Below are 72,089 nucleotides of genomic sequence, written 5' to 3' on the forward strand. Positions count from 1 at the left end.
CACAAGGTTGTCTACCGGCTCGCGTCTGCCCCAAAACTACGTTTAATTTATAGTATTATACGAAGGGCAGTCATAAAACTTTACCGGCTGCAGAAATAAATTTACGAGATTTAAATTTTTTTAAGGTATGTGTCTGTGTAGCCCCGGTCCATCCCCGCGCCATATTACCGTAGCACGATACTAGAGGAGCCAAAACAAAACTGCAGCCCACTGATATAATGGTGACGGCCTGCGCCATTTTGTTGTGGCTGCTATAGCGGCACAGTACTGCACATACACGTACCATAAAAAAAATATAGCTTAACTTCAAAGCATTACAACAGCTCCACGCACGATGTTATGAATTAAATATAGATTCGGGGTACAAGCAAAATAGTTGATAATCTTCTGGGTCGACTGTTTCTCCACTGAGTGCTCTCACAGAAAATTTCTTTTTCATCCATTACCAGAGGAACCCTCCCCTTGATAGCCGGATGCAAACTGAACATTTTCATTACGCCATTTACAGATTATAGCTAAAATGCTTTACACTTCTTTTCGTATTGTAATTAACAGAAGTGTGGCCATTTGCACCGCCGATAACGCCTTCTTGCGGTCGCTGGCCGTCGGCTGAAAACGTTGCGTAGTGAAAAACTCCGCGTCAACTGAAAAAGGCGATACCGTGTCATCTGGGTCTCGTAAACGCCACACCAATAGCAGCAAAAGAAACAAATACGTGTGGCGTTCGCTGTGTTATTCAGTGGTTTGGTATTTAACTAATTAGTAAATGGAAATGATAATCTTATTTCATTACATTGAGTAACTACTAAATCATTTTTCTCCCGGCTAAAGATTTGATCAAGTTGCTAAAGAACTCCATGTTAACGTCGTGTTAAAGTGTTGTCTGTAAGTTGTGTAAGTGTCACTAAATCACAGTTCATACAACAGATTCTATACAACTATTGATTAAGATGGAAGCAGTTATCTTCAGCAAAATGATCATTAAAACCACCGAATATCAGCCGCGCACAACACTGACGTATGTTACCTGAAACAATATTCTTCGCAACTCGTGCGTAATTAATTTCGGCTCCATACATCAGCTAGAAAAGTTTGTTATAACGTTCGTGCTATGAGCAGTGTTTTTTAATCTGATTCGAATCATTTTCATTCAAATGAGTTCGGGACCACCGGTGCACATTTATTTTTACACATTTGTATTACGTTCGGCATTTATATCTGCCGAGTTGCGTAATTTGAATTTGCCGCTGTGATAATTGTTAAGATGTCGGCAGACAATTGATAGAGACTTTCTATTGTTAGACCAAATAAGTATTTTAACTGCTTATTAAATTTTACAGAAACTCTACTTTCGTATTCTGCACTATTTAGACTTCATCAAGCAAACATTTGATTTGTTTCTAAGGAAAACACAGACAAAAACGCGATACAAATCGCTATCATCAATGGCTGCGCTCCTTGGAGCGGAAAGAAACAATTAACATAGATAATGCTTACTGAGAGAGGAATTACAGTTACAAATAATTATTCACTCGTGTTTATAATAATAATGAACTCTATTTTCAAGTAATAATTAACAAATAATTACAATTTCTTAACAGACCTCAGTTTGATATGCGTCCGCAATCTACAGAAGCCAACCAACAAAAGGCAAAAACAAAGGAAGACAAACGCAGATCATAAAAGGAATTTACAATTATCATTGTCTTTGTATGATACACATCGATATGTCCAATTACATCATAGAATATTATATAAATAATTAATATTTATAAGTTTTCATTGTTGTTTCAAACGTCGAATACATAATTTCCTCTCGTCGCACTGCAGCCAAAACTTTATCTAGTGGATGTTACATACGGATGAAAATGCTGAAACTAGGCTACTGTACATACACCGAAATCTAAATTACGAACGTTTGCCTGACGTCATTCAGGCGGAAAATGATCGGTGTTACGATCAGTATTTGTAGTAGCACAACAGTTCATGGTCTAGAGCCGACACGGGAGTTCAGCTTGTTCAGTCAGGGGACTGTCCTGCGTCCTCTAAATCTCGGGGTCCCGGGTTCGATTCCTGACCAGGTTGAAGATGTTCTTCGGTCAGGGGCAGGATGTTTGTATTGTACTAATCGTTCCATCTCATTTACATCACATGACTTGCAAGTCTCTGAAGTGGCGTCAGATAGAAAGACTTGCACTAGGCGGTCGAACAGTCCCTTCCTAGTGAAAGATGTAAATGAGTGAATCCTTGTGTTTGTCCGATTGTGAGGTGAAATGTTGGACATAGCATTAGTGCAGTGAATTTGAAAGGCTGTAGTTTATTAACGCAGTGATCGAGAGCTGGATATATTTTTTATCTTGTTCTTTATGAGTGTTTGGTAAGTTTTTTAGTACTTTTAAGTTTGTCATGGCCGTAACTTTGGTACATTCTTTAGTACTCCCTCTTCGTGGAGAGGTGTTTCTTTTATTTTGATAGTTGTAAGTTGTAGCTTTCGTGGGCGACTTTTGGGTCCACTTTCCTATTATCGCGTATGGAAAAATTTTGTGTGTGTCTGTGTAGGTTTTGGGCGTCGCGCGTGATTAGCCGAGCGGTCTTAGGCGCTGCAGTCATGGACTGTGCGGCTGATCCCGGCGGAGGTTCGAGTCCTCCCTCGAGCATGGGTGTGTGTGTTTGTCCTTAGGATAATTTAGGTTACGTAGTGTGTAAGCTTAGGGACTGATGACCTTAGCAGTTAAGTCCCGTAAGATTTCACATACATTTGAACATTTTTTTTTTTGTATAGGTTTTGGAGTAGAGCTACTCAGATCCTAGTGAAGTATGTTGTACTCTGATCTTCTGTAGAGACCGACATGTTGCGAAGAGAGAGAAACGAACTAAGGGAATTAATGATGTTCAACGTCAAGAGTACGTATCGGGTCATCGAGTAAATAGTTGGGGATTTTTTAAAATTCATTTTTTTAATCAGGCTATGTTAAGGATTAGAAGAAGCAGAGATAAAAAACAGAAATGAAATGAGTAAAAGATATGTGTGATGTTGTTGGTGGCAAGTTGGTTACCAAATGAGGAGTTATGTGGTAGAATTCACAAGAGGAGTGAAGGCCCATGAATGGTTGCAGTAAATGTAGAGTAAGGTGGTAAAGTCGAATTCTTTTCCGGTCGAGGCTATTTGGGAATGCAATGAATATTTTATACATTCAACATAGTGTCGTGTCTCTAAATTTTCTTAGTCTTTAGTTGTCCATAGGTGGAAGGGATTGTTACGTGAGGAGAAAGTCAATATTAATATCCATTAATATTCATTGTTTCGACCATGTTGCGAGGAGAGGAAAGATGTATTGAGAGAATTAGTGATGTCCACCGTCAAGAATACGTGTCGGCTCATGCATTGGAGAGTTTTCTTTCTTTTTCTTTTTTTTTATCACACGATGTGCGGAATCAGAATTTTCGTTGTAAGCAAGTTGCTTGCCTTACGTGGGTTACGAGGGAAGTTTAGAAGCTGAGTTAATACTGTACCCATAGCTGGACATAGGATGAAAGTCCGCACATGAACCATACTAAAAATGATACGTCTCCAGTGGAAATTAATCTGATAATTATTTTTTACTCTCATTAAGTAATTGAAATGAAACCCAGCGGAAATAGGGAAATCAGAAGGGACGAAGAAAATCATGGGTAAAGTGCAACAAGTTCAGAAGAAAACAGAGGAAATCGAATGGAAGTAATCGCTGAAGATAAAGTAAGACGAAAACTATTCCCAATGACGTCACAAGAGGTAAGTGTGTATGAAAAAGTAATAACTAAATTGTTGCGTCCTGTAGTGATGCGTGGGTTCTAAATGCAGAAAGTAGAACTGAGAGATGCAATAACAGTTATGTAAAACGTGTTAACTTTACTCAATGAGTTGCCGAATGCAGTGTAGTGAAAGTGTAGTTCCAGAGAGTCCCAGCGAGTAACGGAGTCTATAATACTCTAGTCACTGACAGAAAGAGGCTGTGTAGTTGCAGGCGACGATCACTGTACGGAAGGAGGTTGATGATGGTCTGTGGCGGCCTGTTATCCATTTAGATAGCGGCGCTGACTGTACGGGGCAAGGAGGTCACGTAAGTTGGGCGGATGCTGGTTGGCAGTAAAGACTGCTATGTGGTTGCCTCTGGCGGCAATAATTGTAACGTCTGGTGCCAACTTCGGAACTTTGAACTGTCACATCTGGCGTGGTGTCTGTGATGAACGACACTACATTCCTTCCCTCCAAACTTCCTCACCATCGCTGTGTACTGGGTTCACTGGTAAGGACGAAGAGGGAGGGGGCAGGGGAGATCCTTTCGCAGGTGTCACTGAGGAGGCAGGAGGTGGAACTGTAGCCGATGGTAAGGTAATGCTCGCGCCCCAACATTTGCCCTGCGAATGACTGGAAACACCGGCGAGGAAACCGATCATATGGTGTTCACCCACGTCCAGGGACGGGGCACCATCTGGGACTGGCGATGTTTCAACAGTGACTGATGAGTCCTCGAAGGTGTGTTGAAAGTGGCAGGGCCGGCAGGATAAGACCTCTGTGGCAATGGCTGCTCACTCAGGTATGACGTTAGCAGTGCTGTGCCAAGGTCCATGGGCCACCCCATCCCAAGCCGCCTTCACGGGACCCGATGGAGGTGAAGGCGACTAGGGCTGCAAGGTTCCGTAGGGCTCCACCTCTGAAACAAAGAAATCTGTGGCAGGATCATGGAGCCAACAGGCGTGGAACTGATTCTGAAACTGCCTGTGGGCTCAGATGAACACTGTAAAAGATAAAGAAAGTGGTCCAGGACTTTAGTGATGACGCCCCAGCTTCTGTTTTTGTCGAAGACTCTAAAAAAGACGTGATCACTGACGTTAAATTTTGTCCGCTGCGAAAGGAGGACTGAACATTTCGTTGGATGCGGCATATGCAGCATTGTTCCGTATCGGCGACCATGCTGCAGTTCTGCAGGCGACTTGCTGTTGCATGGCTGGGAATGGTGTGAGGACAGGAAAATCACCAGAGCTAGTTCTCGTGTGAGGGAGGCAAGCAGCTTGTCCACTTGCTGCTTAAATGTTATCTCAAAGCATTCGGATTACCCCGTAGATTGCAGTTGGAATGGTATATTTGTCACATGTTAGCGTCTGAAGTTTGCTGACGTTCATTATCTGAGACTATCCCTTCTGGGAGACATTCAGTACTGAACTGAACTGAAAGAAGAGTTTTGATAGTATAAGCAGTTGATGTTGATTCCCTCTGCACCACAAATGGGAATTTGCTGTAAGCGTCCACGACAATGAGCTAACAGGTGCTCCAAAATTGGACCTGCAAAATCAGTGTGTAGTCTCTGCAAAGGGATGCTGGCCTTGGGCCACTTGAAGAACTTTTGAGTTGGAGCAGTCCACACATGCATGACTATGAGAAGTCAACTGGTCAATCTGTGAGGCCTTTCCGAGCCATGTAAAGTGGCGTCGAGCCAGCTGCCTTATTAGCACAAAGCTCGAATGGCCTTGATGCAAAAGACAAATAATTACCTTCTGGAGAGAGTGTGAAACTATCGCATGCAGTTGATCACCATCTGACTGAAACAGAATGACACATTGTTGTACGAGGTGCATTCAAGTTCTAAGGCCTCTGATTTTTTTTCTAATTAACTACTCACCCGAAATCGATGAAACTGGCGTTACTTCTCGACGTAATCGTCCTGCAGACGTACACATTTTTCACAACGCTGACGCCATGATTCCATGGCAGCGGCGAAGGCTTCTTTAGAAGTCTGTTTTGACCACTGGAAAATCGCTGAGGCAATAGCAGCACGGCTGGTGAATGTGCGCCCACGGAGAGTGTCTTTCATTGTTGGAAAAAGCCAAAAGTCACCAGGAGCCAGGTCAGGTGAGTAGGGAGCATGAGGAATCACTTCAAAGTTGTTATCGCGAAGAAACTGTTGCGTAACGTTAGCTCGATGTGCGGGTGCGTTGTCTCGGTGAAACAGCACACGCGCAGCCCTTCCCGGACGTTTTTGTTGCAGTGCAGGAAGGAATTTGTTCTTCAAAACATTTTCGTAGGATGCACCTGTTACCGTAGTGCCCTTTGGAACGCAGTGGGTAAGGATTACGCCCTCGCTGTCCCAGAACATGGACACCATCATTTTTTCAGCACTGGCGGTTACCCGAAATTTTTTGGTGGCGGTGAATCTGTGTGCTTCCATTGAGCTGACTGGCACTTTGTTTCTAGATTGAAAAATGGCATCCACGTCTCATCGATTGTCACAACCGACGAAAAGAAAGTCCCATTCATGCTGTCATTGCGCGTCAACATTGCTAGGCAACATGCCACTCGGGCAGCCATGTGGTAGTCCGTCAGCATTCGTGGCACCCACCTGGATGACACTTTTCGCATTTTCTGGTCGTCATGCAGGATTGTGTGCACAGAACCCACAGCAATGCCAACTCTGGAGGCGATCTGTTCAACAGTCATTCGGCGATCCCCCAAAACAATTCTCTCCACTTTCTCGATCATGTCGTCAGACCGGCTTGTGCGAGCCCGAGGTTGTTTCGGTTTGTTGTCACACGATGTTCTGCCTTCATTAAACTATCACACCCACGATCGCACTTTCGACACATCCATAACTCCATCACCAAATGTCTCCTTCACCAGTCGATGAATTTCAATTGGTTTCACACCACGCAAATTCAGAAAACGAATGATTGCACGCTGTTCAAGTAAGGAAAACGTCGCCATTTTATGTATTTAAAACAGTTCTCATTCTCGCCACTGGCGGTAAAATTCCATCTGCCGTACGGTGCTGCCATCTCTGTGACGTATTGACAATGAACGCGGCCTCATTTTAAAACAATGCGCATGTTTCTATCTCTTTCCAGTCCGGAGAAAAAAAATCGGAAGCCTTAGAACTTGAATGCTCCTCGTACTGACGAATGTTGCTAAAGTGTTGAGTCTCACGAACCGTTGAATTGTGAACAGCTTTGACAGTATTTGGCCAATCGGTGCAGATGTACAGCAGCAGTCATCGCACGAGCATTCCGCCGATTATCGATGGGGAATACATCGAGAGTTTGGCAGTCCTGCAGATCTGTGTGGAAGCAAGTCTCTATTGTTGCCAACAGCTAAACGAAAGAGGGTGTCTGTCCTGGAATGTCTGGCTGTCATACCAATGATTTGACAAAATCAAAGACTACCGCTGCAGCTTCTGCGCTGACTGTGGCGGAACTGGCTTGTAAGAGATGTACTATGACGTCAGTGGCTTGTGATGTGTCACCTGGTAAAACGTCCTTCCATAAAGATACTGGTAAAATTTTGTCACGCCGGAGATAATGGCAACAGCTTCCTCCCCTAACTGAGAATAATTGTACTGACACTTGGCCAACAGCTTGGATGCAAAAGCGGGCTGTCCATAGATGCAACTGTGTGTGAAATCACTGCTCCATTCCGGTAAGAGGAAGCGTCGGCCGCTAGCACGATTGGCTTAGCGGGATCAAAATGCACTAAAGAACTGAATAAAGCTTCGTTTATACGCTGAAAAGCAGTTCGACGCTCCTGAGACCATTCAAGAGCAACATTTCTCCTGCATAGTATGTGCAGTGGAGCAGCAGTCTGCGCTGCATTTGGAATGAAACGTGTTGTGGATTGGCAAGACAGCCAATCCACTGTGACAGGAAGCCGAAAGGCACGCGTTTAAGCTCACGCAGACTGGCGTGAGGTCTGGAACTGGACAAGGAAGTTAGACTTTAGCAAAAAAGGTCGTAGCTGTTGGAATACTTAACTTTAATCCGTAATTGGTGAACATAGCTCTTGACGGTACATGTTTTACAGCATCAATAGTAACTGGTAATGGCGCCTTGCTAGGTCGTAGCAAATTACGTAGCTGAAGGCTATGCTAACTATCGTCTCGGCAAATGAGAGCTTAATTTGTCAGTGAACCATCGCTAGCAAAGTCGGCTGTACAACTGGGGCGAGTGCTAGGAAGTGTCTCTAGACCTGCTGTGTGGCGGCGCTCGGTCTGCAATCACTGATAGTGGCGACACGCGGGTCCGACGTATACTAACGGACCGCGGCCGATTTAAAGGCTACGACCTAGCAAGTGTGGTGTCCGGCGGTGACACCACAAAACGAATGTAGTGACTGAGGTTTCGTAGTACAATTTGACGTTCATTTACTGCGAGGTGCTGGGAGGTCAGGAACTGCAGTTAGACTGTGAAACGTGGATGGCCTGACCGTTGATTACGTGACTTAAATGCTCGATTTCAGTTTGAAAAAAGAAGAACGCTTGTATTTTTTGTACTTGAAACCAGTGGCACACAGTTTTAATCTGGCAGGAAGTTTCAATTGAAATAAACTTCTTAGATTAGAAACTACGACCCGAAACCACAATATCATCCAAATAATTCGTGCATGCCGGCATTGTAGCAGTCAGCTGTTCGCGGTGCTGCTGAAAAATTGCAGGCGTTCAAGCACTGCCGAAGGGTAAGCGTAAACATTTGAATAACCCATGCAGGTGTTGATCACAAAACATTTCTGATATTATTCGTACAATCGTATCTGTAAATAGGATTCCCGTAATTCTACTTTATAGAAGAAGCGACCTGCTCCTAACTTATCCGTCATTTCATACGGCCGTGGTACTGGAAATGAGTCAATGTCTGATGATTCACCGTTGACTTGAAGTCAACAGACAGTCTTAACTTGCCAGGCGTTTTCTTGATGACTGTAAGGAGACATGCACATTAACTAGCTGCTACTGCAGTGATTAAGTTTTTGTCCTTCCAGTTTAACAATTGGTGTTTATCTCCAATTGCCTGAGGGACGGTCTACGCTATGCAAATCCGGTGTTGCACATTTTCCTTCATTGTAATATGAGCCTCAAAATTTGCTGTTTTTCCGACGCCATCCTGAAAAAGTTCACTAAAGTCTGCAGAAAGTTTTGAAACCGCATCTTGAGGCACACAAGAATTCACAGAAAGTACGTTGCCCTGAATTTGAAATCCCAAAAGGTCGAATGAATCCCTACCATATATGTTTTGACTGTGTCCTTGAACACAACACTGCGAATGAAACTGTCTTTGTAACAGAAAAGTAGAGGCAGGCTACAAACACCAAGACCTGGGATGTGGTGACCATTATAAGCTGAGAGAGTTGCCTGTCACTTCTATAAGTTAGGCTTTACTGACAAGTCACACACGCCACGTTTCAAAATTGTCACTGGAGCTCCAGTACCTAAATGCGTGCGCACATTGCAATTAGCAATCTCCAACGTGACAGAAAGCTGGATTGCTTGTCGCTAAATAAGAGAACAGTTCCACTGCCATTTTGAATCAAGAATGAATTGCCTGTGTGGGTTTCGCTTTTGCAAGCACACTGATTGCACATGACCGTGCTTGCCGCAGTGGTAACACTTTGCGTCACCGCGGGGCCACCCCTGTCGCTTGTGTGACGCGTGGCACTAAGGGAAGACTTTAAAACACGGCGTGCCGTCTGCCTAGCAGGCTGGGATTGCTGGGTGCGGCACTGCCCTGGCCGTGACGTGGAATGACGTGGCGCGTTACCTGGGCGCACGTCCCGTTTGCTATCAACCCTACTTCGCGCTACGGAAATGTGAGGAGATCCAAAGTCTACCACAGCACTATTCTAAGAGTCATGTCATTCAATTAATTGCCGGCCGCGGTGGTCTAGCGGTTCAGGCCCTCAGTCCGGAACCGCGCGACTGCTACGGTCGCAGGTTCGAATCCTGCCTCGGGCATGGATGTGTGTGATGTCCTTAGGTTAGTTAGGTTTAAGTAGTTCTAAGTTCTAGGGGACTGATGACCAGAGATGTTAAGGCCCATAGTGCTCAGAGCCATTTGAACCATTTTTCAATTAATTCTAATACTTGCTTCAAACTGGTGATCGGATACCTTAGTATTTGTTCCCTTATTCTTGACTCAGACACATACTGGCTGACAGCGTCTCGAACCGTAAAGTCACTGTAATATCCACCACATTCACTCTTAAGCTAGCAATGTCTGGCCAGTGCTTCTTAATCAGCTACCCTCTGTTCGTTAATTTTGTAAGGTTGTCCATGAAATATGAAAAACTTGTAACGAGTAGCAGCTACATTCACTTGTTCTTCAAAGCACTTGTCTGATGCAGCAATCAAGTCCTCATCGGGGCGGACGGTGGGAAACAGTTTACATGCAAGTCTGTATACCTACCGTTGCCAAAAAGATTTGATTTTCTGATACACACTAAAGTGAAGAGGGGCAGCAGCCTTTTCGGTAGTCGCAGGGGCAACGGTCTGGATCATTGACTGATCTGGCGATGTAACTATAACCGAAACGGCCTTGCTGTGTTGGTACTGCGAACGGCTGAAAGCAAGGGGAAACTACAGCCGTAATTTTACCTGAGGGCATGCAGCTTTACTGTATGGTTAAATGATGATGGCGTCCTCTTGGATAAAAAATTCCGGAGGTAAAATAGTCCCCCATTCGGTGTATGTGTGTGTGTTTGAGGTTTACGGGCGCTAAACACCGTGGTCATCAGCGCCCACCCCCATTCGGATCTCCGAGCGGGGACTCCTCAAGAGGACGTTGTTATCAGGAGAAATAAAACTGACGTTCATCGGGCAGGTAGGTTAGAAAATTTGAGAAGGGAAATGGATAGGTTAAAGTTATATATAGTGGGAATTAGTGAAGTTCGGTGGCAGGAGAAGCAAGACTTCAGGTCAGATGAATACAGGGTTATAAATACAAAATCAAATACGGGTAAAGGAGGAGTAGGTTTAATAATGAATATAAAATAGCAATGCGGGTAAGCTACTACAAACAGCGTAGTGAACGCATTACTGTGGCCAACATAGATACGAAGCCCACGCCTACCACAGTAGTACATGTTTACATGCCAACTAGCTCCGCAGATGACGAAGAGATTAATTAAATGTATGATGAGATAAAAGAAATTATTCAGATAGTGAAGGGAGACGAAAATTTAATAGTCATGGGTGACCGGAATTCGATAGTAGGAAAAGAAAGAGAAGGAAACGTAGTAGGTGAATATAGATTGGGTCTAAGGAACGAAAGAGGAAACCGTCTGGTAGAATTTTGCACAGAGCATAACTTAACCATAGCCAACTCTAGGTTCAAGAATCATCAAAGAAGATTGTATACATGGAAGAAGCCTGGCGATACTGGAAGGTGTCAGATAGATTATATAATGGTAAGACAGAGATTTAGGAACTAGTTTTGAAATTGTAAGACATTTCCGGGGGCAGATGTGAACTCTGACCGCAGTCTATTGGTTATGAACTGTAGATTAAAACTGAAGAAGCTGCAAAAACGTGGTAGTTTCAGGAGATGGGACCTGGATAAACTGACAGAACCAGAGGATGTAGAGAGTTTCAGGGAGAGCATTAGGGAACGATTGACAAGAGTGGGGGAATGAAATGCAGTAGAAGAAGAATGGGTAGCTTTGAGAGACGAAATAGTGAAGGCAGCAGAAGATTAAGTAGGTAAAAAGACGAGAGCTAGTAGAAATCCTTGGGTAACAGAAGAGATATTGGATTTAATTGATGAGAGGAGAAAATACAAAAATGCGGTAAATGAAGCAGGCAAAAAGGAATACAAACGTCACAAAAATGAGATCGACAGTAAGTCTAGAATGGCTAAGCAGGGTTGGCTAGAGGAGAAATGTAAGGATGTAGAGGTTTATCTCACTAGGGGTAAGATAGAAACTGCCTACAGTAAAATTAAAGAGACCTTTAGAGAAAGGAGTACCATTTCTATGAATATCAAGAGCTCAGATGGTAACCCAGTTCTAAGCAAAGAAGGGAAAGCATATAGATGGAAGAAGTATATAGAGTGTCTATAGAAGGGCGATGTACTTGAGGACAATATTATGGAAATGGAAGAGGATGTAGATGAAGATGAAGATGAAATGGGAGATATGATACTGCGTGAAGAGTTTGACAGAGCACTGAAAGACCTAAGTCGAAACAAGGCCCCGGGAGTAGACAGCATTCCATCAGAACTACTGACAGCCTCGGGAGAGCCAGACATAACAAAATTCTACCATCTGGTGAGCAAGATGTATGAGACAGGTGAAATACCCTTAGACTTCAAGAAGAATATAATAATGCCAATCCCAAAGAAAGCTGGTGTTGACAGATGTGAAAATTACCGAACTATCAGTTTAATAAGTAATGGCTACAAAATACAAACACGAATTCTTTACAGACGAATGGAAAAACTGATATAAGCAGACCTCGGGGAAGATCAGTTTGGATTCCGTAGATGTTGGGACACGTGAGGCAATACTGACCCTACAACTTATCTTAGAAAATAGATCAAGGAAAGGCAAACCTACGTTTCTATCATTAGTAGACTTAGAGAAAGCTTTTGACAATGTTGACTGGAATACTCTCTATCAAATTCTGAAGGTGGCAGGGGTAAAATACAGGGAGCGAAAGGCTATTTACAATTTGTACAAAAACCAGGTGGCAGTTATAAGAGTCTAGGGGCATGAAAGGGAAGCAGTGGTTGGGAAGGGCGTGAGACAGGGTTGTAGCCTATCCCTGATGTTTTTCAATCTGTATATTGAGCAAGCAGTAAACGAAACAAAAGAAAAATTCGGAATTAAAATCCACGGAGAAGCAATGAGATAGCAATGCACCAGGAAGAGCAGCTGAACGGAATGGACAATGTCTTGAAAGGAGGATATAAGATGAACAGCAACAAAAATAAAACGAAGATAATGGAATGTAGTCGAATTAAATCGGGTGGTGCTGCGGGAATTAGATTAGGAAATGAGACGCTTAAACTAGTAAATGAGTTTTGCTATTTGGGGAGCAAAATAACTGATGATGGTCGAAGAAGACTGGCAATGGCATGGAAAGCGTTTGTGAAGAATAAAAATTTGTTAACATCGAGTACAGATTTAAGTGTCAGGAAGTCGTTTCTGAGAGTATTTGTCTGGAGTGTAGCCATGTATGGAAGTGAAACATGGACGATAAATAGTTCGGACGAGAAGAGAATAGAAGCTCTCGAAATGTGGTGCTACAGAAGAATGCTGAAGATTAGATGGGTAGATCACATAACTAATGAGGAGGTATTGAATAGAATTGGGGAGAAGAGGAGTTTGTTGCACAACTTGACTAGAAGAAGGGATCGTTTGGTTGGACGTATTCTGAGGGATCAAGGGATCACCAACTTAGTATTGGAGGGCAGCGTGGAGGGTAAAATCGTAGAGGGAGACCAAGAGATGAATGCACTAAACAGATTCAGAAGGATATAGGTTGCAATAGGTACTGGGAGATGAAGAAGCTTGCACAAGTTAGAGTAGCGAGAGCTGCATCAAATCAGTCTCTGGACTGAATACCACAACGACAGTAAAGTCGGCGTCGAATTGAGCGCAATATTCATGGTAGACTTCCTGCTGTGCATGGAATGCCTGGATTTGCGGTGCACAGGCAGGCGTTGTTTGTTGTGGCGCAGCTTGGGGTGCTGCAAGTGACGTCGTTAGGTGTGTTTAGAACTGCAGTAGTTGCGTTATTCCCGCGATAAGTTGTTGCATTTTCTGGGCCTACAATTGAATAGCTTGATTAGATACGTTGGTGCATTGGCCATGGTGCAACATACAACAGAGACGAAATAGCAACAAAAGGGAAGCACTGGAGGTGTAAAAAATGTCATGTTAGAAATTATAGACAAGAAAATACAAAAAAATCTGGCTCTTCAACAGGAAACAACAAAACTATGAACATATCAAGGTGGAGGTAGGAATATTCTGATACAAACAAAATAAGTTCAGTACACAAGCAATGTGTCGAGCTAGCATGGTGTTTGTCCGAGAATTTGCGAGATATAAACAGCATCTTCGCTGCCATAACGTTGCTGTACCAGCAAGACACGAATCCTCCGGCAACACACAAACGAAGCTACAGGTTCGACGCCAATTATGTTGTAGTCTGTGGCGATGAGTGGGTTCTAAAAGCAGAGAGGAGAAACGGAAGACACAAAGACAGTTATGTATCAGTTTGGAACCGCACGACCGCTACGGTCGCAGGCTCGAATCCTGCCTCGGGCATGGATGTATGTGATGTTCTTAGGTTAGTTAGGTTTAAGGAGTTCCAAGTTCTATGGGACCGATGACCTCAGATGTTAAGTCCCATAGTGCTCAGAGGCATTTGAACCATTTGAACAGTTATGTAAAACGTGTTTAATTTACTCAATCAGTTGCCAGTACAATACACTAAGATCCAAACTACAGTTCCAAAGAGTCCTAGCTGGTAGCTGACTCCGTAACAGTGGTAGGGAGAGGCTATGTACTCACAGGCGAGGAGCACGATACAGAAGGCGGCTGACGACAACCTGTGGCGGCCACTTATCCACTTCAGTAGCAGCACTGCGTGTGCCAGCCAGGGAGGGCACGTCGGTTGAGGAGCCGTGGTTGGCTGTGACTGCTGTGTGGCTGCCACTGGCTGCAGTACTGTAAAGTCTGGTGCCAAGATCGGAATTGTGAACTGACAGTCCTGGCGTAGTGTCTGTCATGAGCGACACCACATAAATTATCTCTTATACAAACGTACATTGAGGGATACCTCCTAATATCGTGTTAGACCTTTCTTTGCCTGGTTTAGTGCAGAAGCTCGACGTATCATAGACCCAAACAAATCATTGGAAGTCCTCAGCAGAAACACTGAGCCATCCTGCCTCTACAGTCGTCCATATTTTCGGAAGTGTTGCATTTCAGGATTTGTGCACGAACTGATCTCTTGATTATGTCAGACTAATGTTCGATGATACAGAGATACTAAAAGGTATCAGGTAGATTATATAATGGTAAGACAGAGATTTAGGAACGAGGTTTTAAATTGTAAGACATTTCCAGGGACAGATGTGGACTCTGACCACAATCTGTTGGTATGAGCTGTAGATTAAAACTGAAGAAACTGCAAAAAGGTGGGAATTTAAGCAGATGGGACCTGGATAAACTGAAAGAACCAGAGGTTGTACAGAGTTTCAAGGAGAGCATAAGGGAACAATTTGACAGGAATGGGGGAAATAAGTACAGTAGAAGAAGAATGGGTAGCTTTGAGGGATGAAGTAGTGAAGGCAGCAGAGGATAAAGTATGTAAAAAGACGACGGCTGCTAGAAATCCTTGGGTAACAGAAGAAATACTGAACTTAATTGATGAAAGGAGAAAATATAAAAATGCAGTAAATGAAGCAGGCAAAAAAGAATACAAACTTCTCAAAAATGAGATCGACAGGAAGTGCAAAATGGCTAAGCAGGGATGGCTAGAGGACAAATGTAAGGATGTAGATGCTTGTCTCACTAGGGGTAAGATAGATACTGCCTACAGGAAAATTAAAGAGACCGTTGGAGAAAAGAGAACCACTTGTATAAATATCAAGAGCTCAGATGGAAACCCAGTCCTAACCAAAGAAGGGAAAGGAGTAAGGTGGAAGGAGTACATAGAGGGTCTATTCAAGGGCGATGTACTTGAGGACAATATTATGGAAATGGAAGAGGATGTAGATGAAGATGAAATGGGAAAAATGATACTGCGTGAAGAATTTGACAGAGCACTGAAAGATCTGAGTCGAAACAAGGCCCCGGGAGTAAACAACAATCCATTAGAACTACTGACAGCCTTGGGAGAGCCAGTACTGACAAAACTCTACCATCTGGTGAGCAAGATGTATGAGACAGCCGAAATTCCCTCAGACTTCAAGAAGAATGTAATAATTCCAATACCAAAGAAAGCAGGTGTTGACAGATGTGAAAATTACCGAACTATCAGTTTAATAAGTCACGGCTGCAAAATACTAACGCGAATTCTTTACAGACGAATGGAAAAACTAGTAGAAGCCGACCTCAGGGAAGATCAGTTTGGATTCTGTAGAAATATTGGAACACGTGAGGCAATACTGGCCTTACGACTTATCCTAGAAGGTAGATTAAGGAAAGGCAAACCTACGTTACTAGCATTAGTAGAATTAGAGAAAGCTTTTGACAATGTTGACTGGAATACTCTCTTTCAAATTCTAAAGGTGGCATGGGTAAAATACATGGAGCGAAAGGCTATTTACAATTTGTACAGAAACCAGATGGCAGTTATAAGAGTCGAGGGACACGAATGGGAAGCAGTGGTTGGGAAGGGAGTGAGACAGGGTTGTAGCCTCTCCTCGATGTTATTCAATCTGTATATTGAGCAAGCAGTAAAGGAAACAAAAGAAAAATACTTAGTAGGAATTAAAATCCATGGAGAAGAAATAAAAACTTTGAGGTTTGCCGATGACATTGTAATTCTGTCAGAGACAGCAAAGGACTTGGAAGACCAGTTGAACGGAATGGATAGTGTCTTGAAAGGAGGACATAAGATGAACAACAACAAAAGCAAAACGAGGATAATGGAATGTAGTTGAATTAAATCAGGTGATTCTGAGGGAATTAGATTAAGAAATGAGCGACTTAAAATAGTAAAGGAGTTTTGCTATTTTGGGAGCAAAATAACTGATGATGGTCGAAGTAGAGAGGACATAAAATGTAGACTGGCAATGGCAAGGAAAGCGTTTCTGAAGAAGAGAAATCTGTTAACATCGAGGATAGATTTAAGTGTCAGGAAGTCGTTTCTGAAAGTATTTGTATGAAGTGTAGCCATGTATGCAAGTGAAACATGGATGATAAATAGTTTGGACAAGAAGAGAATATAAGCTTTCGAAATGTGGTACTACAGAAGAATGCTGAAGATTAGATGGGTAGATCACGTAACTAATGAGGAGGTATTGAATAGAATTGGTGAGAAGAGGAGCTTGTGGCACAACTTGGTTGGTAGGACATGTTTTGAGGCATCAAGGGATCACAAATTTAGCATTGGAGGGCACCGTGGAGGGTGAAAATAGTAGAGGGAGACCAAGAGATGAATACACTAAGCAGATTCAGAGGGATGTAGGTTGCAGTAGTTACTGGGAGATGAAGAAGCTTGCACAGGATAGAGTTGCATGGAGAGCTGCATCAAACCAGTCTCAGGACTGAAGACCACAACAACAACAACAATGTTCGATGGGCTTAATGTCAGGCGATCTGAGAGGTGAAACCATTCGTTCGAATCGTCCAGAATGTTCTTCAAATCAACCACGAACCATTGTGGTCCGCCGGTCGCTGTGGCCGAGCGGTTCTAGGCGCTTCAATCCGGATCCACGTGGCTGCTAAGGTCGCAGGTTCTAAACCTGCCTCAGGCATGGATGTGTGTGATGTCCTTAGGTTAGTTCGGTTTGATCAGTTCTAAGTCTATGGGACTGATGACCTCAGATGTTAATTCCTGTAGTGCTCAGAGCCATTTGAACCATTTTGATTGAGACCCAGTGACATGGCGCATTGTCGTTCATAAAAATATATTTTGTTGTGAATATAAAATCGTTGATATGCTTCAAATGGTCTCCAAGTAGCCGAACATAACCACTTCCAGTCAATGATTGGTTCAATTGGACCACAGGATCTAGTCCATTCCACATAAACTCAGTCCACACCATTATGGAGCCACCACCAGTTGCATGGTTGATAACTTGGCTCCATGACTTTTTGTTGGGTCTGCGCCATACTCGATCCCTACTATCAACTCTTACCATCTGAAAACAGGACTTACACGACCAGGCCACGGTTTTTCCGTCGCCTAGCCTCAACCGATATGCTCGCGAGCCCAGGAAAGGCATTGCAGGTGATGTAGTGCTATTATGAAAGGCACTCATGTCGGTCATTTGCTGCCACAGACCATAAACGCCAAATTTCGCCGCAGTGCCGTAACGGATATGGTCGTCGTACGTCCCATATTGATTCCTGCGGTTACTTCACACAGTGTTACCCGTCTGTTTGCACTGACACCTCTATGCAATCGCTACTGCTCTCGGTCATTTAGCCGGCCACGGTGGTCTAGCGGTTCTAGGCGCTCAGTCCGGAACCGCGCGACTGCTACGGTCGCAGGTTCGAATCGTGCCTTGGGCATGGATGTGTGTGATGTCCTTAGGTCAGTTAGGTTTAAGTAGTTCTAAGTTCTAGGGGACTGATGACCACAGATGTTAAGTCCCATAGTGCTCAGAGCCATTTGAACAATCTCGGTCATTTAGTAACTGTTGTCGGCCACTGCATTGTCCGTGGTGTGAGGTAATGACTGAAATGTGGTTTTCCTAGCACACTCTTGACACTATGAATCTCAGAATAATGAATTGGGTAACGATTTCCGAAGAGCAATGTCCAATGCATCTATCTCCAACTACCATTCCGTCATGCACCCATAATCACATCGGAAATCTTTTCACGTGAATCATTTGACTACAAATGAAAGCTGTGCTAATGCACTGCCCTTTTATACCTTGTGTATGCCATAGTGCCGCCATATGTATATGTGCATATCGCTGTTTCGTGACCTTTGTCAGCTCACTGTATGTTGTTCTTTGTATAACTGTACCATATGTCGATGGATAAAGATGTTTGGACAACATGGTTATGGCTTCAAACTTCCTGGCAGATTAAAACTGTGTGCAGGACCGCGACTCGAACTCGGGACCTTTGCCTTTCGCGAGCAAGTGCTCTACCAACCGAGCTACCCAAGTACGACTCACGCCCGTCCTCACAGCTTTAGTTCTGCCAGTACCTCGTCTCCTACCTTCCAAACTCTACAGAAGCTCTCCTGAGAACCTTGCAGAACTAGCACTCCTGAAAGAAAGGATATTGCGGAGACATGGCTTAGCCACAGCCTGGGGGGTGTTTCCAAAATGAGATTTTCACTCTGCAGCGGAGTGTGCGCTGATATGAAAATTCCTGGCAGATAAAAACTGTGTGTCGGACCGAGACTCGAACTCGGGACCTCGATCATGGTTATGGATTAACAGCGATTAATATAAATTAACTTAGTATTAAGAAAAAAGTCTTAATCGCGTTTTTTATTTCTTTAGTGCCGACCGATTTCAGACCATCGCAGGGGCCATCTTCAGAGCGAACATACTGTGAAATTACAATATATACTTTAGACAAGATTAATGATAACTATTTTAAAGGAGTAGATTACGTAAATATGTTTTACCCACTGGTCGACTGCTCGTGGCGTCACGTCTACCAAGGTGTGGCAGGAGACTGTAAGGAATTTGCCGTATGTCTGGGTTTATATAGCAAGTTATGAGCACGTGAGCGTAAGCAACACCTCCAGCGGTGACCAATGGTAGACGTCTAGGCATAAAATTGACGTATAAATAGAATTTGTGTTAAGATTACAATGTGAAGCGTTGAAGAGGCTCTCGAACTGTATTCGAATAGGACCTCAGTATCGAACGAAACGGGGATCCTACCTGAAACCCAGGCATAAGAGCTTTAATCAATTGAAACTATTTGGTTCCTGAGATTATGTCTCAAATATCAATGATGTATATGTATTAAAAGGTAGCCTGTAACGTTCAACCAGAGGTGACCGTGTTGGCCAGGGGCAGCCCATGACATAAGACAAGTTTTGTGTGAGCGTGTAACGATGACTTTTGCAAGCTGCCACCGATCGTAATCCTCAGAGCTGCCACACAAGACGTTGCTTACATTTAATCGTAAATATGTGTCTGAGTGATGCTAACTGATTTAACTTTTACATAAAAAAAGCATTATCATCTCAGTAACCTTCCTGAGCTCCACCCTCAATTGTTATATATGAAATTACTGAATTTACTCATGGCACTTTTGTTGCCTACGCCTGCGGTAACTTTCAGAACTCAAATTAATAATCAAATTAAGTAATTTAATAAGATGGAACCTTGAATTGCTGGTGTAACCATGAACCACCACAATAAAATAAAGACACTGAATAGTTGAGGGAGTATGAATTGATTGCGAAATGCAGGAAGATCTGCAGCGGATAGGCACTTGGTGGAGGGAGTGGCAACTGACCCTTAACATAGACAAATGTAATGTATTGCGAATACATAGAAAGAAGGATCCTTTATTGTATGATTATATCATAGCGGAACAAACACTGGTAGCAGTTACTTCTGTAAAACATCTGGGAGTATGCGTGCGGAACGATTTGAAGTGGAATGATCATATAAAATTAATTGTTGGTAAGGCGGGTACCAGGTTGAGATTCATTGGGAGAGTCCTTAGAAAACGTAGTCCATCAACAAAGGAGGTGGCTTACAAAACACTCGTTCGACCTATACTTGAGTATTGCTCATCAGTGTGGGATCCGTACCAGATCGGGTTGACGGAGGAGATAGAGAAGATCCAATGAAGAGCGGCGCGTTTCGTCACAGGGTTATTTGGTAACCGTGATAGCGTTACGGAGATGTTTAACAAACTCAAGTGGCAGACTCTGCAAGAGAGGCGCTCTGCATCGCGGTGTAGCTTGCTCGCCAGGTTTCGAGAGGGTGCGTTTCTGGATGAGGTATCGAATATATTGCTTCCCCCTACTTATACCTCCCGAGGAGATCACGAGTGTAAAATCAGAGAGATTCGAGCGCGCGCGGAGGCTTTCAGACAGTCGTTCTTCCCGCGAACCATACGCGACTGGAACAGGAAAGGGAGGTAATGACAGTGGCACGTAAAGTGCCCTCCGCCACACACCATTGGGTGGCTTGCGGAGTATAAATGTAGATGTAGATGTAGATGCAGAAGAAGAGTAGTGTATTTAAGCTAACAAAAATAAAGACAAGTTGTATTAATCCTTTTATAACTACAACGAGCTGATAAATCTTACACACAAAAAAACACAAATTAGAAAAGGTATTTTGTTTGATTGGCAAAGCATTCATTGGAGTGGAAGCCGTACAGATTCTTCCCTGAATTAATCCTTTTTCTATGCAATCTGAGTTTGTTTACATGAATCCACTGTAATCAAAGCATTCATTGGAGTGGAAACTATACAGAATCTCCCCTGAATTAATCCTTTTTACGATGCAATCTGATTTTGTTTACGTGAACCCACTGTAAGGTGCAACACTATTCAAATGGAATTAACTACGACCAAATATACAGAAGACTATGGTTCACCGGAGTACGGGGAGCTGTGAGTTTCATTTGACAACCGTGCGCCGGTGCAGCAGTGTGTTACCCTTTCACATTGATTCCGGAGGCGGCAGAAAACAGCACGCTGTGACCGAGCAGCGGCGCGCTGCGGCAGCTGTCACGTTCTGACGCGTCCACGGAAATTTGAAAACTACGCGGACTGGCGTTCTGATTATCAGAACGCAGGAAACTTCCCTATCAGAGCCCTGAAATCCCGACAGATTTCAGTGTCAGGTGCACCTGTTCGCTGGTCTGGCCAAACAGGCGTGACGGCCCGCGGTGTAACTGTCAAACGTCAGGCATCCAACTCAGAACGAACGAGTTCACCCCTTGTGACACTGGCTCTTGCTCCACCGCAAGATACAGAACACTAGTCTCCTCAATAGGGAAATACATGACATTCTCCACCACAGGAGGACCAAGCCTCAGAACGGGACCCGAATTAGCAGAGACGAAACAGCCCCATATTGGGGGTGGTGGTGGTCGGGGGGGGGGGGGGGGTAGTGATGGAGGGTGAAGGATGGAAAAGGCAAGTTCATGTGATATCTTCAATTATATTATATAGTGTTTCGTTTCCAGTATTTATTTGGTCTTTCAGCAACCGTATATTTCGTGTTAATGCTTTTTTTTTTCTAAGGGAGTTTTCTTGAAAACGGAGGACGTGTCCGTCTAGTCTGATTCTTATGATGTTTACATCTTTTTCAACAATGCTTGGTCTGTGGTATTCCTGTTTAAGATTGTCTCCAAATGTGAATGAACTGTACCATATTTCCATGCTCTGGTGTGTTCTTTACATGTTGTGTCAAACGTCCTGCCAGTCATCCCAGCACATAATTTTTCATAGTCTCTGCAACTGAGCTGACAGATATGAGATTGTTGCTACCTGTTTTATGTATACATTTGTTCTGGTAGGTCACTGTATGGCATTTTTTTTGGTTGTGCAGGTTCGTAACGCTGGAAATGCATATCCTCCTATTTCCATCTATTGCACTGCAAATTTTTTTCCTTATTTTGTCACCTGAAGAAATGACATTTCTGTCTCTTTATATATTGTAATTGTTTTACTGTTTGTATATATATATATTTATGCATTTATGTTGGTTTGTTTTGTGAATATTATTTGTATTTATACGCTGGGTCTGGCCTAGGGAAAACTATGCTATCGAACGAATACATCGATAGGTCGTGTGGAGAACCAAAGTGTTTAGGATCTTTGGTAGGGTTAACTCTGTCGCGTGGAGCGCGGGCAGAGGGAGAGTCTGGCTGGGGTGGTGCAGTGGAGCAAGTGTGTTGTGTGAAGCTCCCGCGAGCTACCGCGCTTTCAGGGTTTGGCAGTATGTAATTGCGCTCGACTCGCGATGATAGTTTCTGACATGGTGTCGCGGACGGGAAGCATTAGCTGGCGCACATCAAGAGCCCGTTTCGTCTGGTGACCGTGTCGAGAAGGAGGCGCGCCAACATCCAGCTTCTGCAACAGCGACGGCCGACAATGAGTGACTGTCGCCACCTCCTCGATCGACGGCTTCAAACCTTCAATCAACCAACGAGGAAGACTGGAAGCACGTAAAGTTTTAGAACTGTATGGCAGACCTCAGCTTTTCAAACTTTTAAAATTGTTGCATCACAAAATTACAGCAACTTAGCATGAACGTTTGTTGCTCATTGTCCCAATTGCATTACCAAGCAGGGTCCCTTCCTTTTCCGGAATGAACCCGAGTGTCGTTGAAATTCAAACGCCACCATCATTCGATTTCACTGCTTTAATTTCAAAGTTCAGTTAAGGTATTCATTGCTGGCTACAATATTTAGATTACACAAGCACAAATTAAGAGTGCGAGTTTTGTTACCGTATTTTAGCTTACCTGTGACTGCAGCCCAGCGTAGTACGTACTAAATTTTACTATTGTTAATTGTTCAGAATAATTTAATTCAAGTTCAAAGTTAAATCTCTTATTTCTAAATTGCGTAGATTCAAGTAGCTTTTGAAATGATTGTTGAGGTAGTCCAAGACTAACCGTATTTTACTGAATTTCGATGTGCTTCAGAAAGAAAGCTCACTATTAACTTCAGCCACTAAATCAACTTTCGATTTTCCGGTTTTATTAATTCTTTTGCTATAAGTGAGAGTGTAGCGAAATTTATTACTTCTGACAAACTTCCAGTTTTCACACTACGCGTGTCAACCTTCAGTTGCCACGCTTCTAGTGCTAATTATATGTGTAATAACCCTTCTTTTTCATTTACTATAGTAATTGTCCTTAGGACTGGCGACCGTAATTTCCCCCAAATCTCAAATATCTAATTACCGCTAGTTAATTGTTAACGTAACGGCCGCACATTTACTTTCTTTATTAACTTTACCCCTTTTCAAAATTAATTTCCACCAGTTTCACTAGCATTTTTCCTATCATTTAGATGTAACCCTTTCCTCTCTCTTTACCGACAAATTAACTTCGGTGACGATTGCTTTTCCCAAATCTCCATTAGGTACACGCGGTTTAATTTTTCACTGTCATTAAGGTCGATAAGTAGGGGGAGGTTACAGGTTGTGTGTGTTGATATGGTTTGGTTAGTTTTTTTCATTATGTGTGTCTTTATTTTTCCTTTTAGTTTGTGGAGCAGTGTTTCTTCGTGTCCATTTTTAGTGCTATTTTGTTTCATAACGACCAGCCCGTTTTAGTAATCGGAAGTGTTTAGGGCGATCCTGTTCAGTTTGTTTGACACATACCTGATTGCATCCTATTTCTGATTCTGCAGGTAGTTTGAGGTTGCATTTATGGTAGTGTCATGTATCTACATCTACATCCATACTCCGCAAGCCATCTGACGGTGTATGGCTGAGGGTACCTTAAGCACCTCTATCGGTTCTCCCTACTATTCAAGTCTCGTATTGCTCGTAAGATTGTCGGTGTACCTCTGTGTGGACTCTAATCTCTCTTATTTTATCCTCATGGTCTCTTCGCGAGATATGCATAGGAGGGAGCAATATACTGCTTGCCTCCTCGGTGAAAGTATGTTCTCGAAACTTCAACAAAAGCCCGTATACCGAGCTACTGAGCGTCTCTCTTGCAGAGTCTTCCACTGGAGTTTATCTATCATCTCCGTAATGCTTTCGCGATTACTAAATGATCCTGTAACGAAGCGCACTGCTCTCCGTTGGATCTTCTCTATCTCTTCTATCAACCCTATCTGGTACGGATCCCACACTGGTGAGCAGTGTTCAAGCAGTGGGCGAACAAGTGTACTGTAACCTACTTCCTTTGTTTTCGGATTGCATTTCCTTAGGATTCTTCCAATGAATCTCAGTCTGGCATCTGCTTTACCGACGATTAATTTTATATGGTCATTCCATTTTAAATCACTCCTAATGCCGACTCCCAGATAATTTTACAATGTCATTTGTTTTCTAGATGGAAAAACAGTTCTTTACGAAATTGTTGAATTTTGCTTACAGTAATTTCTACTTAGTTTTCGTCTACGTTAGGAAATGCCATCTCCTAGCACGTGTTTGGTTCCTTTCTTCGGTAGGCACTGATAATTGTGGTCTAATTTTCCAAGAAGGTTTATCCAAGGGTTCACCTATTTCAGGAGCATTAGCCAACATTTTCATTGATCATATAGAAAAATTAATCTGGAGACGTAATGGCAAAGGAAAACTACAACAACATCTACTGCTACCGGTACTTGGATAACATACTGTGAATGGTAGTTGAACCTAAAAACAAAATACGACTACACAAAACATAAATACCACACACAAGAATACAAAGTTTAGATAGAAGAAAACAAGAAAACCCACTCAACTTTCTAGACGTCCGCCTTGGTAGCTGCGCGCTCGGTACGGCAGATCGCCAAGCGAAGGGGACTGGGTTCGATTCCCGACCGACTCGGACACTTTCACCACTCGCGCATTGGGTGTTGTGTTGTCCTTACTTTCTTATCGTCATAACTGACAGTACTATTGCGATGGCTGAATGAGCATTGCCTGAAAGCCAGTTTTGTTGCCGATAGACTTCATTATGTTTCCACGTCTTAAATTATTTATAAAAGACTAACTTCACAGACGTTAAGGATATCCAACTACGCGTGAGCACAGTGCTTCGGTGGATTCCACAAGAAGCGTTTGCTGACGGTTTCTAAGACGTATGTTGTAGCTAACACCGATTACTTTGAAGGTTAGTTCAAAGTTTCCTTTATTTTCTGAAACCATTAACCAAACTTTTCAGACGCTCTTTCTACAGTACTGTAACAGGCTGTGTACAGATTTATTGGTCACATCATGATCCAGTGCAGGAATCTATACTATAATACGATCTTATACCGTGCACATAATCAACGGCTACTATGCTGATTGTATTTACTGGCAGAAACCAGAATCGATGTTCATATTGTGTTGTCCAGTAGTCCCCTGAGGGACAGAAGCACACCCTTAGGCACACGTCTCGCGTGAGGACGTCATCAATAGACGCCGAAGGCCAGCTTTGTTAACCCGCAAGGCCTTACAGTAGAGCGACACAGTTCTGCGATGTCGGTCTACAGTCGTAAAATGTCAACGCATTTCTGAGTACTGGAAAACTGGTTACGGATTCAGCAGAAACATGAAGCCAGGTCCTCTCCGAATACACCCAAGGTACAGTTGTAAATTTCATAAAAACGAAACAGGTTAATATGTCTGTTATTTTTTAATTAAAGTGAAATTGCATTTATCTTTAGGAGGGCTGTGCTTTGTCACTCCACATTAAAAGTTCGTTTAAAGCCCTTGGAAAAGAAAAATACGAAATGATGAGAATACAAAGTATAAAAACTTTATGCTTCTCTATTTAGTACTAAGTTCAATGATCAGTCTTTAGGCTAGCTGGTGGGTTGATTTGGAGGACGCGACCAAACAGCAATGTCATCGGTCCCATCGGATTAGGGAAGGAAGTCGGCCGTGCCCTTTCAAAAGAACCATCCCGGCATTTGCCTTAAGCGGCTCCGGAAAGGCTCAAAATCATGAAATGTTCAATTTTTACTTTTTTGCGTTTTCTGAATCTGCAGACTATTACCTTTTAATAGATATATAATTTAACCAATTCCGAAGACTACAACTATTTTTAAATTTTTTTAAAAATGTTTTCTACATGGGCGTGACCCACTGTGGCGCTGTTAAACTGCTGTCAAATGGTGTTATTATTAACGTCCGTGTTCATCAGGTACATTTTAGTGATGTGAGATAAAGTATGTGTTGTGGCTAACCTGTGATGGTTCAATATATATCGCTGGTGTGATTGTCGATTGTTTCGTGTTTATTTACTCTGTCGTTATCTCGAAAATATTCGTAATTAATTCTGTTTCTTGAGTCTCTGTTTTGTTGAAGTATAATAATGAGTAAAAGTAAAGTTATTAGAAATTCTCTGAAGGCTTTTAAGAAAAGGAGAAATGTAGGAAAGCCAAAGGTATGTGTTATTACTGTAAACAATAAAGACGATAACCAAGTGAGTGAACCTAATCTCTCAAGTACACCTGTCCATAGCAGTCAAAGTGGGAAAGAAAATACTTCACAGAAGAAGCTTGGTTCAATGAGTGAAAACTATGAATGTTTTATGGGCGAATCGGATGTGAATGAAATATTTGATATGTCGGTTCTCAAAGGAATTTTTTCAAACTGTGTAAGATGTATTCATTGTAGTGAAGTTGGTCTGGAACTCTCCATAATAAAGCACGTAGGACTTGCTAGTGAAATACAACTGAAATGTGATAAGTGTTCATACATGACCACCTTTTGGAACAGTGTTGCAGTAACTGCAACTGAAGAAAATGGTAGAAAAATCTACGAACACAACGACGAGCGATGCTTGCCTTAGACAAGGAACGCCTTCGGGCTGCAGACAGGGCTGTAAAGAGTCTAGAAATACAAGCAAGAGTAAACAGGAGGAGGAACAAGAGGAAGCTGGAGGAGGAGTTTGCAGAGGATGAAGATAATCCATCCTATGGACCTGGAATGCACTAAAAAGTTAATCCAATCTTTGTCGCTCGATTCCCAAAACTTTTATTTTCTCATACTAATTACATGTTTTCTAAGGATCTTCCAAACATATTTGTTTCAAACTTTCAGTAAATGTTACACAGTACCTTCTGCATAATTTAACACAGCCTTTTTCCAAAAAACTGTATATTTTTGAATATATAAATAAAAAATTGCAAAAAAATGTTGTGAATTTTCATTACAATTGAAAAAAAAATCATCTTTAATAACTGAACTAAAATTTTGTAAAATCCCTGTGTTAAGTTGTAGCCCATATTCCAATAAATAATCTGTAAAAGTTCAACTTCCTACCTCAAATACTTTGTGAGGAAAGATGTAATTTATAAGCGTTGTTGTAACATTGCAAGTATAGGGCGTTCCGGAGCCCTTTAAGCGATTTAGGTAAATCACGGAAAACCTAAATCAGGATGGCCAAACGCGGGTTTGAACCGTCGTCCTCCCGAATGCGAGTCCAGAGCCTCCAGGTATGATGGCTGACTTAATGGGCCACAGTGGCACTGACTTAACAAAATAATCCTGAAATGAAGTGGTCAGTGGGCCAGATGCATAGTACCCTCGTCCTGACAGAACTTTAAAAGAATTTTCCGGTGCAGGATATTTTCACTTAAAGAGCGTGTCAGTCTATTCCACATGTTGAAACCCTCTACTCTTCTTTTATTTTTAAATCAAGCTGAATACGTAACTGGTATCACTTCAGTGAAAATGCCCCAAAAGTATTCTCATTTTTATACAAATTTTGGCACGTGAAAGGTAATTACGGAGATATGAATGCAATTCCATTGATATACTCCGAAAGAGGAAAGACTTTCATAGCACAACGAGCATGTATTTTAGTGAATGCAACATTGCGATCAACACACTCTAAGCTCCTGATACGATCTGAAAGTATATCTGCATCCTTCCTGATAGAGAGCATACGTGCGCCGCGCGGGATTAGCCGAGCGATGTAAGGCGCTGCAGTCATGGACTGTGCGGCTGGTCCTGGCGGAGGTTCGAGTCCTCCCTCGGGCATGGGTGTGTGTGTTTGTCTTTAGGATAATTAAGGTTAAGTAGTGTGTAAGCTTAGGGACTGATGACCTCAGCAGTTAAGTCCCATAATATTTCACACACATTTGAACATATTTTTGAGCATACGTGCAATGAAGACGTAAAACCGCGTTTTGTATCGTCTGGCACCTATTCATAATGAATGTGAATCACAGTAATCACGTTTAACATAGTCAGGATCAGCATGAATTCTCAGAGTTCTCAACAACACAAACCTGCCTTGTTCTTGGTGTAAAATTCATCCAAATAATTCAAAATATTTCTGCCGACGACAGCTTATCCGAAGAATGATACTGCTCAAGACAGAACGTGTCTGTTAAATTGAGCCCCCATCAACTACCGATTTAAGTAAGAATACGTGAGCACATAGGAACAGTCCAAATAAAATTCATAATTTCATAAATGACTGACCATTATTCAATGGATTAGTGAGAAACTGTAGTAGCAAGGCTATATTTGTCCTTTAAGGGACAACAAGTAGTACAGTTCCACAAGGCATTTGAATTAGAACAGAAAAAGCCCCATATAAACTCAAATTCCCGAGTTCCCGAATTAATATTAAATAAATGGAGTAGCAATCTAAGCCGTACCCTACATTCACGGATTAATAAATGAAATACCGATACTGGTCTGAGAAAAGGGAACAAAGCACTATGAACAGCGGATTTAGCCTCGAACACAATGTACGTACATCCATAAAGTTGAAAACTCTGAGAAACAAATATAATGTCATTGCACACTTGCAAGAAATAATCTCACCATATATTCCTGTACGTTTCAGTGGAGAAATGGCCGTAGAAATGAAACATCAGATAAAGTCAATGAATTAGAGCAGGCGGTGTGCTCGTGATGAATCTAGTCCCAACGATCTCAGAAATACCAGCGCTTTGTCTCTGTCTACATGTACACACTGTTCAGCACTCAGCTGGTCAGATAACTACTCCTCCAGAGGAAAGTATAGTGTACAAATATACGTTCTCTATGTAGCTAAAGATTGTCTTTCGTATATGTCTTCTGTTTAGGATGGAACTGGGACAACAGTCGGTTCAGTATACGAGAATGAGTTAAGAATTTAGGTATTACCATTCATTCTCAACTAAAGACTGTGGCATTCATAGCAGACGAATCCGGGCATGGTGCGTGTTTGTACGTCACCAGCGACTATAATTTGCGTAAAGATAATTTATTTGAAAGTCATTTTCTAATGTTGTACCAAAAGAGGGAGAGACCCATGTGTGGACGAACACTTCGAATTCGAAACTCGATTACTGCACGCTGTTTCTCATGCACCGACGTAGTTACGTTACACACAGCCATGTTATACCATACAATTCGAAGCCCTGTAGCGGCACAGAGCTGCAAATAGTGGACATGAATAGCAAATAAGTAGAATGTTAATAACGTTTGTGTTATTTAAAATATTTGAGAGTTTTCAAGTAAAGAATTCAGAGGCATTACTTTTCAGCACGCAGTCGTATCTAGCTAACTGGGACGGGCTACTCTGTGAACATTAACACGGGCATTGTGGCGGCGTCTGGGCACCACATAGTGTCAGAACGGTCACCATTGTTCAGCTTCTTGTGAAACGGCTACAGAGCGAAACGCGCCAAAGGTGGTGCGCCAAAGAACAACACACGACACGGGAGAGGCATTACGTTGTCTTTTCAGTTTGTTGTTGTGCTGTAAATATTGTTTTACAAATTTGTATTTAATAACCTCTGTCAGTCAACATTGTGAACGAAAAAAATTATTACTGTATTTAGTTCAATACTGCACGTATGTTGCTGAAGTATGATACACACGAATCCAACGCCGGCCACAGTAGTACAAGTATCTATGCCCACTAGCTGTGCAGATCACGAAATCGTAAGAATATACAATGATATGAAAGCAGTTATTCTAACAATTAATGTAGAAGTAAATTTAATTGTACTGTATGACTACAGTCCTCTAGCAGGAAAACAAATTTAAAGAAAAATAGTTGGAGAATATGGTCTGGGAAAAGAAAATGGAAGTATTATCCAACAGATGGAGTGTTGCACAGTGCATGATTTAATCTGGCTAATACTTGATTTAAGAATATTGATAAATGGTGTATGTGGAAGAGACGTCGAGATACCCTGAGTTATGAAGTTGACTATACAATGAAACGTCAAAGATTTCGAAACCAGATTTTAAACAACAGGACATTCCCAGCGGCAGATGTGATCTTAGTTTACTGGTTATGAACTGCGGATTAAAACTGAAGAATTTTTAGAAAGGCAAAAAATTACGGAGATGTGTCTAGGATAATGAAAAGAGTCAGAGGTTGTCGAAAGTCTCGAAGAATGGGGCAGGAATACAACAGAAGACGAATGGGCAGCATTGTGATATGAAATATTAAAGGACCAGATGGTCAAATAGGAAGGCAGGAAAGTCACAGCAGAAATTCTTGGTAAACACACGAGATAATGAATTTAATTTACGAAGGGGAAAAAACGTAAAATTACACAAAATGAAGAAGTCACAACAGAATACAGAAGTCTAAAAAATGAAACTGACAGAAAGTGCAAAATAGCTAACGAGAATGGCTATCGTAGAAATACAAATCTACAGAACCATAAAATAAATAGCGCTTTAGGAAAATTAAAAGGACATTTGGCGAAAGAGAGCCCTCTGTATGAATTTTAGGGGCTCTGATGGCAGTTATAAGCAAAGAATGATAGACTGAAAAGTGTAAGAAATACGTAAAAGGTTTATACAAAGGAAGTCAACTTTCAGACAAGAATGTGGGAATGGTAGAAGAAGCAGATGGAAAAGAGATTGGAGCTTTGATACTGTGAGAATAATTTGACAAAGCAGTGATGGGCCTAATTCAAAATGCATTTAGAGTTGATATTCTCACTTAATTATTGAAAACATACCATAACAATACTGTTAGAGCCGGTATCCCTGATTTGTGAGATTGGCAAAAACATTGGACTTCAAGAGGTATGTAATAATCAGATATTCCAAAGAAGCCAGTTGCAAATGTTACCAAAAAAACCAGTTTAACAAATCATGCTCGACACGAATAATTTATGGAGGAGTTTTAAGACTGGTAGAAGCATATCTCTTGGAAGAACAGTTTAGGTTCCAGAGCAATAGTAGTAACTCTACAACTCAGAAGACAGACTGAAAAAAAGGCTAGTCTGCGATTGCAACAAATGTAGATATAGAGAAATCTCTCTATGGTACTGACTGGAAGACACTATTTCCAGTTCTTAAGGTAGCATAAATAAATTACAGGTTGCTAAGGATTATCTACAGCTCCCGTACAGAGAGCAAATGCAGTTATAAGAATCGAAAAACATATAAATGAAGCAGTAATTGAGAAGAGACTAAGACGCGGTTGTAGTCTGTCCCCGATGTTATTTCAGCCTGCAGATTGATCGAGCTGTAAAGGAAAGTAAGAAGAAATTTGATAAAGAAATTAAGGTTCAGACAGAAGTGATATAAATTCTGAGCTTTGCAGATGACATTGTAATTCTATAAGGAACGCAACGGAGTTGAAAGATTCGTTGAACAGAGAAGACAATATCTTGAAAAAATAACAAAGGAAAACATCGGTACTGTAATGTTTTCGAATTAAAGCAGATTAGGCCGGGGAGGAAATGAGACACTAAAATAGTAGATAGGTTCTACTATTTGGGGAGAGAACTAAACGACGGTCGTCAAAGTAATGAGAATATAAAATGCTGACAAGCAATAGCAAGAAAACGTCTCCGAAAAAGAAATTTTTTTAGCATCGAATGTAAATGAAAGTGTTAGAGAGTCTTTTATCAATGCATTTACCTCGAGTATAGTGTTCTACGAAAGCGAGACGTGGACGGTAAACAGTTCAGGGAGAACAGAAGCTTTTAAAATGTAGTACTACAGAATAATGCTGCAGTTTAGGTGGGTAGTTCAAATAGATGTAGGAATCAGTTGTTACAGGAAGATGAAGAGGCTTACGTGGGGGAGCGTAGTGTGGAAAGCTGCATCAAAACAATTCTCCTACTGAAGACCACAAATACTCGTCCAAGACGGTCTTTTATAGATTTAGGATTTTATTTGGTGTTTAATTTATCTTTATGTAAGGAATTACTCTTGAAAATGTCGTTTGTATAGTTACATTTCTGTTTCTGTAGCACGTTCTTGATGTTATGTTAAATAAAATTTCGCCTTGTTGGTCAATGAGGTTAGTCTCACAGACCATTTATAAATTACAGTTTATAGCACTGCATCAGAACGAGAAGTTCAAACATGTTCTGTGCAGATAACGTGAAAACATAGAACATGAATAATTTAGGAACTAAGTTAATAAATTAGTGAAATAATTAATAACTACGATTTGTTTTGAATGTGACTTCTATGACAAGGTTCATTTAAGGTTATTTGTAGTTCCTATTTTTCAATTAGGAAGATAATTGCGGTTATAAGGGACGTATGTACAGGGTGGTTATAATTAAACTTTCGCTGCTTGAGCCACTGCAGACGGAAAAGTACTCGTATTTACGTTGTGGGTACTCAACATTAAAGGAAAAATGTTCAGACCGTATGATGCAGGATTTGCGTTGTTATTAGTGTCAGCGTCGCGATTCACCGTTAGCCGTAGAGCATTAGCTTGCATTACAGTGGCAGACAGTCAACATCGGTCTGGACAACCTGAGCAGGGCTTTAGTCGTAAGGCTGTTTTATCACAAAGATTGCGATAGTGCTGCTGCTCTTCAAATGGCTGGTTCAAATGGCCATGAGCACTATGGGACTTAACTTCTGAGGTCATCAGTCCCCTAGAACTTAGAACTACTTAAACCTAACTAACCTAAGGACTTCACACACATCCATGCCCGAGGCCGAATTCGAACCTGCGACCGTAGCGGTCACGCGGTTCCAGACTGCAGCGCCTAGAACCACTCGGCCACCCTCGGCCGGCTGCTGCTCTTCGCTCGTATCGAAGCATTAAGGGTATACGGAAGGGCCCTCTTTCCACACTGGGATAGCAGAACATGATTCGCAAAGAGTGTTGCCACGGCAGAGAACGCTGGTCGCTGTCAGCTGCCGTCGACGTGTGTGTCACGGTAGCTGAACATTTCGGGGTCCACCGTTGTTTCGGGTAGCAGTTAAGCAATATCTACTGCGGTTCCAGGCTGTCGTGGATGCAGACACTGATCGCATTGAGCAACGTTTGTAACCTGGAACGTAAACATGGTACGCAATTAACATACATCATCCTCTAATGTGGGAATTAAAATTGAAACGTCCCCTTAGAAATATTAATGAATTACTGTGCTGATAAACCTCTACGTTATTTGCTTTTCAAACAGCTGAGCAAAACTGAACGTACTCAGACATTTCGCTCTTTACTTATCCTGATCAACACTAAACTGACACACAATATTTTTAGCGCAACGCAATCTGACCTTCAATAATCCCTACAAAAGAATGGCCATGACTAACAATAACCTATACCTTTCACGAATCACTTACCTCACAAAAATCTTCGTTACTCGAGCTACTGCCGGCCGTAGTGGCCGAGCGGTTCTTGGCGCTACAGTCTGGAACCGTGCGACCGCTACGTCCGCAGGTTCGAATCCTGCTTCGGGCATGGATGTGTGTGATGTCCTTAGGTTAGTTAGGTTTAAGTACTTCTAAGTTCTAGGGGACTGATGACCTCAGAAGTTAAGTCCCATAGTGCTCAGAGCCATTTGAACCATTGGAACTCGAACTACTGCAATACAGCGAGGTCCACTACTGCCAGCTAAATAAAAGATTCTAACTACTGAAGGGACTAACTACTGATAGGCATAGTTAGCAAATGAAAGATTTTGATAGAGAACAAACAATGTATTTACTTTAATAGTGTTCGAAACTCATAATATACAGGGTGAGTCACCTAACATTACCGTTGGATATATTTCGTAAACCACATCAAATACTGACGAACCGATTCCACAGACTGAACGTGAGGAGAGGTGCTAGTGTAATTGGTTAATACAAACCATAAAAAAATGCATGCAAGTATGTTTTTTAACACAAACCTACGTTTTTTTTTAAATGGAACCCCGTTAGTTTTGTTAGCACATCTGAACATATAAACAAATAAGTAATCAGTGCCGTTTGTTGCATTGTAAAATGTTAATTACATCCGGATATATTGTAACCTAAAGTTGACGCTTGAGTACCACTCCTCCGCTGTTCGATCGTGTGTATCGGAGAGCACCGAATTACGTAGGGATCCAAAGGGAACGGTGATGGATCTTAGGTACAGAAGAGATTCGAACAGCACATTACGTCCACATGATAACACCTTTTTATTGGTCTTTGTCACTGACGCACATGTACATTAGCATGAGGGGTGAGGTACACGTACACACGTGGTTTCCGTTTTCAATTACGGAGTGGAATAGAGTGTGTCCCGACATATCAGGCCAATAGATGTTCAATGTGGTGGCCGTCATTTGGTGCACACAATTGCAATCTCTGGCGTAATGAATGTCATACACGCCGCAGTACATCTGGTGTAATGTCGCCGCAGGCTGCCACATTACGTTGTTTCATATCCTCTGGGGTTGTAGGCACATCACGGTACACATTCTCCTTTAACGTACCCCATAGAAAGAAGTCCAGAGGTGTAAGATCAGGAGAACGGGCTGGCCAATTTATGCGTCCTCCACGTCCTATGAAACGCCCGTCGAACGTGTACCTCACCCCTCATGGTAACGTACATGTGCGTCAGTGAAAAAGACCAATAAAAAGGTGTTAGCATGTGGACGTAATGTGCTGTTCCAGTCTCTTCTGCACCTAAGGTCCATCACCGTTCCCTTTGGATCCCTACGTAATTGGGTGCTCTCCGATACACACGATCGAACAGCGGAGGAGTGGTACTCAAGCGTCAACTTTAGGTTAGAATATCTCCGAATGTAACTAACATTTTACAATGCAACAAACGGCACTGATTACGTATTTGTTTATATGTTCAGATGTGCTAACAAAACTAACGGGGTTCCATTTTAAAAAAACGTAGGTTTGTGTTAAAAAACATACTTCCGTGCATTTTTTTATGGTTTGTATTAATCAATTACACTAACCCATCTCCTCACGTTCGGTCTGTGGAATCGATTCATCAGTATTTGATGTGGTTTACGAAATACATCCAGCGGTAATGTTAGGTGACTCACCCTGTATATATCAGTTCATGATATCAAGTCTTACAAATTTACTGTCTCTGATGGACACACGTCCATATCATCTGCTCTCAAAACTCCGCCATCTCACTCCCCACATCCACCACTGCTGGCGGCTCACTTCCAACTGCGCAACTAGTTAGAGTAAAGAAGATTTTTGTGAGGTAAGTGACTCGTGAAAGGTATAGGTTATTGTTAGTCAGGGCCATTCTTTTGTAGGGATTATTGAAAGTCAGATTGCGTTGCGCAAAATATATTGTGTGTCAGTTTAGTGTTGATCAGGATAAGTAAAGAGCGAATTGTCTGAGTACGTTCAGTTTTGCTCAGCTGTTTGAAAATCAAATAACGTACAGGTTTATCAGCACAGTAATTCATTATTTTTTCTAAGGGGACGTTTCAAAATATGTTTCAGTCAGTGGTTAATTCGTTATTTCTCTTCCGCATGTCGTTACAAATGTTTCCACAAAATTTCAGAGTCCTACGATCGTTCGTTTGTCAAGGGGGCCATCTCAAGTAGTGAATTTGTAGTTGTAACCACCCCGTATATAAAATGTCACTGCTACTGATCTCCATTTTAATCTTGTTGTCTCCTAAATCTGACGTCTCAGCAGATTCATGTCGATGTAATATACCTTAGGTAATGTTAGTTATCTGGGCGACATTAATATAAAATAAGATGTATGAAACGTTTCCAGAATGAACTTCCACTTTGAAGGGGAGTTTGAAATTATTTCAAACTTCCTGGCAGATTATGACTGTGAGCAGGGCCGGATCTCGAACATGGTAGCTTTGCCTTTTACGAGCAGCTGCTCAAACGACTGAGCTATTGAAGCACGGCCGGCGACGCTCTCCTCCTCCCCACTCCCCCCCCCCCTCCCCCTCCCCCACCCCACCCCTTCACAATTCCGCTTCCGACGGTACCATCTCTCCCACCTGCAAGGCATGCGGAACTTCTGGGAAGTAAGGAAGGTGGGGAGAGAGCTGTGAGGGAGGAACGGCAGTCGTGCTTGCGTAGCTCAGTCAGTGCCGACATGGTAGCTCAGCGTGGGAAAAAAAAAGATTGAAGTTTTCAACGATCAACTTGACTAGGTGTCGTGTGACATGCGGCTGTAGCAATTTACTAGAATAATGAGGAGGAAACTGAAGGAAGAAAACAGTCAGTGGATCACTTGCCAGGTTCGAGTCCGGAGCCGGCAAACAGTTTTAATCTGCTGATCTCTAGAAAATTTGATATAATATCTTATTTACAATTCCTCACGCTACAGTCTCTGCCCTGTTTTGTAATATTTCGACCATGAACCTGCAGTAGTATTTCTGTTTCATTCGCTTTCCAGGAAACAGTCCTGTTTAAGCTTACTAAGTCTTATTTTTAGTATTCCTGGACAGTACAAACACGATTATTCGATTATCGATTAATCTACTCTTGGGAATATCCGATCACGTGTCCGACCTTACGTCCAACCTTCGCATCGAACAGCGAGTCAGCATTAACGATCGATTCTCGTCCTGTCACAACAGGTGTCCATCTGAGCTTCGCTCCTCACACTTGCTCAGATGACAAGACTACTGTACTGCTGGACTGTTTGCTTTACTTTAGTCGTAAATCAGCTGTTTTCCTGTGCGTTTTTCTGGTTTGTTAGTGGAAAACTTTTCATTTTAAAGTTGCAGTGACATTTCATGCAGTTTAAGTTGTGATTAAGAAGGGTAAGGGATTCTAAAGCAGTAAAACGCCTACAAATCAAACAAGGAAACTTGTTGTGCACGTAATCGAAAAGAAATTAAGCTGCTTACAAAGGTGAGTCAGCTGCTGAAATGAGTGTTGGGGTGAGAATCATTACAGACTGGAAAAAGGACTGATAAGATCTTAAAGCTTTTTAGTTAACTGTAGATGGTGAAAATGCTTTGAAAAATGGAAAATCTTTGAAAAAACACTTGAGCTCTTGGGAGACGCCACGTGGCTTTGGTTTTGTCAGAGAAAACGTAAAGGGGCCCGACTTTCAGGCCCTACCATAAAAGAAAAGTCTTTACTGTTGCACCAGAAACTTGGGGCTGAAGAAATGCGATTCCACGCAACTAAAGGTTGACTTCGTCAGTGGAAAGATCGTCATGGTGCTAGTCAAACTGTAACTTCGGGTGAAAAACTTTCAGTGGGTGATGATGCAGTTAGTGAGCTTGTTGAAAAAATTGAAAAAAAATAGTCTCAGAAAATAAACTGGTAGCAGATTAGTTATACAGCACTGAAGAGACGGGAAAAAACTTTAAAACGGTCCCTAAATGATCCCTCAAAAAACCCTGCCTCAAAGAATGAAACAGTCACAAGCACGAAATCAGAAAAGGACATGCTGACCATTGCAACACGCAGCAACGCAAGTGGTCACCATTAATTACTTTTGTTTGTAAGCGACAAATCTAAGACACCAAGTGCCTTCGAAAACATAAACATGTCAGCATTTTCTGTCGATTACAGAGTTCAAAAAAATACTTCGATCAACAATAGCCGGCCGCGGTGGTCTAGCGGTTCTAGGCGCGCAGTCCGGAACCGCGCGACTGCTACGGTCGCAGGTTCGAATCCTGCCTCGGGCATGGATGTGTGTGATGCCCTTAGGTTAGTTAGGTTTAAGTAGTTCTAAGATCTAGGGAACTGATGACCACAGTAGTTAAGTCCCATAGTGCTCAGAGCCATTTGAACCATTTGATCAACAGTAATTTGTTTAAAGAATTGGTTTTGATACATTTGTATTAAATGAGACTTGAAATCACAAAACTTACCTTGCCGCGCAGTTGTTTTGCTAGACAACGCCGCAAGTCAGCCATTTGAATTTGAAATTCAACGAGATAACTTGAAAGCTATGCTTTTGCATCCCCCCCCCCCCCCCCAGCGACTTCAATAATCCAGCCAATGGACCAGGATTTAACATCATCAGCAGAAAGCTCACTAGTATCGGATAGGCTGCCCAACCGACTGTACTCAGAACATCGGCACTCTGCCGCTGAATAGGCCTGCCCCGTTTGGCAGATTTCTGTTCATGTTCGGCATGCGGGTGTTGCAATACCTACCTACAAACTCCAGAGCCTGTCGGAGGCGGGCCCTACAGATACAATACGGAAAGTTGTCGCGAACACACAGAGACGCAAAGTCCATGCTCATCCGTTGCATGGACACCAGCTTCCCGTAAGCAGGCTGAAACCTAGGGAGAGATTTCTAAAAACGTCCGTCAATTACAGTATATTACCGTCAACAGCACGACAAAACATGTGGACAACGATGAATGCAGAAATCGCATCGTGGATCCTACCTCCGGAGGCCATTCCCCCAGGCGAAAATACGCAGTGAAAAAGTCGAAGTCTTTCAACAGAGTAAGAAGTGGGATGGGTAGAACAAAGGATAATACGGCCAGATGAAACTATCATCGGGATCTATCAAGTTTGTGCGAATGTGGAGCCGTACAAACAACCAAGCAGCTGTACAACTGTATTCAGTGCCTAGTTTCCTGCACGCTGGAGGGCATTTTGTGGGTAAGGAGAATGAAGTCGGGGTTTCTAATTTTTGGTCTGATTATATTTAGTGTTAAAAATCTGTTTATAATAATAATTATTATATGTCTCTATTTGCCTCACATTGTCTCTACATTTCCTCTTTATGTATTAATTTCATATATTTAGTCTGTTTTTTCTCTTTTTGTCTATTTTGTTTGCAACGCTTTCGACACGAATAAACCAATAAATTGGATCAGGATGTTACCGAGTGGTTAAAATGACGATTCAGGAAGAAACACTTCAGTGCGTTGTTAGAGAAAATAGAAGAGGGTTGGTACCTTTTTTTTAAATAATGAAAAGTCTCAACATAAAAGATGCAATTCACACAGTTGCTCAAACTTTGGAAGAGTCTGAAGAAACCACTCCACAAAAATCGTGGCAGAGGGTTTATCCCAGCCCAACACAAGAGCAAGCACTTCCAGAAACTAACGGTCCACACACTTCGGATTTAATGTCTGACTTGTGAACTTGGTTCAAATGGCTCTGAGCGCTATGCGACTTAACTTCTGAGGTCATCAGTCGCGTAGAACTTAGAACTAATTAAACCTAACTAACCTAAGGACATCACACACATCCATGCCCGAGGCAGGATTCGAACCTGCGACCGTAGCGGTCGCTCGGCTCCAGACTGTAGCGCCTAGAACCGCACGGCCACTCCGGCCGGCCTGACTTGTGAACTCTTCATAAATATATCGAGCCTGCTAGTGTAGAGATATGGCTATCAGAAGGTGACTTTGGTACTGTTACCAATAAAGAACTTGAAGATGATCAGATTATCGATTTTTTTTTTTTTTTTTTTTTTTTTTTTTTTTTTTTTTTTTTTTTTTTTTTTTTTTTTGAAACAGTACAATGTTGAGCAAGAGGAGTCAGATGATGAAGAAAATGCAGAAGACGGAAAGTCAGCCACTCTGCAGCAAAGATTGCATTCGAGACTGCCCTCAAATATTTGGAACAACAGCCGTCCGCTACAGCTACTACGGAAAGAAAGAAATGACATAAAGCAGCAGAAAAATCAAGGTTTAAGAAATTGAAACAGCACTTTTACACTTTTTACGGTTTTGTGCCTCAATCTGTAAAAACGCAACCCTTACAGGATAGCCTTGTTGTCCGTCCGTGCGTCTGCCTGTCTTTCTCCTTTTCCGACAATTAGGAACCATTTTTCTCAGGAACGGCATGACGTATCAAGTACAAATTCACGTCGTATATTAAGGTATATGGTCTCGTGGCAGTGTAAAAATTTTAACCTTCTAGGTCAATTCAGTTAAAAGAAACGGAATTTATGTCACGAATTTTAATTTTCGAAAACTCACCCATCAAAACCTATGAGATACTTCCCGTTGACATAGAACCATGAAATTTGGCAAAAAGCTAAGTTTCACATTACAAGCAACAGAAAAAAACTGAAAATTGTTAATTTGTACTCATATCAGATCATTTTTCATCTACCTGTCTCTTTGTCAGTCCGCCTGTTAAGACCCCCTTTTCTATTCGACAGGTTGGCGTCTAAAGTTTAATTTTATGTCACATACTAAGGTGTATGGTTCCTTGGCGGAGTAAAAATTTTAAGCTTCTCAGTCAGTGCAATCAAAAGATACGGCCATCTATGTCACATATTTTGATACTCCAAAGCCCACTCATCGAACCTACCGAGTACGCCCCGTTGACCAGCAACCATGCAATTTGGTAAGACATAGAGTTTTACTCTGCAAGCGAAGGAAAAAAATCCGAAAAAGAATAGTTTTGTTAATAATTTTTCATCTATCTGTCTGTCTGTCCGGCTGTTAAGACTCCTTCCTCTCTGGAACAGGTTGGCGTATAAAGTTCAGATTTATGTCACATACATCACATTAATCATCCGTCGAATAGATAACAGACAAAAATTACTGAATGCAAATATAAAATGTAAGCTGTACTCATCTTTCAGTAAGAAAGTAAAATTTTTTATGAAGTCTTCTATACTGATAAACCAAAACATTACGACCACCTGCTTAGCAGCTTGTTTTTCCGTCTTTGAAACGAAAAAGAATGGCTCAAATTGCTCTAATGGGACTTAAGGGGCTCCGGAAAGGCTCAAAATCATGAAAAGTTCAATTTTTACTTATTTGCGTTTTCTGAATCTTCAGACTATTATCTTTTAATAGATATATAATTTATTCAATTCCGAAGACTACAACTATTTTTAATTTTTTTTTGAAATGTGTTCTACATGGGCGTGACCCACTGTGGCGCTGTTAAACTGCTGTCAAATGGTTTTATTATTAACGTCCGTGTTCATCAGGTACATTTTAGTGATGTGAGATAAAGTATGTGTTGTGGCTAACCTGTGATGGTTCAATATATATCGCTGGTGTGATTGTCGATTGTTTCATGTTTATTTACTCTGTCGTTATCTCGAAAATATTCGTAATTAATTCTGTTTCTTGAGTCTCTGTTTTGTTGAAGTATAATAATGAGTAAAAGTGAAGTTATTAGAAATCCTCTGAAGGCTTTTAAGAAAAGGAGAAATGTTGGAAAGCCAAAGGTATGTGTTATTACCGTAAACAATAAAGACGATAACCAAGTGAGTGAACCTGCCCATAGCAGTCAAAGTGGGAAAGAAAATACTTCACAGAAGAAGCTTAGTTCAATGAGTGAAAACTATGAATGTTTTATGGGCGACTCGGATGTGAATGAAATATTTGATATGTCGGTTCTCAAAGGAATTGTTTCAAACTGTGTAAGATGTGTTCATTGTAGTGAAGTTGGTCTGGAACTCTCCATAATAAAGCACGTAGGACTTGCTAGTGAATTACAACTGAAATGTGATAAGTGTTCATACATGACCACCTTTTGGAACAGTGTTGCAGTAACTGCAACTGAAGAAAATGGTAGCAGAATCTACGAACACAACGACGAGCGATGCTTGCTTTAGACAAGGAACGCCTTCGGGCTGCAGACAGGGCTGTAAAGAGTCTAGAAATACAAGCAAGAGTAAACAGGAGGAGGAACAAGAGGAAGCTGGAGGAGGAGTTTGCAGAGGATGAAGATAATCCATCCTATGGACCTGGAATGCACTAAAAAGTTAATCCAATCTTTGTCGCTCGATTCCCAAAACTTTTATTTTCTCATACTTATTACATGTTTTCTAAGGATCTTCCAAACATATTTGTTTCAAACTTTCAGTAAATGTTACACAGTACCTTCTGCATAATTTAACACAGCCTTTTTCCAAAAAACTGTATATTTTTGAATATATAAATAAAAATTGCAAAAAAATGTGAATTTTCATTACAATTGAAAAAAATCATCTTTAATAACTGAACTAAAATTTTGTAAAATCCCTGTGTTAAGCTGTAGCCCATATTCCAATAAATAATCTGTAAAAAGTTCAACTTCCTAACTCAAATACTTTGTGAGGAAAGATGTAATTTATAAGCGTTATTTTAACATTGCAAGTATAGGGCGTTCCGGAGCCCCTTAACATCTGAGGTCATCAGTCCCCTAGACTTAGAACTACTTAAAGCTAACTAACCTAAGGACACGACACACATTCATGCCCGAGGCAGGATTCGAACCTGCGACCGTAGTAGTCGCGCTGTTCCGGACTGAAGCGCTTAGAACCGCTCGGCCACAGCGGCCGGCTTTGGAACGAAATACATCACTGATTTTGCTTCTCAGGGATCCGACAGTTTGTTGGTAGGTTGCTGGAGGTGTGTGGCATTAGATGTCTACGCACAGGTTATGTAATTCGCGTAAATAATGGGCCGCATATTTGCGTTCGCAGTGATGGGCCTCGATGACATCCCGGAGGGTTCCTTGGGATTTATATCAGGCGAATTTAGTCGCCGAGAAATCAACGTGAGTTCACAGTAATGGTCCTCAAACCTCTGTAGCACGATTATGGCTTCGAGACATGGACAACTATATTGCTGAATGGTGACATCGCCGTCGGGGAAGATATGAAGCGTGATGGGATGAAAGGGGTTGGCAGCTGTCAGCGGGACTTCGATTACTACCGCAGATCCGTTCAAACGCAGGGGAAGGTTTCCGAAAGCATAATACTGTGCCACCCGCCTGCGTCCGTGGCGCTCTTGCGCGTTTCAAGCCGACGACGGGGTCTGTGGAGACGACCATCGTACTATTGTAGTAAGAATGTGATTCATCCGAAAAGACGACACGTTTTCATTGATCCACCGTCGAAACCCGGTAGCCCAGTGCACACTCCAATCGTAATTGGCGATGTCGTTGAGCGAACAAGTGAATACATGGGGGTGGTCTGCTCCGGGGCGCCATGTTCAACAGCGTGCGACGAACGGTGGGCACTGAAACAATTGTGCATGCACCAGCATTGGCTCTTTCGGCAGAGCTGCGACAGGTCACCATCTATCCCACTTCACAGAGCAGACGAGCCTCCGCAGCCCGTTTTCTGTGGTGGGATGTGGACGTCCAATCATTTAGCGCCTAGTGGTAGTTTCACTGCCCTCCTTCTTTCCACAGATGCTCACGACTGTAGCACGTGAACATTCGACCAGCTTAGCCATAATCGAGGTGTTTGTTCACAGGCTCTGCGTAATAATAATCTGCCCTTTGTCAAACTGGCTTTTGTCAATGGATTTCGGCATTTGCAGCCCGTATCTTCCCTAGGCTCATCCTCGAGTCCGTGTCTGCTCCGCTTACATTCTTTTGTTACCGCGTCTCGTCCCTGCAGCACCACCAGGCCGCATCCAACGTCAAAGTGTGCAGTGGTCATAATATTTTGACTAAACACTGTGTTTGTACATATAAAGCTGAATTTCTCTGCTCTTTTCTTTCTGTATGTCCAGACTAGTCTGAGGATCTACTGTAGAGTTGTAAGATGGCTATAATTTCGCACCTTACAAGCACTCATCCACATACTTTGCCGCGCTCTACAAACACAATTAGGAACACTGTGATATGTTGTACATCGTATATATGAATATATAAAGGAGACTGACATTGTCACGTACGCCTTGTAAATAATTGTTAACGCTTACTGCATGAAAGCTGACGGAGTGTCTTTATTATAAAAACGGCGTAATGAGTGATTGACTACACTAGTAGCGACTGGAATGCCAGTGGAAATGAAACGGCTGCCGGAACTGAAGCCCTGGGTGGAAGGCCCAAACATGGTTCAAATGGCTCTGAGTACTGTGGGACTTAACATCTGAGGTCATCAGTCCCCTAGGACTTGTTGTTGTTGTTGTGGTCTTCATTTCTGAGACTGGTCTGATGCAGCTCTCCATGCTACTCTATCCTGTGCAAGCCTCTTCATCTCCCAGTACCTATTGCAACCTACATCCTTCTAAATCTGCTTAGTGTATTCATCTCTTGGACTCCCTCTACGATTTTTACCCTCCAAGCTGTCCTCCAGTACTAAATTGGTGACCCCTTGATGTCTCAGAACATGTCCCACCAGCCGGTCCCTTCTTCTTGTCAAGTTGTGCCACAAGCTCCTCTTCTCCCCAATTCTGTTCAATACCTCCTCATTAGTTATGTGATCTACCCATCTAATCTTCAGCATTCTTCTGTAGCACCACATTTCTAAAGCTTCTATTCTCTTCTTGTCTAAACTATTTATCGTCCATGTTTCACTTCCGTACATGGCTACACTCCATACAAATACTCTCAGAAACGACTTCCTGACACTTAAATCAATACTCGATGTTAACAAATTTCTCCTCTTCAGAAACGCTTTCCTTGCCATTGCCAGTCTACATTTTATATCCTCTCTACTTCAACCATCATCAGTTATTTTGCTCCCCAAATAGCAAAACTCCTTTAAAACTTTAGGTGTCTCATTTCCTAATCAAATTCCCTCAGCATCACCCGACAATTCGACTACATTCTATTATCCTCGTTTTGCTTTTGTTGAAGTTCATCTTATACCCTCCTTTCAAGACACTGTACATTCCGTTGAACTGCTCCTCCAAGTCCTTTGCTGTCTCTGACAGAATTACAATGACATCGGCGAACCTTAAAGTTTTTATTTCTTCTCCATGGATTTTAATACCTACTCCCAACTTTTCTTTCGTTTCCTTTACTGCTTGCTCAATACACAAATTGAATAGCATCGGGGAGAGACTACAGCCATGTCTCACTCCCTTCCCAATCACTGCTTCCCTTTCATGTCCCTCGACTCTTATAACTGCCATCTGGTTTCTGTGCAAATTGTAAATAGCCTTTCGCTCACTATATTTTACCCCTGCCACCTTCAGAAGTTGAAAGAGAGTATTCCAGTCAACATTGTCAAAAGCTTTCTATAAGTCTACAAATGCTAGAAACGTAGGTTTTCCTTTCCTTAATCTTTCTTCTAAGATAAGTCGTAGGGTCAGTATTGCCTCACGTGTTCCAACGTTTCTACGGAACCCAAACTGATCTTCCCCGAGGTCAGCATCTAATAGTTTTTCCATTCGTCTGTAAAGAATTCGCGTTAGTGTTTTGCAGGTGTGATTTATTAAACTGATAGTTCGGTATTTTCATATCTGTCAACACCTGCTTTCTTTGGGATTGGAATTATTATATTCTTATTGTAGGCTCTCCCAAGGCTGTCAGTAGTTCTAATGGAATGTTGTCTACTCCCGGGGCCTTGTTTCGCCTTAGGTCTTTCAGTGGTCTGTCAAACTCTTCACGCAGTATGATATCTCCCATTTCATCTTCATCTATCTCCTCTTCCATTTCCATAATATTGTCCTCAAGAGCATCGCCCCTGTATAGACCCTCTATATACTCCCTCCACCTTTCTGCTTTCTTTTCTTTGCTTAGAACTGTGTTTCCATCTGAGCTTATGATATTCATGCAAGTGGTTCTCTTTTCTTCAAAGGTCTCTTTAATTTTCCTGTAGGCAGTATCTATCTTACCCCTCATAAGCTTCTACATCCTTACATTTGTCCTCTAGCCATCCTATAACGTAGAAGTACTTAAACCTAACTAACCAAAGGACATCACACACATCCATGTCCGAGGCAGGATTCGAACGGGCGACCGTAGCGGTCGCGTGATTCCAGACTGTAGCGCCTAGGACTGCTCGGCCACCCGCGCCGACTGGAAGGCCCACACAGGTGTGTTGGTCCTGCTTAAACACAGGAAGACGGACGTCGTAGCCCTAAGTGCTGGAGAACAATAGAGTCGCGACCAGCCAATTTGTAGTCGGCCTGGAAGGATTATACTTCGTAAACGCTGAAAATCTTGGACGCAGGTGAGAGGGAAGAAGAAGCGGCACTTCGGAAACCACGCAGGCTGGGTTATTTCCAAGGATTTTTACTCAGAAGCGTACCATTGTACGAGTATAGGTTTTTCCTCGCAAACTTTCCGCGCTGGACGACAAAAGACTAAAATATGGTTGGTCAGTGTTCGGAAGAATCTGTAGAGAGGGAGAATATTCCGTGGTTTCGGGAATATGATTCGTATTCGGAATTACGAGGGTGGGGAGCCAAGCCTTGCTGGGAAGCTAGCGCTGGAGAGACGCAGTCTTCCATTTTGAGCTCCTGTGTGTGACGGTCGCTCAGCAGCAGCTTCCTGTTGGTACGTACGGACTTGCTGTCTTTGCTCTCACGAGATTTTATAGTTAGAACGGTTAGGCACTGTACTGTTGTGAACTGTTGTAGAATTTTGGAACACGTATTGTGTTCGAATATAATGACTTCTCTGGAGACAAGAAATCTACTCTGTAGGAATCAGCATGGGTTTCGAAAAAGACGGTCATGTGAAACCTAGCTCGCGCTATTCGTCCACGAGACTCAGAGGGCCATAGACACGGGTTCCCAGGTAATGCCGTGTTTCTTGCCTTCCGCAAGGCGTTCGATGCAGTTCCCCACAGTCGTTTAATGAACAAAGTAAGAGCATATGGACTATCAGACCAATTGTGTGATTGGATTGAAGAGTTCCCAGACAACAGAACGCAGCATGTCATTCTCAATGGAGAGAAGTCTTAATAAGGAAGAGTGATTTCAGGTGTGCCGAAGGGGAGTGTCATCTGACCGTTGCTATTCACAATACATATAAATGACCTTGTGGATGACGTCGGAAGTTCACTGAGGCTTTTTGCAGATGATGCTGTGGTGTATCGAGAGGTTGTAACAATGGAAAATGAAATGCAGGAGGATCTGCAGCGAATTGACGCATGGTGCAGGGAATGGCAATTGAATCTCACTGTAGACAAGTGTAATGTGCTGCGAATATATAGGACGATAGTTCCCTTATCATTTAGCTACAAAATAGCAGGTCAGCAACTGGAAGCAGTTAATTCCATAAATTATCTGGGAGTACGCATTAGAAGTGATTTAAAATGGAATGATCATATAAAGTTGATCGTCGGTAAAGCAGATGCCAGACTGAGATTCATTGGAAGAATCCTAAGGAAATGCAATCCGAAAACAAAGGAAGTAGGTTACAGTCCGCTTGTTCGCCCACTGCTTGAATACTGGTCAGCAGTGTGAGATCCGTACCAGATAGGGTTGATAGAAGAGATAGAGAAGATCCAACGGAGAGCAGCGCGCTTCGTTACAGGATCGTTTAGTAGTAGCTAAAGCGTTACTGAGATGATAGATAAACTCCAGTGGAAGACTCTGCAGGAGAGACGCTCAGTAGCTCGGTACCGGCTTTTGTTAAAGTTTCGAGAACATACCTTCACCGAAGAGTCAAGCAGTATATTGCTCCCTCCTACGTATATCTCGCGAAGAGACCATGAGGATAAAATCAGAGAGATTAGAGCCCACACAGAAGCATACCGACAATCCTTCTTTCCACGAACAATACGAGACTGGAATGGAAGGGAGAACCGATAGAAGTACTCAAGGTACCCTCCGCCACACACCGTCAGGTGGCTTGCGGAATATGGATGTAGATGTAGATGTAGATGAACTTATACGATTCTGGACTTCGCCTCCGGGTTGGAAGTCGTCGTTGAGTACGCAGCGTTCAATGATTGAGAGCACTTCTTCTGCGTCTATTTACATTGAGACGTTATCTGAACTCCGTCCTTGTGGCTGGGAGTTCGTGTTTCTCGTCTGTAGAACACAGAGAGGAGAAGACAGTATTAGAGTATAGTAGTCATAGGACCGCCTTCAGCCGTCCTACTCTTTGAAAGAGTTTATTTTGTGGCTGGAGTTTTTCCATCGTCGCAGACGTGTACGAGAACCATCACTACGATGCACCAGACGTAGTACATACGGTGACGTTGCTAATTGTTTTAGCTTATTAGGGGCTTCAAGGCTAAGCAGCTGAGATTACGTAGGACTTTTTTTCCATTGACGTTGCACTTTAACAGTAATGTGTTCTTGTGTTTGGTACATAGATGATGTCAGTCATTTTGGGTTTTTTGTATTAGATCGCACAGTTGTTCAGTGGATCAGTAATTTTAGTTAGGAAATATAAAGATTTGTAGTAAAGGTTGTTTTTAATATACAACAAATGTATAAGCAGCAACAATGTTTATCATTTAGTATAACTAGTTCCCTTAATCATTCATTTCTGTTTAGGTTGGAATTTATATGTTAAAGAGCATTAAGAGATCCTAAGATCTGCCTCAGGGGGTAGACAGAAAGGGCCAAATCTTCATTTTAGCGTCTATTATTTTCCGTTGCGCACATTCATCTTTACACTCGCCTGGAGTAGCATCTTGGAGAGTTTTTAATACAGTCTTGGAATTCCCAGGATTAGTATCATACCGGTATCAATATCCATAACAGGCAAAAATCGTTGGCATTCTGGATTCGCAGTATGGCTCCACTATATGTACATATAATTAAGTTTGTACGGAACTCTCAATGCGCGAGTCCCACCCGCAATTGGCCAATTCGTTAAACAGATTTTCAGTACCTAAAATGTTCTGTTTTACTTTCGCTTCATTAGAAGTGTAGTTCTTTTACTTTATTTTGATGTGTTATATCGATTTGAGCTCCGTAAATTATTTGTTTCATTCTCCTTTGAGTATCCGACCTTTCCAGCGTTTCTATTGCCCAGGTCTCTATAGAAAAACGACGGTTAATCTAGGATCTACTGTAGTACAAAACTGTTAAGGCTTTCGTGGCCACTTGTTGAGAAACTGCGAGTGGCTGGAGGGTACATGTCGTGTGGGGTAGACCGCTCGCCGGGTGCAAGTCTTTCGATTTGACGCCACTTCGGCGACTTGCGCGTCGATGGGGATGAAATGATGATGATTAAGACAGCACAACACCCAGTCCCTGAGAGGAGAAAATCTCCGACCCAGTCGGGAATTGAACCCGTGCCCTTAGGATTGACATTCTGTCGCGCTGACCACTTTTTTGTTGATCTCATTTTGCTCTGTATTGTTCGTTGAATTTGTTCGTGGCGGACGTCCAATGACACTCGTTCAGGTTGTTCGTTGATCGGTTCACTCAGTTTTTTATTACCGAAGGTAGCTGAACCCTCTGACCGAACACGCTGAGCTACCGTGCTGGCATAATTTTGTTCGGCATTGTTCGTTTCGTTTGGTGTGGGCGGACGTCACATGGCACCTGTTCAAGTTGATCGCTGATTCCTGCACTCAGTTTTTTTATGACCACTCAGCTACCGGGGGCGGTCGGGTGGAGGGTGAAACTTCGACAATGCCAGCCACTCGTGCTGGCGAACCGTCAGAAAAATCAAACAAACCCGAGACCGAAGCCGACAGGCAGTTTGTCGATATACTATAGGCTACAACTGCTTGTATGGCAAAGCACAAAAATACTTTCGGAGGAAAAGCTGTCCATTACTGAGCATTTACAGAATCAATCCATTAGCATTTTGTGAATACGTTCTCTGAATTGTCGGTCATAATCGCTAACACAGCCTTTGTGAAACAGGAATCTATTGCGTCGCAGCAGTACTGGAGTGACAGCATACCGACTGATCGATCATTCTCCGGTGCTGCCCCGCGCATGCTCCAGAGCTGCCTGACATGGCTTCCTGGAACTGGCTGTCGCTCTTTCGTTTTTTCTTCTGCACGCGCCCGCCCACTTCCGCCCCTGGGGCAGCCCGGCGTCGCCATGGCAACGCGCCCACACGTCACCCGCGGGGGTGACCTGCTTCCAGCGCTTCTGCCCGGGAGGCCACCAGCGGCTGTCTCACAATACAGCCGCCCGGGCACGTGCCGCACAGCAGAAAGGCCGGCGTTCCGGCTGCTGCTGCCGCTGTCGGCTGGCAGAAGGAAAGGGGGGGGGGGGGGCGGGCAGTTCACTCGCGTGGCGAGGGCGGACGCCGCCGGACTGAGTAAATAACGTAATCTCGCCCGCCGAGATCCGGCGCCCGGGATGGCAGTAAAGCGCAGAGCCGTGGATTACGTTCGGGTGACTGGGATCACAGTTTGTTATTGGCTGCCCCTCCTTCCAAATACGTGTTGCCACACCCAAAACTTTTCACACCGAAACATTGTCTCGAAATCTCGTAGAAAATCCGAAGAAATTCGTATGTAAAGTACACAAGCGGCAAGACGCAGTCAATTCCTTCGCTGCGCAGTGCCGATGGTACTGTTACCGAAGACTGTGCCGCTAAAGCGGAGTTATTGAACGCAGTTTTCCGAAATTCCTTCACCAGGGAAGACGAATGGAATATTCCGAATTTGAAACACGAACAGCTGCTAGCATGAGTTTCTTAGAAGTAGATACCTTAGGGGTTGCGAAGCAACTCAAATCGCTTGATACGGGCAAGTCTTCAGGTCCAGATTGTATACCGATTAGGTTCCTTTCAGATTACGCTGATACAATAGCTCCCTACTTAGCAATCATATACAACCGCTCGCTCACCGATAGATCTGTACCTACAGATTGGAAAATTGCGCAGGTCGCACCAGTGTTTAAGAAGGGTAGTAGGAGTAATCCATCATACTACAGACCTATATTATTGACGTCGGTTTGCAGTAGGGTTTTGGAGCATATACTGTATTCAAACACTATGAATCACCTCGAAGGGAACGATCTATTGATACGTAATCAGCATGGTTTCAGAAGACATCGTTCTTGTGCAACGCAGCTAGCTCTTTATTCGCACGAAGTAATGGCCGCAATCGACAGGGGATCTCAAGTTGATTCCGTATTTCTAGATTTCCGTAAAGCTTTTGACACCGTTCCTCACAAGCGACTTCTAATCAAGCTGCGGGTCTATGGGGTATCGTCTCAGTTGTGCGACTGGATTCGTGATTTCCTGTCACGAAGGTCGCAGTTCGTAGCAATAGACGGCAAATCATCGAGTAAAACTGAAGTGATATCAGGTGTTCCCCAGGGAAGCGTCCTGGGACCTCTGCTGTTCTTGATCTATGTAAATGTCCAGGGTGACAATCTGAGCAGTTCTCTTAGGTTGTTCACAGATAATGCTGTAAATTACCGTCTAGTAAGGTCATCCGAAGGCCAGTATCAGTTGCAAAGCGATTTAGAAAAGATTGCTGTATGGCAGTTGACGCTAAATAACGAGAAGTGTGAGGCGATCCACATGAGTTCCAAAAGAAATCCCTTGGAATTCGATTACTCGATAAATAATATAATTGTCAAGGCTGTCAATTCAACTAAGTACCTCGGAGTTAAAATTACGAACAACTTCAGTTGGAAAGACCACATAGATAATATTGTGGGGAAGGCGAGCCAAAGGTTGCGTTTCATTGGCAGGACACTTAGAAGATGCAACAAGTCCACTAAAGAGACAGCTTACACTACACACGTTCGTCCTCTGTTAGAATATTGCTGCGCGGTGTGGGATCCTTACCAGGTGGGATTGACGGAGGACATCGATAGGGTGCAAAAAAGGGCAGCTCGTTTTGTATCATCACGTGATAGGGGAGAGAGTGTGGCCGATATGATACGCGAGTTGGGATGGAAGTCATTAAAGCAAAGACGTTTTTCGTCGCGGCGAGATCTTTTTACGAAATACATTGGTAGGAATGATCATGAAAATAAAATAAGAGAAATCAGAGCTCGAACAGAAAGGTTTAGGTGTCCATTTTTCCCGCGCGCTGTTCGGGAGTGGAATGGTAGAGAGATAGTATGATTGTGGTTCAGTGAACCCTCTGCCAAGCACTTAAATGTGAATTGCAGAGTAATCATGTAGATGTAGATGTGCTAGAGATGCCTAGGATTTTGCTAATAATAGCAGTAAAATACACACATCAACAAAAGTTTTGCATCAGCTCGGTTCCGAGAGTTCCGGAACCTATACAGAAAATTGGAATAGAGATCAACATAAACATCATCTCTAACCTTCTTATTGCTCATGAAAACCACACATTGCATGTTGAACCACCATACAGCGAGACCTTAAAAGGTGGTGGTCCAGATTCTTGTACACACCGGTACTTCCAATATCCAGTAGCACGTCCTCTTCCATTGATGCATGCCTGTATTCGTCGTGGCATACTATCCACAAGTTCATCAAGTGTTGGTTGAGATTGTCCCACTCCTCAACAGCGATTCGGCGAACATCCCTCAGAGTGGTTGTTGGGTCACGTCGTCCATAAACGGCCCTTTTCAATCTATCCCAGGCATGTTCGATAGGGTTCATGTCTTGAGAACATGCTGGCCACTCTAGTCGAGCGATGTCGTTGTCCTGAAGCAAGTCATTCACAAGATGTGCACGATGGGAGCGCAAATTGTCGTCCGTGAAGACGAATGCCTCGCCAATATGCTGCCGATATGGTTGCACTATCGGTCGGAGGATGGCATTCACGTATCGTACAGCTGTTACGGCGCCTTCCATGATCACCAGCGGCGTACGTCGGTCCCACATAATTCCAACTCAAGAAACGTGCACCTTGCTGCAGTCGCTCCGACGATTGTCTGGTTGAAGGCATATGCGACACTCATGGGTGAAGAGAACGTGATGCTAATCCTGAGCGGTCCATTCGGAATGTTGTTGGTCCCATCTGTACCGCGCTGCATGGTCTCGTGGCTGCAAAGGTGGACCTTGCCTTGGACGTCTGGAGTGAAGTTGCGCATCATGCGGCCTATTGCGCACAATCTGAGTCGTAACACGACGTCTTGTGGCTGAACGAAAAGCATTATTCAACATGGTGGCATTGCTGTCAGGGTTCCTCCGAGTCATAACCCGTAGCTAGCGGTCATACACTGCAGTAGTAGCCCTTGGACGGCCTGAGCGAGGCATGTCATCGACAGTTCCTGTCTCTCTGTATCTCCTCCATGCCCGAACAACATCGCTTTGGTTCACTCCGAGATGCCTGCACACTTCCATTGTTGAGAGCCCTTCCTGGCACAAAGTAACAATGCGAATGCGATCGAACCGCGGTATTGACCCTCTAGGCATGGTTGAACTACAGACAACACGCGCCGTGTACCTGCTTCCTGGTGAAATGACTGGAACTGATCGGCTGTCGGACCTCCTCCGTCTAATAGGCGCTGCTCATGCATGGTAATTTACACCTTTGCGCGGGTTTAGTGACATCTCTGAACAGTAAAAGGAAGTGTGTGTCTGTGATGCAATATCCACAGTCAACGTCTATCTTCAGTAGTTCTGGGAACCGGGGTGATGCAAAACTTTTTTTAAGCGTGTGTATAAAAAGTTCTGATGTAACAATAATAATTAATTGCCTACATTTGCGCTTAATACGGGGTCTTTCAAAAAGAATATACCTATTTCGAGCCGGCCGCGGTGGTCTCGCAGTTCTAGGCGCTCAATCCGGAGCCACGCGACTGCTGCGGTCGCAGGTTCGAATCCTGCCTCGGGCATGGATGTGTGTGATGTCCTTAGGTTAGTTAGGTTTAAGTAGTTCTAAGTTCTAGGGGACTGATGACCACAGATGTTAAGTCCCATAGTGCTCAGAGCCATTTGAACCACCTATTTCGAACACAGATACAATCACTGAAAAAATCGCTATCACGACATAAGCGAAAGCTGATAGGCCTGTTTCTACATCTGAAAGATGATGTCTACTCGAATTTGGCGCCAGTCGCTTAAGAGTGGCGCAAGTAGTAAGTCAGGTTTGCTTTAAATACGCGCTGTAACGGTTGTGAGCCTTAGTTACCTCTGAGACTGGACGTCGTGAGTTGATGTTAGTCTAGGATGCCTATAAAGCATCAAAGACGCCGTTATGAACACCTCACTGAGTTTGAACGATATCGTGTAGTACGGCTACGATAAGCTGGATGTTCCGTCTGCAATACTGCAGAAAGACTTGGCAGGAATGTAGCCACTGTATATGACTGCTGGCAGCAGTGCTCACGAGAATGTAAGGTCGCAAGAAGAATAGGCTGCGGACGGCCACGTGGCACTACCGGGAGGGGAGACCGGCGTGTTCGGCGTGTGGCTCGGGCGCATCGCAATGCATCTGCAGTGGCAACCTGAGCAGCAGTTGGCACCACAGGGCCACAACGAAATGTCACAAAGCAGTTACTTCAAAGACAGCTCAGAGCCAAATGGCCTGTAGCGTGCATTCCACTGACCCCAAACCACCACCATCTGCGACTTCAGAGCTGCCGAGCGAGAGCTCACTGGAGGGCAAGTAGGAGGTCTATTGTGTTTTCTGATGATAGCTGGTTTTGTCTCGGTGACGACGATTGCTGTGTGTCGTTTAGAAGGAGGCTAGTTGGGCTGGGAGGGGGGCGGGGGGGGGGGGGGTGGGGGGCTTCGTGCTAGACACACTGGACCTACACTTTGAGTTATTGTCTGGGGTGCGATTTCGTATGACATCGGGAGCACTCTCGTGGTTGTCCCACGCACCCTGACTGCAAATTTGTACGTCAAACTGGTGACTCGACCTGTTGCGTTGTCATTCAGTAACAGTACTTGTAGGGAAGCAGCCTACTCACGCCTTATAGAATTCTCATCAGTCTTTCCGTTGTGTGCCAGCCAGTCCGCTGTAACTAGCTCTGACGTCATAAATGTTGCGCAGTACTTTAAAAATCAAGTAAATAACCTGAAACGTTTCTGGCACGTCAGGAGTAATACTAAATCAGTATGAGTTGAATGTCAGTTCAATAACTTTAACCATTTTCAAAATTTGAACATTTTTCTGTAAAAATCATTGGCGCAACAGAAAAGAGCTAGAGACTTAAAAATTTATATTTAGATTCCTTTTTCATAATAATTTAATAGAAACAGTACTTTGGATCTCACAAATTAAGATTTTAGTTGAAATTCAATATTTTCTGGTTTTTGTCTTAAAAATTAAGGGAGCAAGGTAGATTAAGTAGGCTAATAAATAATGCTAGGATGTTTATATTTAAATAGAATGGAGATCCGCTATAATCATAAAGATGTGAGAAGTTTCAATTGAATAACTATATAACTATAGCGATACCGTATCTCCAAAGGGCAAGTTCAGAGCTCGTCTACTGTGTGTAGTGTAATTAAATTAATTCTCTCGCCCAAAATATTTTACTTAGCCACGTCAGACTTTTATTATAATTACTTACCTGTGTGCTGAATGCACATTTAAATTGAGAGCTTCATCGCCCATCAGCAAAAGAAGCTATGATTTATTCGATAACTTGGTGGTGCATTACTAGCCCAGCGGCTAGTTGGGAGAGCCGATTTGATCAGGCGTTCCCTTAGCCGTCCGCACCGCGGCTTTATATATAAGAACGCTGCGCGAGGGAGCAAGGCCCCAGTTCTCTCCAGATGCTGAATAGCAAGTCATCTGTGTCGGGAGTCGCGTCGCGTCGCGTCGCTTCGGTATCATTGCTATAAACAGCCTCGGATGCCGTACTAAGTTACTCGGAATACGCGTAACCATGAAATCGTTTCGAGTGAAGTGTTAATTCTGGGATGACTTTAATTATCTATCTTCAGTTTGCGTATGTCGTATTTTCACGTGCCGCCGCGGGACAGACATTCTACCATTATTTAGCGTGGCGTTTGATGAACATTATCATCAAATTATGGCGAGCATTCATTTAAACCTTTAATTTGGACAGTTGCATCAGCGCATTAGACTTTGAACTGGTCTGTTAGTCAGGTTGTGTGGATTCTTTTTTTTTTTTTTTTTTTTCATCTGTGACTTTCAGAATACAGAGAAATTTTTTTTTCGCGATCGTTTTTGATTATGAATCCCAGACAATCTCCTAATTCCTCAGAGCTATAAGCTGTAGCTATAAGTGTATTTCTCAGGTGAAGTGGGCACTAGGAATTCTAATTACAGGCTTCATGTTTTGCTAATCACTTTCTGGTTGCCAAAATTGTAGTTAGAGAGCCAGTGTTGAGAATGGCAAAACAACAGCATAAATAATAGGAACATTTTAAAACAAAATAATTCCTCCCGCCGCCCCACATACTCCAAGGGGTATTTTCCAACTGGTCGACGCTCGCTGTTGTAACCCAACATGTTCTACAGAGTGGCGATCACCAGATCTGTCTCCAATCGGGCACATATGGGCCATCATAGGACGACACCCCCCCCCCCCCCCCCCCCCCCAGTGTCATCCACAAAGAGACCGTCCCTCTACTGACCGACCGTCTGCAAGAGGCATGGAACTCCATCCCACAAATTGACATCTGGCACCTCTACGACACAATGCATGCACGTTTCCATGCTTGCTCTCAACATTCTGGCGCCTACACCAGTTATTAATGTAACATCATTTCACATTTGCAGTGGCGTATCTCGTCCTTACATTAACCTGTGATTTTGCAATGTTAACCACTTAAATACAATACCTAGGCAAATGTATTCCCTGCATTTCCTTATTCTACATTAATGTTTTTTTTTGTGTGTGGCTATTTTTTTACGTCAATATATTTTTTAAACTGTAAAACATACGACTATGAAACTTCGGACAGATATTTACAAATCTCTCAGCTTTTACATTACGGATATACTCTAATTTCTTCCATACTGGCAAAAATGTTCATCGTCGCTGATTTTAGGCAGTATGACTCCGGCTCTTCAAATCTTCTAGGTCCTGTGGTAGTGTTGGTGCATAAGCGTTGACCTTAATCAAACCCCACAGGGAAAAAGTCACAGAGCATCAAACCTGGTGACCGCGGAGGCCAGCTGAGAAGTGCTAAGTCGCCCACTGTTTAATTACCACTCCAACGGCTCGGTCGAGTTTCATTCGGATATTCACTGAGAGGGCGCCCCGTCTTGTTGAGAAATGAAATTGTTCTCGTTTAGCTTCGGAAACAACCAGTTCTGCTAATGCTGACCGTTAACCGTGTGTCGGTAAACAGATGAATGGCCGGCCGCGGTGGCCGAGCGGATCTAGGCGCTTCAGTCCGGAACCGGGCGACTGCTACGGTCGCAGGTTCGAATACTGCCTCGGGCAAGGATGTATGTGATGTCCTTAGGTTAGTTAGGTTTAAGTAGTTCTAAGTCCCATACTGCTCAGAGCCATTTGAACCATTTGAACAGATGAATGGGATATAGTACAAAACATATGGACTTCGGATGAATCTGGCACATGTTCAGTGTGCGCACTTGGGTTCTGTGGGGCTCAAATTCGAACGCTGAATTTGTTTTCTTTCCCACTAAGGTGGATAGTCGCTTCATCACTGAACACGATGTGATGTGCGAAAGCGTTGTCATTGTCGATAGCATTCTGAAGCTTGTTAGAAAATGCCGCACGTTTGCATTTGTCGTCTTGACGTAGAGCCTGTAACAGATGTCACTTATATGGCTTCATAACCAACCGACGTCTCAAAACACGGAAAATTGTTGTTGTAGGCAGTTTTAACCCCCGACTGGCACAACGGCTTGATTTTGTAGGTCTACTCTGGAAAGCGGTTTGAATTCACGCGACTTATTGGTCGGAAACATGAGGACGACAAGGACTCTTTCCTTTACATACGCATACTCTGCCTACAAACTATCGTTAACATCTGTGAATGTTCCATCCATTCGGAGGATCAGCTTGATATCTCAACCTGGAACGCTTTGTACTCTGATCACGCAATTACGCTTAGCAAACTCAAGAACACCAGATGATTTACGCAGCGTAGTAACTATTTTGCATCAAGTGATGGTAACCAAGAAAACAAAAGACAACCGACATCTAGTGGCAATGAATATAAACTAGACAATGTATTCTTGCCTGCAATACCCGAGCTCGGCGCAGCGTTCGATAGTTTTGACAACATAATACTTAGTAATATGTATATTCTTCTTAAAACATCCTGTATAATGTTTAGCATAATTTAGAATAAACTGAAATTTACAGAAATAAAACTTTCAAAAGCTTTCTTCTGAATATCAAATTCTTGTCGGGTTTCCAGCCGGATGAAACTGTCATCTGAGCACAATATTTCAGCGGTCCACCTGGCCGCCATCATCAGGTTGACCGCTCAAATATTGTGCTCGGATGACAGTTTGATCCGGCTGGAATCCCGACAAGAATTTGATATACTAATACGCCGGGAAAGTCTACATAGTCACTTTCTTCTGAATATTTGAAAAATACAAGTGTCATGTAAGTGATTGAAGACATATAATAGCGACAAACAATTACAGCCATGACAACGTCGTAATTTTCACGATATACACTGCTGGCCACGAAAATTCCAACACCGCGAAAGCAACATACAACAAACATCAAACTGGCATGAAGTATATTAAATGCTTGGATATCTAAATGATTAGAATATCAGTGCAAGCACACACGTAGGCACTGATAACGATATCTACATTTACTACTATATCTACGTCAATGATCCTGATCCTCAAACCACATGACAGTGTTTTGTGGAGAGGATGCTTCTGTCACCACTATCTGTTCCCCCCCCCCCCCCCCCAAAAAAAATCCCTTTTCCATTCGCAAATTGCGCGTTGGAAGCACGATTGTCGGTAAACCTTTGTATTACCACTAATTTCTTTAATTTTCTCGTTGTAGTCACTTCGTGCTAGAAGGAAGTAATATGCTGTCCTACTGTTCCTGGAACTTACACTCTCGGATTTTCAGTACTTAATGACTCCGTGATGCACAACGCCTCTCTTGTAGCGTCTGCCATTGGAGTTTGTTGAGTATCTCAGTAGCACTCGTGCACCGTCTGAAAGATCCTGTGACGAAACGCGCTGCTCTTCGTTGGATTTTCTCTCTGTTTCCTATTTGTCCTCCATGTTAAGGGTCCCAGAGCAATAAGCAGTACTCAATAACATGTCGAACAAGAGATTTGTAAGGCACTTCTTTTCTGGATGAGCTACATTTCCTTAAGGTTGTTCCTATGAATCTCAGTATAGCATCTGCTTTTCCTACTATACTAAAAGAAGAAAAAAAGAAGAAAAAGACCCACCACGGAAACTGAGGTGATGCACATGTACAGATGCACACATGATTACAATGTCGGAAAAATTGGATGATTTATTCAGGAGAAAGAGTTTCTCAAATTGAGCAAGTCAATAACCCAATGGTCCTCCTCTGGCCATTATGCAAGAATTTATTCGACTTATCATTGACTGACAGAGGTGTTGGATATCCTCCTGAGGGATAAAGTGCCAAATTCTGTCCAAAATTCCATGTCGGTTGGAGGACACTACCCCGTTCTGAATTTAGGACAGATCTAGTGAAATTTCCTGGCAGATTAAAACTGTGTGCCCGACCGAGACTCGAACTCGGGACCTTTGCCTTTCGCGGGCAAGTGCTCTACCATCTCAACTACCGAAGCACGACTCACGCCCGGTCCTCACAGTTTTAATCTGCCAGGAAGTTTCATATCAGCGCACACTCCGCTGCAGAGTGAAAATCTCATTCTGGAAAGATCTAGTGAACTTTCTGGCCAAGGCAGGGTTTTTCAGGCACGAACACAAGTAGAAGAAACTCTCACCATGTGCGGACAGGCATTTTCTTGCTGAAATCTAAGCCAAGGATGGCAACAAAACGCGGGACAGCATACTGTTGACATATTTCTGTGCTGTAAGGGTGGCGCGGATGACAACTGAAGAGGTCCTGCTATGGGAAAAAAAGACATCCGAGACCATACTCATGGCTGTCGGGCCATGTGGCGGGGGGAGGAAGGGGGGGGGCAGTCAGACTGGTACCCACCACTATTCGGGGTGTTTCAAAACACAACATAATACTTTGTAATATGTAGACTCTTTTTGAAACATCCTGTACGAGGTGCATTCAAGTTCTAAGGCCTCCGATTTTTTTCTAATTAACTACTCACCCGAAATCGATGAAACTGGCGTTACTTCTCGACGTAATCGCCCTGCAGACGTACACATTTTTCACAACGCTGACGCCATGATTCCATGGTAGCGGCGAAGGCTTCTTTAGGAGGCAATAGCAGCACACCTGGTGAATGTGCGGCCACGGAGAGTGTCTTTCATTGTTGGAAAAAGCCAAAAGTCACTAGGAGCCAGATCAGGTGAGTAGGGAGCATGAGGAATCACTTCAAAGTTGTTATCACGAAGAAACTGTTGCGTAACGTTAGCTCGATGTGCGGGTGCGTTGTCTTGGTGAAACAGCACACGCGCAGCCCTTCCCGGACGTTTTTGATGCAGTGCAGGAAGGAATTCGTTCTTCAAAACATTTTCGTAGGATGCACCTATTACCGTGGTGCCCTTTGGAACGCAATGGCTAAGGATTACGCCCTCGCTGTCCCAGAACATGGACACCATCATTTTTTCAGCACTGGCGGTTACCCGAAATTTTTTTGGTGGCGGTGAATCTGTGTGCTTCCATTGAGCTGACTGGCACTTTGTTTCTGGATTGAAAAATGGCATCCACGTCTCATTCATTGTCACAACCGACGAAAAGAAAGTCCCATTCATGCTGTCGTTGCGCGTCAACATTGCTTGGCAACATGCCACACAGGCAGCCGTGTGGTCGTCCGTCAGCATTTGTGGCACCCACCTGGATGACACTTTTCGCATTTTCAGGTCGTCATGCAGGATTGTGTGCACAGAACCCACAGAAATGCCAACTCTGGAGGCGATCTGTTCAACAGTCATTCGGCGATCCCCCAAAACAATTCTCTCCACTTTCTCGATCATGCCGTCAGACCAGCTTGTGCGAGCCCGAGGTTGTTTCGGTTTGTTGTCACACGATGTTCTGCCTTCATTAAACTGTCGCACCTACGAATGCACTTTCGACACACCTATAACTCCATCACCACATGTCTCCTTCAACTGTCGATGAATTTCAATTGGTTTCACACCACGCAAATTCAGAATTTCAATTGGTTTCACACCACGCAAATTCAGAAAACGAATGATTGCACGCTGTTCAAGTAAGGAAAACGTCGCCATTTTAAGTATTTAAAACAGTTCTCATTCTCGCCACTGGCGGTAAACTTCCATCTGCCGTACGGTACTGCCATCTCTGGGACGTATTGACAATGAACGCGGCCTCATTTTAAAACAATGCGCATGTTTCTATCCCTTTCCAGTCCGGAGAAAAAAAATCGGAGGCCTTAGAACTTGAATGCACCTCGTATAATGCTTTAGCATAACCTTCAAAGATATTGAAATTCAGAGAAATACAACTTGGACTCTCAGTGACTGGAGTACAATTGCCTTCAGTGATGAGTCCCACTTCAGATTGAGTTCCGATGAGCATTCCGATAGTTCCTTCAAGTTGCGTTTTTTTTGTTTTTTTTTTTTTTTAAGACCGCTCTGGATGGTCGCTCCTTGATTTTTACAGTCGATACTGTTTCCAGCAATTTGTCATTGGTGGTGTAGTTTCACGGTGGTGGATTACATCTCCTATGTACGCCTAATATGTTACATTTACTTACGTCCTGGCTAAACTGCCAGTTGCTGCACAATTCATTAGAATTTTGCAGATCCTTTTTCAAATAGCTACAGTCTTCCGGTGTTGCTACCTTCTTGTAGGCAACTGTGAAATGGTTTAGAATGGGGGCATCCGGTAGCGCTAAATTACTGGTTCGAGACTCAGTAGAAAAAATTAAACTATTTTGTTTCACTACCAGAAATTTACATTAAGCACACACTGATAAATTGAGCAACTTTAATAAAGTAATACAATTACTGCACTGTAGCGTCCGCAAAAGCAAAACATTACAAAGGCGCCGATAAAGAACAATATGAAGCAGTTATTTAGATACACCGAAACCAGGTTAGATCGTTAACGAAACTCATTTTAGAAACACCAGTAATGCAAAATAATTTAAATTACAAACCATGGTTCATCTACATATACATCTACACCGAACGGCGGGTGGTGGAGGGTATCCTGTACCACTGCTAGTCATTTTCTTTCCTGTCACACTCACAAGTAGAGTTAGGATAAAACGACTGTCTGTTTAGGAGCCCTAATTTCTCTCATCTTCGTGGTCCTTATGCGAAATGTACTTTAGCAGCAGTAGAATCGTTCTGTAGTCAGCTTCAAATACCGCTTCACTAAATTTTCTCAACAGCGTTCATCGAAAAGAATGTCGCCTCCCATCCAGAGAATCTCATTTGAGTTCCCAAAGCATCTCCCTAATACTTGTGTGTTAATCGATACCGTTGTTAGGAAGTACACTCACCTTCGACAATAGCGTACTGGGTTCTGTTACTTAAGAACTCTTCGAGCCACTGACATATCTGCGTACCTATTCCGTATGCTCGTACCTTCCTTAACACTCTGCAGTGGGGCACGTGTCAAATGCTTTTTGGAAGTCTGGAAATGTGGATCCCACTTGTTGGCCCTCATTCAAGGTTCTCAGGATATCATGTGAGAAAATGGGAAGTTGAATTTCACACTTGTGATGCTTTATATTCTGTGAGATTTCGAGATTGCAGCCGAATCATGTTGAATTCTTGCCACAATATTTCGGTTGTCCTCCAGAGGCGATCACTCAGCTGGAGAGGGTTGAACAGTTGCCAGCCGAAATATTGTGGCAAGAAGTCAACATGATCTGGCTGCAATCTCGAAACCTCATAGAATATTCAGTACCCCTAGAAAACTTCAAGAATCACTAGTGTGTTCTTGTTGTTGTGGTCTTCAGTCCTGAGACTGGTTTGATGCAGCTCTCCATGCTACCCTATCCTGTGCAAGTTTCTTGATCTCCCAGTACCTACTGCAACCTACATACTTCTGAATCTGCTTGGTGTATTCAACTCTTGGTCTCCTTCTACGATTTTTACCCTCCACGCTGCTCTCCAATGCTAAATTTGTGATCCCTTGATGTCTCAGAACATGTCCTACCAACCGATCCCTTCTTCTAGTCAAGTTGTGCCACAAGCTCCTCTTCTCCCGAACTCTATTCAGTACTTCCTCATTAGTTATGTGATCTATGCATCTAATCTTCAGCAATCTTCTGTAGCACCACATTTCAAAAGTTTCTATTCTCTTCTTGTCCAAACTACGTATTTATCGTCCATGTTTCACATCCATGCATGGCTACACTCCATACAAATACTTTCAGAAACGACTTCCTGACACTGAAATCTATACTCGATGTTAGCAAATTTCTCTTCTTCAGAAACTCTTTCCTTGCCATTGCCAGCCTACATTTTATATCCTCTCTACTTCGACCATCATCAGTTATTTTGCTACCCAAATAGCAAAACTCCTTTACTACTTTAAGTGTCTCATTTCCCAATCTAATTCCCTCAGCATCACCCGACTTAATTCGACTACATTCCATTATCCTCGTTTTGCTTTTGTTGTGTTCATCTTACATCCTCCTTTCAAGACACTGTACATTCCGTTCAACTGCTCTTCCAAGTCCTTTACTGTCTCTGACAGAATTACAATGTCATCGGCGAACCTCAAAGTTTTTATTTCTTCTCCATGGATTTTAATACCTACTCCGAATTTTTCTTTTGTTTCCTTTACTGCTTCCTCAATATACAGATTGAATAACATTGGGGAGAGGCTACAACCCTGTCTCACTCCCTTCCCAACCACTGCCTCCCTTTCATGTCCCTCGACTCTTATAACTGCCATCTGGTTTTTGTACAAATTGTAAATAGCCTTTCGCTCTTTGTATTTTACCCCTGCCACCTTTAGAATTTGAAAGAGAGTATTCCAGTCAACATTGTCAAAAGCTTTCTATAAATCTACAAATGCTAGAAACGTAGGTTTCCCTTTCCTTAATCTTTCTTCTAAGATAAGTCGTAAGGTCAGTATTGCCTCACGTGTTCCAATATTTCTACGGAATCCAATCTGATCTTCCCCGAGGTCGGCTTCTACCAGCTTTTCCATTCGTCTGTAAAGAATTCGCGTTAATATTTTGCAGCTGTGACTTATTAAACTGATAGTTCGGTAATTTTCACGTGTCAATACCTGCGTTCTTTGGGATTGGAATTATTATATTCTTCTTGAAGTCTGAGGGTACTTCACCTGTCTCATACATCTTGCTCACCAGGTGGTAGAGTTTTGTCAGTACTGGCTCTCCCAAGGCTGTCAGTAGTTCTAATGGAATGTTGTCTACTCCCGGGGCCTTGTTTCGGCTCAGGTCTTTCAGTGTTCGGTCAAACTCTTCACGCAGTATCGTATCTCCCATTTCATCTTCATCTACATTTTCTTCCATTTCTATAATATTGCCCTTAAGTACATCGCCCTTTTATAGACCCTCTATATACTCCTTCCACCTTTCTGCTTTCCCTTCTTTGGTTAGGACTGGGTTTCCATCTGAGCTCTTGATACTCATACAAGTGGTTCTCTTTTCTCCAAAGGTCTTTATTTTTCCTGTAGTCAATATCTATCTTACCCCTGGTCAGATAAGCCTCTACATCCTTACATTTGTCCTCTAGCCATCCCTGCTTAGCCATATTTGCACTTCCTGTCGATCTCATTTTTGAGACGTTTGTATTCCTTTTTGCCTGCTTCATTTACTGCGGTTTTATGTTTCCTCCTTTCATCAATTAAATTCAATATTTGTTCTGTTACCCAAGGATTTCTACTAGCCCTCGTCTTTTTACCTACTTGATCCTCTGCTGCCTTCACTACTTCATCCCTCAGAGCTACCCAGTCTTCTTCTACTGTACTTCTTTACCCCACTGCTGTCAATTGTTCCCTTATACTCTCCCTGAAACTCTGTACAACCTCTGGTTTAGTCAGTTTATCCAGGTCCCAACCCCTTAAATTCCCACCTTTTTGCAGTTTCTTCAGTTTTAATCTACAGTTCATAACCAATAGATTGTGGTCAGAGTCCACATCTGCCCCTGGAAATGTCTTACAATTTAAAACCTGGTTCCTAAATCTCTGTCTTACCATTATATAATCTATCTGATACCTTTTAGTATCTCCGGGATTCTTCCATGTATACAACCTTCTTTTATGATGATTAAGTTATGCGTTGCGCAAAATTCTAACAGACGGCTTCCTCTTTCATTTCTTACCCCCAGTCCATATTCACCTACTATGTTTCCTTCTTTTCCTTTTCCTACACTCGAATTCCAGTCACCCATGACTATAAAATTTTCGTCTCCCTTCACTATCTGAATAATTTCTTTTGTCTCATCATACATTTCATCAATTTCTTCATCATCTTCAGAGCTAATTGGCATATAAACTTGTATTACCGTAGTAGGCGTGGGCTTCGTGTCTATCTTGGCCACAATAATGCGTTCACTATGTTGTTTGTAGTAGCTTACCCGTACTCCTATTTTTTTATTCATTATTAAACCTACTCCTGCATTACCCTATTTGATAGTGTAACTTTTCTAAAATCGTGCTGATACGCGGTCACAGACAGTCCTATTTCGAGGAAATTTATTATATTAGAACTGAAGAGATTCTACAGCAGACTGATGTTAAAGAAACTGGTCTGTAATTTTTGGGTTCGTATTTTTACCCCTCTTACACACAGGAGTCACCTGCGTTTTTGTCCACTCACTTGGTACTTTAGGCTGGGCGAGAGATTCGCGATAAATGCAAGATAAATAAGGGCCCAGTGCCGTAAAGTTCTCTTTGTAAAATCGTGTTGGGTTTCCATTAGGGCCTGGTGACTTATTTTCTTGCAACACTTTCAGTTGTTTCTGTACGCCAGGGATGCTTATTGCTATTGCTCCAGACGGGAATATGTGCGACGATGAAACGACAGTATGTTAGTATGGGTCTCCAGCGCTAACGATTTCATAAATGCCAAATTTAAAACTCTGGTTTTCCTTTTGCTGTCTGCTATCGGCAATCCAGATTGGTTAACGCTTTTACTGGCGAAGAATGCCTAGGTTTTGGCCTGAAAACACGATCAGAGGCTAGTATTTATATTCAGCATCAGGAGCCAGAGGCCCTTGTACCAATCTTATACGGGGTAGAGTACAGTTAAGTTTTAGAACTCTAAACCAGAACTACAGAAAACATAAAGAAAAATCATCTTAAATAAACACATACAGCTTAAGGTAATGTATCATGTCTTCCCTTTTTCGTTTTACCACTTAACAGAGTAAATGAATTTACCAAACAAACCGAGTGACAGCTCAAATGATTAAGCAACAAAACAGCCTAATATAAGCTGTCGCCCACACAGTATGTAGTTACAGTTATTAGAAACACTGAAGGTACACGGAAGTTATTAGTGGCAGTCCATTTTGGAAGTTTTAGACAAATCATCGTTTAAATGCCGAGGCAGCTGAACTCCCGCGAGCACTCACAACACTGACTCACACCAAAATAAGTTCATTCACTTCGTCATATCAAACCGCGTTATCTGCTAGTGGCGTTACGGAGCTTCTGACATTTTCTGCTAGTTCATTTATGTCTGTTTCAAACAGCACCGGTTCTATCACACTTCTTTGGGATACTCCTGAAATTTCCTTACGTCTATCGATTTTGTTTCGTTAAGGACGTGTTGAGCTCTCTCTGCAAGGATGTCTCAATCGAATAGCAAATCTGGTTCAACACTCGGTAAGCTTTATAAAATGACTTTTTCTAATAATGTGAATATTTATGTATGTGTTTGGAAATGGAGAGAGAGAGAGATTGATTGATTTTAGATTGAGATTTTTACTTTAAATCGTAACTGGTACCTGAATTACGGTTGCTGCCTCCTTGTATGATCAGCTTCTGCACCAGTTGGTGACGAATTGCAATTTGGAGGAAGTTATTGTTGTTTATGGTTCAAAATACAACTCTGTTAGTTACTTGGCCGTATTGCGGATAGCTTTGATCCCAAATATTCGTAGCTTTTCATACCTAAGGGACCACTGTTGTAAGTAAGTAAGATCAAACAGCAATCTGCTTTTCGTGAGGAAAGGGAGATTTCTTGGCACACAAACTCCCTTCAAACTACACCTCCTGCTACATCAAAATTGGTCAGTGGAGTTCAGCACCATACTATTGTTCAACAACCTAATCCAATTACTGTAATGAAAAAATTATGAGGGGTTGTTGCTTATTGAATGAAAACTATAGAGAATGCATTTCTTTTCCTGTATTTTAGTGAACTTTGTACATTTACAATTCTATCAATTGATAGACGGAGACGACAATGAAGTTCACCTCCTTTTCCAAAAAAAACAAGATATTTCTATTCTTCACTTCCAGAAAATTTGTATACATAAATGTCTGGCAACTCTTACGCATACTTTACTCGGTTTTATCACTAAAATATCAATTTTCATGAAATGTAACAATACGTTCTGTGCGACGCCCTAGCAACACGTCCTCTTTCCACAACATACAGATTAACAGTTCTCTTTTTTTAATAAATCAATTGTCTTTCTTTTTTAGAGTCCACACTCAAAGATTCACAACTACTATTGTTGCGAGGATTGCGCGCTAAAGAGTTTCTTGCTGTCCAGCTGCGCTTCACTTCACTTCAAGTATTTTTTGAATCAAATTTACATTTACGGTATTTACATACATCACTGAGCTTCTCAGAATAAAATCAGACACAAATTAGTTGGAAAAAAGGGGCAGTGAGGTTCACATAACATTACAGCTTGTATTTTTTCCACTAAAGGGCAACGCGGAACGGCGTCAAATGCCTTCCTGAAATTTAATAACAGGGCGTCAACCAGAACGCTGGTGCCTACAGCGCTGTGGATCTCCTGGAGAGCACAGCGAATGAGTTTCGCAAGATCGCTGTTTGCGGAATCCATGTTCATTTTTATGGAAGAACTCCAAAAACGTCATTATACATGAACATAGAACATCTTCCACAATTCTACAACAGATAGGCATCAGACATACCTACACATATCATAAAAATGGATGGATGTATGTATGTATGCGTATGTTCCTCATTTCCTAAACCATTCGACCAATTTCAGCCAAACCCGGAACACATATACCTTACTCCTCTTCTCTTCTTCTTCTTCATCGTCGCCTTGTCCCACGTCACGTAGGGTCGACGTTGCTCTTCTGGATCCTTCTCCTCCATAGTACTCTATTCATTGTCTCTTCCTTCTTCCATCCTTTCTCCCTTAGGTCCCCGGATATCTTATCCTTCCACCTCATCTTTGGCCTTCCTCTCCTTCTCGCTCCTTCAATCTTTATACCATCAACTCTGTTTCCGATATACTCTTCCCCTTTTCTCTGTAAGTATCCGTACCACCTTAGTCTGCTCTCTTGTATCTTTTTCCCCATGGGTCCCACTTTGACAGCTCCTCTAACAAATTCATTTCTAATCCTGTCCTTCCTTGTTACCCCACACATCCACCTCAGCATCCTCATTTCCGCCACTTCCATCTTCCTTTCCTGGGTTACTCTGACTGGCCATGTCTCTGCCCCGTATATCACAGCAGGCCTTACTACCGACTTGTACACTTTCCCTTTCAAATCAATGCTCACCTTCTTGTCACACAACACTCCACTCATTTTCCTCCAATTGTTCCAACCGCAATTTATCCGGTGTTGTATCTCGCTTTCCAATCCTCCCTCCTTCTGTATGTACGACCCCACGTATTTAAATTTGCAGACCGATTTCAGCTCATCATCCTGGATCTTGCAAGACCTCTTCTGCGCACCCTTCAGTGCTAAATATTATGACTTTCTCCTGCTAATTTTCATCCCTCTTTCTTCTAGTGCCTTCCTCCAATCCTCCAGCTTTTCCTCACGTCTGTCGATGCTCTGCTCGCAAAGAACCACATCATCCGCAAACATCATATTCCACGGCGCTTCCTTCTTCACATCTTTCACCAGCACATCCATAATCAGGTCAAAGAGGTAGGGACTAAGCGCAGACCCTTGATGTAACCCTACTTTTACTGGAAACTCCTTTGTCATGCCCACACTACTTCTCATCTGTGTCATTGCTCCTCTGTACATTTCCTTCACTAACCTCACATACTACTCTGGCACGCAATGCTCTCTCATGCTTCTCCATATTTCGTCCCTTAGGACTCTGTCATATGCTTTCTCCAAATCAATGAAAGCCATATGTAGATCGGCTTGTACCTCGCCGTGTCTCTCCACTATCCGCCTTAAAGCCTGTATTGCATCAGTCGTTCCCCTTCCAGGCATGAACCCAAACTGTTCTTCACACACCACAGTCTCCTTGCGTAATCTTGCTTCTATAATTCTTTCCCAAAATTTCATTGTGTGTGCCATCAGTTTAATACCTCTATAGTTACTGCAGTCCTGCACGCCTTACTGTCAGGCAACAATTACTATGGGGGTAAGAACCACCTACCTTTCATAGTTTAGGAGATAAGACGTCACAAACATTGAGATGTGTGAAAAACTGCTGCATCATGCATGACGTTTAAATTTATTACTACTGTGCTTCCAGCTCTATTCACAACAAATTTCGTGGACAGTATGCACAATGCCGCTGAATACACCTGCAAATGATATCATGCTACTACAAGTAGTTCAAGAGGTATGACGCCATAAACAATGAGGTCCGTGAAAAATTTCCGCTTTGTGCATGACGTTTAAATTTATGACTTCTTTCTTACTAACTCTATTCGCAACATATTTCACAGACAGTATCCACATATCCCGCTGAATGTACCAACACAAATATAGTATTGAATGACACATAATTCAAAACATAAGACGTCATAAACATTGAGATGCGTGAAAAAAAAGCCGCATCATCCATGAAGTTTTAATACCTTTATTCTTTACGTGTAAGTCACTCCTACAGTAGAGTCACCTTAAGGAAATCTCTGACAAGTGGCGGCGCTTTTGAGAGCTTTAAATTGCGAAGTGCAAACGGCTCTAGGCGTAAACAACAGCTGTCTATAGAGCTATGAAGAGATATTGCAATAAAGGCGTTCACGAAATCACGTTGTAGACGCTAGACGTACTTGCGAACAGCGTACAGAAGCTGTTTCATAATTTCAAAGGTGTTTTCACGAATACGTGGAAATAATTTTTTTTTCGATATTATACTACTAACAAAGTCCATTTATTGTTTTCGCTTCTAATAGAAAATTTGCGAAATAAATACCTGGTTTGTCAGCTAGTAGGCCTACAATTACGTGGTTCTGTCGTACGACCCTTCTTGAAAACGGGAATGACCTGCGCTTTTTTCCAGTCGCTACGTACCCTTCGTTGCTCCAGCGACCTACGATAAACCGCTGCCTGTAGGGGAACAAGTTGTTCGCACAATCTCTGTAGAATCGTACAGGTATTTTATGAAGTCCTCATGTCTTTCGCTACTAAGCGATTGTAGTTTCTTTTCTATTCCGTGATCAATTTTCTCATTATCTGACGTTTCTATGTTCTTGCGATGATCGGAAGCAGGCATCGGATTTCCATCTGCCATGGAGAAACAATTTCAGAAGAGATTCCGCGTGTAAGGAAGGTTTATGCAGCAGGTTCGTCATTCAGAAATCCCATTTCAGATCGTGCTATGCCTCGTGTAAGAAGGAGAAACGTCCACCAGCACGTGTCAGAATTCGAGAGCGATAGGATCGTACTCCATCGAGACAGCTGTTTTTCGTTCCGCGATATTTATTCTCGCTTTGGTCGGGATTACACGCGAATATGGAATCAATAGGTTCGGCTGGGCCATACTCAATGCTAAGCACTGTCTCAATGGCCCGCATGACTTGCGGCGACTTGGCCACTGAGTATCGAGCATCCGCGTCACGTACAGGGGTTGGATAAAAATAAGGAAACGTCAAAAACACAATACATTATCATACCTAACACGATGTAGGAAACCTGTTGGCATTCAAAACAGTTACCAGTCATCTCGGAATGGATAAATACAGGTCCTGTGTGGTTTTCAACAGAATCTTATACCATTCATTGTGCAAAATATTGGCAACTTATGTTCAGGTAATGATGATGGAAGTGGACAGCCATCACGCGCCCTTCCCGTCAAAGTAGACCATAATATTGAGATAAGGCGACTGTTTAGTCAGGGAAGAAGCGACAATAATTCCTCATCGTGCTCTCAAAACACACCGGGGCCGTGTCATCTTGGAAAACAGCGTCACCATTCGGGACGAGACATTGTACCGTGTACATGGACATGATCAGCCAGAAGAAATGGTTCTTGGTAGTAATATGACCTTATGGAGTGAGGATGCAGTCCATGGAATAGTACCATGTGACTGTCCAAATCATCACCTAACCCCCCCGCCATGCTTCAATACTGTACACTCGGCTAGAAATTAGAAACACAACTCATCCGACCAAGTGACTCCCTTCCATTGCCCCAGAGTCCTGATTTAACGGCCCCGGCATCACATTATGTTGTTAAGGGTATTTTCATCACTGGTGAGTGGTTTTGGACCTCCAGGTCCCCCTGTAATTCCCTCTTATAGAGCTCTCTTCGTGTTTTCTCGGTGCTGAAAGGGTTCGCGAATGCGACATTCATTTCCGCAACGACTCTTGCAGCTGCCGTCCTCATATTTTTCTTCACAGTCCCTTTCAGTGGCCGTCCGTCGCAATCACTCAACACACAATTTCGTCCATGTTGTGACGTGGCGGATGATGTATTTCAGCTTTCCCTGTATGCAGTATAAATCTTCGATATGATGCCTCTTGAAACACTAAGTACTTTGGCTACCTTCGTTACGGAAGCAGGCACATACGATCACCAACAGTTTGGCCACGTTCGAATTCACTGAGCTCCGACATAATGCACTGGCAAGTAAACAGAACACTGTTTAGACCTCGACTGAAACTTTCAGTGTTGATGAAATTAATAGGAACCGTTCGCGGTCAAATACAACAGAGCGACCACCAGGCTCGGTTAGCATCTGCGTCTACGTCCAAGCACGCATTTCTCGCGGTGTTTTCATATTTTTGTCCAACAACTGTACCACGAGACAGGAAATGGGCACCTCTGTCGCAAGATAAGTATCCACGAGGAGAATGTGACGACGTGTGGAGCGCCACTTACTATCATGACGGCAACCACTGTCGCGGTTTCCCTTGATGCAGCAGCAGAGGGATGGGCACCTGCAGCGGTGCGTTCAAAGGTAACACTGGAGCCGAGGATGGCAGCACATCGTCTTCGCAGACGAGTCGTGGTTCTGAGGACAGCATCACGGTGGACGTGCCAGATTGTGACGGCAAAGAGGAGAAAGAATGTTGCCGAATTG

This window comes from Schistocerca serialis, chromosome 1 (assembly GCF_023864345.2).
Source record: "Schistocerca serialis cubense isolate TAMUIC-IGC-003099 chromosome 1, iqSchSeri2.2, whole genome shotgun sequence".
NCBI lineage: Eukaryota > Metazoa > Arthropoda > Insecta > Orthoptera > Acrididae > Schistocerca > Schistocerca serialis.